The sequence below is a fragment of the Equus asinus genome, chromosome 1 (assembly GCF_041296235.1).
Source record: "Equus asinus isolate D_3611 breed Donkey chromosome 1, EquAss-T2T_v2, whole genome shotgun sequence".
NCBI classification, from domain to species: Eukaryota; Metazoa; Chordata; class Mammalia; order Perissodactyla; family Equidae; genus Equus; species Equus asinus.
Window position 1 is genome coordinate 160,831,135 of NC_091790.1, and position 69,677 is coordinate 160,900,811.

Here is a 69,677-nt window from a genome sequence, read left to right on the forward strand (position 1 = left end):
GGATTGGAGCCAGAGCTCTCTTCACTTTTCATTGGCAAATACCCTTGTGAGTTAGATGTGGGATACTAATTTTGCGAGCCCTCTCTTTCTCTCTTCCTTCCCCAGGTGCAGTGCATGACTTCTCCTGAGAGGTCACCCCCTCAATCAATCTAAAGTGATTGATTTCCTGAGTGGGGAGGTTGGGCCAGGAGCAGAGCTCTCTGGTCTGTTTCTGCCGTACATGCTTGATTCTAAGCACAAGCAGACAAAACAAGAGCTGTTTTCTAAACCAAGAGGCTCTTTACACACGAGAGTTGTGTGCACACACACGCCCCCCCCCCTTCTTCGGTTCAAGCCCAATGTGTCTTTAAAGCCAGGGTCTTTCCGACTTCATGCTCTGTGAGGCCTTTTTTTATTATTTGTGTGTTTGTATGTATGGAACTGTGGGCTAGCTCAACAAGAGCCAGATGAATAGCACTGTCTCTCAGAGAAGGTACTCCTGTCGTCACTCTCCCCCAAAAACAGTGATGAGCAAGGGTCAGATTCTAACTGGTTTCCATGGAATTTACCTAAGAACACAGTCGTTTTTTAAAAACTTATGTTGGAATTTAGGGCGTTCAGTCAAATACAGTGAGGAGTTGTCTAGAGAAGTGGTCTGTGCCTGACATCTCCAGGAGTCCAGAACTTAATATTGCTGAACTGCTCATAATAGTAAAATACTGGATATAATCGAAGTTCCAGGAAAGGAATTCATTGCCAAGTCATATAAATCTTACTAATTGCATGAGATGGTACTAGAGATGTCAGATGTCCAAAGTTTTTTGTGACAACAACTTGCAAAGTTACTTTTTTCAGTAAAAGCACTTGAAATAGATTCATTCTAGACCTTTATTTACTGTTCCCTTAACCAGTATAAATTTAGGGTAATGGTAGTGACTGTCTTAGCCAGTGGAATCTATTCATGAGAGAAATGGAAATAAATCCAAATAAACCAACGTTATCTCTGGATATAGCTGCTCTTATATTAACCTCCTATCACAAGGGTAAACTATTAATCGGCATCCCTTGAGTGGGGCCGGGATGGAGAGATTTCAGTAGCATTGCTCGTATTAAAGAGTCCTGGACCAGCATCTTTGCTGTAGTCTGACTATGTATAAGGCAGGGATGTTTATGGCATTTGGCCAACAGCACAAAGAAAGTTAGTTGAAGATTCCTTAAGTGAATGGATGAGTAATTCTGCTGTGCCTCAAAATTCACCTCTTATTGCCTTTTCAGTAATTCTTGGTTATTGGCCTGCCTCTAAGCAGTAATTGCGTTAAGACCATGTAGGTGGAATATCTCTTCCGGAAATTGGGATATAATTTGAGAGCTTCGCCAGGAATTGCCTGAGAGATACAGCCTGTGGCCCTGCACTCCTGCCCAGGAGCTCCTCCTGTGCTCTGACATGCTGTTTCCCCAGCTGGATGGCTCTTCCTTGCATGTTAAGGGACACGTCGTAAACCTGCTGCAGCAGTAAAAGATGTTAGGGTAGGTGGTTCCCAACTCTGGCTGCGCAGTGGAATCACTTGAGCTTAAAAAAATACTCACGTCTGTGCCCCCCTCAAACCAATTCACTGAGTTTCTCCAGGGGCGGCCTGGGCATCAAGATGATTTTGAAAGCACCTTAGGAGACCCTCTGCTATGATGGATGCCTCCGCTCAAGCCGTGAAGAGCCTGACCCCTCAGAGTGGGGAGGGTCTGCTGAACGAAAGGTTTCTTCTGACAATGGGGTCAAGTTGTCTACACCAAAGATTCCAGAAAAGATGAATTTAGGAGGCATTAGTTTTGTGTTACTCGGAGATGACTGTCAACGTCTTCTCACAAACCTTAAGCATCCCGACGGCTTATATGTCCTTCCCTTGCATGGTGTTGGGGCATGAATTCCTCTCCTCTGCCCCATAAGTCCGCCTGCTATTGCCCAGGGAATTCAGTGAGGTTGTAGCACAGTGTTTACAGGGAGAAAGGCACATTTGCTGGGTGCCGCCCATGTGCCAGGCTGTTCTCTCTTTTAACCCTTACAATAATTTCAGTATCATTGTCCTTTCACCTAAAAGGAAAAGGAAGCTGAACCTTTTCCGGTTCGCTCAGCTAGTAGTGGGCAGAACCAGTTTTGAACTCAGCTCAAAGTACATGATCATATCAGACAATACTGCCATCTGTATTTTACTAGTTTCTAGTTTTTGTGACTAGGGATGAAAATGCCTCAAGAAAAAGTGCCTTGAAGGGTCTAAGGAAATCTCCTTTGCAAAGAGAAGTGCTCCAGGATAGTCAGGCTCAGGGAATGCGGAAATCCACCTGTTCTCTGCCAGCAGTGGAAAGTCACCTCAAATGTAGGGAAAGCTTGCGCCCTTTGATCAGAATGGCTGACCTTGAGCTGAGAGCGGCTTAATCACTATCTTAGAGTCTCAGGGTTGGCTCTGTGGCTACTGGACAGGCACCCAGGTCTGTAAGGGAAGGGGCTCCTGGAGAAGCCTACTGACCTTCCTGACCTGCTCACTCTCCTGGCTGTCCCTGAGCCATACTCGGTCACTTAGTACAAAGGTTAAGCAATTTTTTGCTATGGACAAATGCCTACTTGTATATAACCTCGCCCTACAACTCCAGACCTTTCCTTCTGGTCTCATACTTAGGAGTTTGTCAAAGCAGACTCTCAGCCAGGGTAGGAAGCCTAGTTTTATCAGCTATGCTTTATTTCAAGAGAAGCTGTGTCTCGACCTCTCTTGGAGGAGGGTGTTGCTAATACTAGAGAAGAAGATGAGGGAAGGTGCAAGACTACTCACAGGCTCACTGCTGGACTACAGAACTGATACTCTGAGTGTGTGCACCCAGTTTCTGTCCTCAACTACTGATTTTGCTTAATGCCCTATCTAGCTAGTTTCTCGAACTTCTCTTTTCTCTTCCCTCTCTCTCTTTTCTCTTCCCTCTCTCTCTTTTCTCTCCTCTCTCTCTCTTCTCTCTTCTTTCTCTCTCCTTTCTCTTCTGATCTGGCCCTTGCTCATCTTCCTGCTTTTATCTCTTGTCCACTGTTCAGCATTAGCCCACTTTGGGTATTTGCCACAAAGCATCTACAGTTTTTACTTGGCATCAGGAAGTTCTTTCAAGAGCATTCCTGCTTACCTTGATACTTAGCTTTACCAAAACCATTTAGGCATCATTTGTGAAACCACCTAAGATTCTTTTGCCAGGATAGGGCATGTGTCAGAGAACCGAGTCAACCGCCCAGGCGGTGAGGGCGTAATCCTATGCATGGCTGTGTGATGTGCAGTGCCGTGATGAGCGCTAAGTGAATTCTCATAAAGGGACCTGGGAGGCAGGGCCCTTGCTTGCAGGGCAGGAAGCTGAGTTGTCATGAGTCACTCAGTCCCTTTGCTACCCTCCTTGAGGGTTTGTTTCTTTTTCTGAAAGCTGGTTGAACACAATGATTTCAGTTTTTGGTAAGTCTGTCCATGAAACAGCTGAGTGATATGTCTTTCCCCCTCACTCCTTGGAGTGACCAGCAGAGCTCGTGAGAGGGAGGCTCCTGTCCTCGGCCTGACTTCTCTGAACTTATTGATCGTTGGGTTCAGAATCTAAAACTATTTTTGTTTTCCTGCCCAATGTCACTTCCTGCTGGTGAGGTACTGCAGTAGTTAAAGGATAGACTTTGGAGGTGGACATGTCCACGTGTGAATTGGGCTCTGACGCTCCCGGTAGTGTTCCCTTGGCAATTTGTATAACTAAAATCGACCATCCTTTACCATTAAAGAAACTTCACGTCCTCATTTAAAAAGTAAGGAAGAAGAAAAAAGCCGTCCATCAGCAGAGCTTTAGGCAGATGGACCAGTGTTGGGCCCAGTGGGGTGGCTGGTTCTTGCGTTAAGTGAAAAAGGCTGATGAAGAAGCCATTCTTGCTAGTTTTTTGTTGTTTTTTTTTAATTTAAGGCCACTCCAAGCTGGCCAGAGAGGAGATTGCAGAACTGCAGTTCCGGACACTGGCTGTAGAGGCATCAGCCCTGGGTCACGTGCAATTCGATTTCAGAGGGAAAGGGGTCTGTTTGAATTAGCAAATGTGCGCTGGCTCTCTGCTCTGCGGGAGCTCAGAATCTGCTTGTGTGTGTTGGGGCCAGAGACGGTGGAGTCAAGATGAGCGGTGAGGGATCCCTCAGAACAGGGAGCGGTTGTTCCTTTCGATGTTGCCCACTGTTTCGCCATTGTGAACTTTCTTGCCATGTGAAATGCTGGACCCAGTGCTCTCCCCAAAAGAATTTCTCTTTGAGAATGTGCCTTTATAAGGACCTCGTATCCAGTGAGACAGTTAGATGAGCAGGTGTGGGGTGGGGAAGTGAGCAGTGGGATTTCAGTTTTCCTGGGTGATCTTAGGAGCCACGGTCTGCTGGATGGGCGTGGGGTGGGGCTGTGAGCTCTGTGCTGGAAATAAAGCAAGGTGGATTCCAGTGCTGACTCTCCTAGAATCTAGCTGTGATAGCTCTGCTCCAACCCTCCGTGCCCCCGGTCGAGCCACAGCCTGAGCCTGAATCTCATGGAGGTTCCCTGAGCTTGAGGCTGGAAAGAGGGGGAGCCCGTTTGTCTGTGGGAGCCAGGGCTCTCTGCCCTCTTTTAACGTTCAGGGCTCGGTATGGAAGTGAGCCCGAGTAGAATTTTTCCAGCCGGTGTGTCTGCGTTTGTTAGGTCTTAACACTCAATCACTAACAGTTAGGTCAAAGGCAGTTATATTAACTAAACAGCTTAGACTAATTAAACCTTTTTTGGCTCATCAAACAAAACCCACTGTTCTTCATCTGAGTGCCAGTTAATTGATAGAGAGATTAAGCACAATGAGATGTTGGGAAGGAAAAAAAAAACACTGACAAGCTTTAAAAAATCTTTACAACGTTTTTAAAATATAACAGCATTTTAAATCGAGACCAGACCTTTCATTTTTCTGCAGAGAATTCTGAAGCGAGCTTGCAGTCTGGTACACTCCATTGACCTGTCCTCCTGGTTAGTAACAACTCCTCGAAGCCGGTTTTGACTCTTCTTTCTCTTATGTGCCACATGGAGGCCATCAAGTCCATCTTCACTAGATACTCAGACTCGGGCCTCCACCCTGGTCCGAGCCACCAGCATCCCCACTTGGTTTATTGCAGGGGCTCTTATCTGAACTCTCTGTTTGTGCCCTCACTCCTGCACAATCCATTTTCCACCCAGCAGCCAAAGTGGTCCCAGCTGTCCTAAAAACTCAGTGGCTTTTCTTCTCACTCGAGAATAACTCCTGCGAGATCTTCCCCCCACCCCCGCCCCACACCTGCCAATCACACACACCGGGGCCTCTTTCCTGTCAGAGCAGGACCTTCGTACCCTGGTTTCATCTGTGTGCAGTGCTTCCTGCCACCATCCTCACACACCGCTCCCCCACTTCCTTCGGGACTTTCTCCAGCAGTCGCCTCCGTGGACCCTCCCCCACCGTTTTATCTGAAGTTTCCCCAGCGATCTGCACCCTCCTCCCCTCTCACACATTCAACATACACACTTCACATCCCATCCTTTCTTCTTTTTTCCTCTGTGGTGCTTGACGCTTTATAGCTTATTTTACTTCTTTATCTTGTTTACTTTTCAGGCTCCCCATCAGAATGTAAGTTCCATGAGGACGAGGATTTGGGTCTGTTTGATTCCCGACCACATCCTCCATTATGCCCAGAGAAGTGCCAGCACTCAGTGGGTGCTCAATAAATACTTGAATGACTTATGAATGAATCTTCCCAAGGGCTGCTCCCCGATTGGGTATTTTGGTGTAAAATTTGCTTACTTTGAAATGACTACCCCGTGACGTACATCCATAACTCAACTCTTGGCTTAAAACACGTGTCCCCACTCTGCAGAAGGCCTGTAGCTGCTGAGGAGTTAGTACCAAGACAGGTTCTCAAACTTAGCATTGCAGCGTCCTTTGCAGAGGAAACAAAAGCTCAACTCCCCTGGAAGACATTTGGGAATCCCCAGTTTGAGAAACTTCAGCTAATGCTTTGTGCTGTTAAACTGTCTTTCAGTTGACACTATAGAAAAGATGTTTCAAGGTAAGATATGTTTAAGATTGTTACTAAATTTTTAAGATTATCACTAGATTTTAAGATTATAACTAAAATGAAAGTAGTAAATTTAGAAGTTCTTATAAAACTTGGAGACTCTGCGAAGAGGTTCCAGGCAGAGAAACTCTTAAGCCTTCAAGGCCTTTTAGGGGCAACAGTTCCGGGGTCTGGGTGAGGCTCCTTGAAAAGAACTGGTAGCTTGTGGTAGCAACCTTTTTTTTGCCTTCGTTTTAAACGAGTTTCATCTTATATTGCAGGATTTTTAAGAGGAATAAATGAGGATGTGCGTGGAGGAACTTTTAGTGGAGGCTGCCATGCAGAGGCATGCAGTGTTCATTTCGTTCCTTTCTCCCTTCACGTTCAATCCACTGACTGATCTGGACCTGCTGCTTGCACTGATCTGTGTACTGTCTTGTTTCGGTCCACTGTGCCTCAGCAGAAGTTTCTAGTCCCTCTAGCAGTCTCACGTGGAAAACTACCTCCTACCCCTGGGCATCACGGGGAAGAGTCTAAGGATCTAAGATTGTGTCAATTCGGTGGTTTTCAGATTCATGCTTTTGGAACCATTTGTTCCACTGAGATCTCTCTTGGGCCCCTGCTGTTTCCTGGGTCCTGCAGTTCAGGGCTAGGGCTGGACAAGCTCTGCCCTCATGCTCTTCACCACTTGCTGGAGGAGACCCAGCTTTACATTCAGTGGGTGAGTGCTTGGCCCAGCCAGGAAAGGCGGAGTTGCCCATTGCAGGGGAGGTGGGCACAGTGGGGGACTCGATGAGTGAGGGGCCTTGTGTGCCGCTGAAGGAACTAAGGGAGGAGAAAGGGCTTGTGTGCCTGCGGCTTCCAGGGCCCTCCTGCGTGAGACGCACTCCCGGAGCCTGTTAAAAGTGAGTTCACACCTCCTGGGACTGTGTTTCAGGAGGCCTGGAGTGGGCTCAGAAACCTGTGTGGCTTAGAATGCCACCATGCTCCTAATCTCCAGGAAGCCTAGAGCACCACCGATTTAGGGAGTTCTCATTAGCTAAATTAGAGCATTTAAATTTTATCCTGAGGTCAGAGACTTTTAAACTTGGGTCGTGGTTCCTTTGAGGGTTTCTGTAGAAATTTCAGGCACTATTTAATATACTGCATTTTTACATTTTATACATTTATATTTGTCTGGGGAAAAGAATCCATCACGTTTCCAGGGGAGGACCACTTTCTCCTCATTCGTTCATTCCAGTCCGCAGTGCTGAGGGGCAGCGGAAAGCCCCGAGTCAGCCTCAAGTTAAGGACTGACACGGATTAGGAGACTACGGGCTGGGGGCCTTCCGTTGCTTAGGAGCCAGAGGCCCAGACTCCACACTGCACGCTCTGGAAAGCCCGGAAAGGACCAGGTGTTTGGGCCGAGCTGGAAGAATAAGAAGGAAAGGAGGGAACTGCAGGTAGGCCATGGGCTCGCCACCAGCCTTCTCCAGAGAACGCAGAGACAGAACTGGGGGAGGCAAGAAGAAATGATGTGTCTCTGACTTTCTCCGTCTTCTTGGGCAGAGGCCCTCCAGGGGGATCTGCGAGGCTGGACCTCAGGAAGCCAGAGGGCACCCTCCAGAGCTAATTAAGGAGCATGGTTAATTACTTTATTGTACTCACAGCAGAGGCTGAGGGACGGCTTTCTTCTGGAGCTGGGATCAGCTCCTCCCTACCCCTCCCTGCTCACTCATTGGTCCAACCAGTGGTCATTGAGACCGGACTTCAGGCTTAGAAGACCCCTCTACTCGAGTCCTCTTCCCGAAGTGCAGTAGCCAACATTGGGAAGTTTGCAGATCTGGCTTTCGTCATTCATTTATTCAGCAGCATTTGTGGCCCCTGCTGTGTACTCAGACAATGTGGGATTTAAGTAGGGTGATCATATGGCTTATTATCCAAACCAGATGCCTGTGAGAGTGAGAGGTGCTTTTAATCCCACCAGGACAACAGGCAGAAACCTAGATGAGCTGGGCAGGCCGGGTCTGGTCACCTTACCCGGGGAAGGACGGGCTCACCCTCCGCCCAGGAGGAAGTCAGGACCCCTCAAGGCGGGAGGCCCCTCGGGGTGAGGTTAATCTGTGGATACCTGCAGGAGAGTCTTGGAAGGATGGTGGGGAGGCTCTCCTCCTCCAAGTTTCTGTCTATGTGTGAAGTAGAGAGGAGGGGGTGCCCTCCATCTGGGTCTGGCCACTGGGCTCTGTTAGGGGTGGAATGTGGAGCCAGAGAACGGATCTTCCCTCTGTGCAAAGCTAATACATCTCTGGGATTCTTTGTGCCTTCTTTGGTCAGTCTTGCTAGCACTGGACTCCAGCCTGGGAGGTAACCAGCTCTGGCTGGAACCAATAGGAAAGACCAGTTTATTCAGTGAATGTTTCTAGAGCTCCTACTGGGTGCAGAGCTCTGCCTGTGGGCATAAGTAACAGCATGCGCCTGTAGCCCTTCCCAGCCTTGCAGTGGAGCCAGGTGAGTACTGCTAGAGGAGCTCCCAGAGGGGACAAGTCCGACAGGTGCTGGTCGGAAGGCTTCCTGGAAGAGGCTCTTTGAACCAGGTCCTGTAGGATGGACACGATTTGCCAGAGGGAGGCCACTGTGATGGTTCTGTGGTGCGGGAGGCATGCTACAGCCCTGCAGGAGGGCCTTAAGCTCTAAGCAAAGAAATCCCTAACAAGAAAACCTGGAAGAAACTCAGTCAACGGGGGGGTGGTCTCAGTCCATCCTCCGCCCGGTCCTCCTGCCAATGAACATCTCTAAGTGGGATGGTCCCCTCAGGAGAATTAGTGGCACCTTACAGGCAGAACCTGGAGACCATACTGAGAGCATATTGATGAATAAATTTACATGTTTTAAGCCTGCCTCTTTCCCTCCTGCTATAGCTGCCTTCCTTTGGAGGTTTCCAGAAAGGCAGGCCACTCACTTTCACTTTCTACAATACCCAAGTGTGTGTGTGTGGTGGAAGAAGGGACAAGAGACATTTCCATGTTCAGCGGCTTCCACGCCAGACAGCAACAGAATCCCCTGGGGGCTTGTTAAAAGTGCAGACTCCTGGGTCCTGCCCAGTCTGGAAATACAGGTTCCCAAAGTCTGCTGTCCACGAGCCACCCAGCTGGTTCCAAGGAGACACCAAGTGTGTCCTCAGAGCAGTGGGCCCCTAGCCGGGCTCCCGGGCTGGAGGGGCTGCTCTTTTCCACAAAGCTCTCCCTGACCCTGGCCGAAATGGGACTCTAGGAAAGGACTCCCCTTGGGCCACGCAGACCCCAGACATGCCCCACAGGCAGCCTCAGACCTGTGAAGGGGACGACTTGTTCTGAGTCTGCCCTTCCCCTGTCTCTCCTGTGACAGCCCCCTTCTCATCCAGCTGCCCTACTGCACATGCGCCCCCTTTGCCCCCATCTGAAGATGCTCAGGGAGCACAAGCAGCAAACAACGGGCTCCTTCCCCAGTTCTGTCTGTCTCTACAGCAGTCCAGGAGGTCCCGGGGCCTGGACGGTGGGAAGTAGGAAAGAAATGGGGGAGGGCGCCTGAGGTTCTTGTGTCCCATAAACCTTGTCTGGCTGGGGGCTCAGAGATCCGCAACAAGCAGGTGCAGACTGCAGAAGCTGACTTGTTTTCAGTCCTCAGCCCGACTCCCTTCTGTCCACCAGGACAGACAAATGGGTGCCGAGAGACCCATCCAGGTAGAGACGCAGAGCACAAATCCTTTTTTCCTGCTTTTACTTTGTACTGTTTGGGGAGCTGTTGCTTCCCAACTAGATTTTGAGTTTCTTGAAACAGGAACTTTGTCTTTTTCGTAGTGTTATTTCCGTACCTGGCACACAGTGGTGCTCAGTAAATGGGGAATGAATAACTGGTGGACATCTGTGCATCTGGCCTGCGGGTCCACCTCTGGGTGTCCCTAGGAGTTCCTGTCCATGTGGGCAGGGCTCCCTCTGTGGCCCCAGGAGTGTTGGCCTCCATGTCTGTGAGCCTCCATTTGTGTCTCCACCTTTGCCCAAGTCCACATGTTGGTGGTCAGTTTCTGCGAGTGTCTTAACTGCACTCTAAGTCCATTTTCTTTTCTGCTGCTCATTAACCTTCTCCACAGGAAACCGGGGGTCTTGAGGCTTCAGCCCTCGGGTGACACCTCCACCACCGACCCTCCCAGCCGGGGCCTCTGGGAAGGAAATGTCACCTGTATCTTTCACTTCCCCTCCTACAGATGCTCCAGCATTCCTTCTGGCTTCCTTGTCACTTACTGCCTCCTACCACAGCAGGCACTTTATGGCCCCACTTTGGTGATGGACCTGGGGCTAGGAGCTGTGCTGGGTCAGGGCTCTGTCTGTAGTCTCTCACTGGGAGTGGGCCAGTGGCTGGTGTGAGGAATAACCTGTGAGCTCAAGTCTTCTCCAGCTTTACCAATCGAGGGGTGGGAATGGAAGAGTTAAACAGGAGAGCCTAAGGGCCCGAGGGGTCTGGATGCTGGAACTTGCCAGCTAAAGAGGAGAGTCTGCTAATGAGGCCACTTTCCAGGAAGACCAGCTCAGTGAGGGGCTGCCTGTGCTGAAGTAGACACTAACAAGGACAGGCTTGGCTGCGAGAAACAGGTGCCTAACGAGACTAACAAGTCAGGGACCCAGAGAGAGGGCTTAATGGCTGTGGTGGCATTTCAAGGCCAGAACTCAGCGGGGGCCTTGACCAAGGGCCCCAGTAATGAGGGGATGCAGGATCAGCATGGGACCAAGGAGGGGCCTCCACTGAGCTGGAGAGGGAGCAGGTCAAACTGCCTGCTGAAAAAAGGTTAGCGACTTTGATGCTCCCCATGGCAGGCCTTCCAGGGAGCAGGGCCAGTGGGGTAATGAGCCAGGGGCGGCATCTGAGGAGCAGGGGTGAGTGGCTGGGACTTGGCGCTGAGGCTCTGCAGAGGTGCAGGTTCTGCTCTGACCAGCGCTTAGTCTCTCCTGGCTGGCAGAGTGCTCCAGTTGGGCTCTTGGGGCTGAGCCATTTGCAGGTCCTTGCTCTACAAGAGCCCCCTGATGATGCTAATGGAAGTGGCCATTACGCCACCTCTGTGTGCACAGGAAGACTTTCCAAGACACACTGAGTTCTGTCTCTTGGGAAAGCACAAAATTAGGGCACCCCACTACCCTCCTGCTGGACAGAAATGGAGCAGAGCTCGCCTGGCCACATCTCATTCTGGTGCACTGTCCTGCACTTAACCCCAACCTGGCCCAGCCCGAGTGCCAGCTGGCACACAGGTGCCTGTGTGGTGAGAAACCAAATGAGCACATGCCCGGGGCAGCAACACCCTTGGCAAGTCTGATAATTCTCAATTCCTTTTTTTCAAGCCAAATTTAAAGAGGACTAAAGTGGCCAGCTGACAGATCATTTTTGATGATAGATGACTATGCAATTTTTGGTTCAGAAGAAGTTCAGAGAAGTGCGTGACATCTACTTATTTATGTGACATCTGCTTCTTTATGGGAACAGGCTTCTCAGCATGCAAAGCTATAAAAAATTAAAAAAATAAAAGAAATGATGCTGAGTCCTGATTCATTCTAGTAATAAATATTCACCCATAGATTCATGAACAATTAAATTCCTATGCATTTCATTAAGATGTGTTTTCAATAAATTTTCCTTTTCAGGTTTAACAATTACTTGTAAAAATTTTTGGTATCTCTGTTGTTTTAATCAATTGTGTACTATATTTTATAACAAAAAATAGTTGTAATTACTCAACACAGAAGATTTTTTTTAAAAACCCTTAGAACCTTTAGGAATCAGGAAATTAAGTATTTCAATTTCTAAATATATTTTGTGGCAGAGAAGCATGATAAGGTGAGCAATAACACACTTTCAGCCATAAAAAATACTGCATTCATAGAAAATTCTATAGGGGAAATGGGATGAAGATACAAGTTCAAAGAGAAAAGGAACAACGTAAAATTTCCAACTGTTAAAAAAAAAGCAGGTTGTGTTTTTTTAAGGTAGATGAAGGTAGGTATTAAACCACTGTTGTGTTTGAATTCTGTATGATGTAAAGGGTTGTGACAGTTTTATTTTAAAATGTAGATATTTACCAAATGCCAGAAATTACATCTCTTGCAAGTTTTAAAACTTATGTAAAAAATATTAGATGTCAACTTAAAAACATGCAAGATGGGATACAGAATTTAAAAAATTGGGGTGGGGGGTGGCGTCGCTAGAGTAAAACGTTTTCGAACCCTGGCTGGATGGCTCCTCCTGCCGCTCGACCCCCACCCTTTCCTGGAGGGAAGCAGGGATGGAAGACAAGATGGAAACCGCCCTGTGGTTGTTGCTCACGGCCGGGTCTTGTCTACGCTGCCCTCCAGTTTCCAGAACCTTGGCCTTCGTGGCGTGCTGGGTGAGCTGCACTTCTCCTCCATGCTGAATTAAACTGCCTTTGTCGGGGAGGAGGGCCAGAGAGTGGCTGGGGCAGACAATTAGGGACAGACCTGCAGGCACACAGGGTAGAGAGGGAGAACCAGCCCCTGGCCAGGGCTAGAGTCTCTGCAAACGAGGATGGACCCAGCCCACCATTCTTGCCCCATAGCACCCCTGCGGATGCCTGGTCCACTTGACCTGAGAGGAGGCCGTTTGCACAGAGGCATGGTTTATTTCACAGAGAGCAGAGATGTTGGATCTGAAGGGGAGGCTGGAGCTGCCTCGGTGGGGGCTGGGGGGTTAGTTCCAATCACCAAAGACATACTTCGGTTTCTGCTGTTTCTACCCCACTCCTTCTCCCAACCTGTCCCCCAGGCTTCTTCTCGCTGTTCCGTCCTGTCCCACGTATCTGGTTGGCCTAAGGGTGTATGGCTGCCCTGGCCATGTCTTCCTCCTCACCTGCCCCTCCCCAAGCCCCTGAATCTGTGGCCTCAGCTGAGAAGCCGTCTCCCAGGAAGAGAGACAGCATCCTTCATGGGGCCCCAGGGGCAGCAGGACAGCTGGGAGGGGTGCAGGGATAGTGGGGTCGGGGTGGGGTGTAAGTGAGGCTTCTCTAGGTGAGAGTCCCTGGGATGAACCCAGCTGAAGTAATGCTTTACTCCAGCTGCTGTACCTACGCCCAACTGCAGAGGGCACCACTGAGCACAGGGGCAGGGGGCAGGGAGCAGGGCCAACTATTACACTGCTGCTGCCAGAGGGCTGCACCATGAGTGGAGCAGAGGAGCCCCAGGTCCGCCACGAACTAGCTGTGTGACTTGGGCCGGCCCTTCCTGGCTCTGGGCCTCAGTTTTCTCATCTGTGAATGGGACTATAGTGAGGCTCTAGTGCAAGAGGCTGGTATGCACAAATGCCTGAAGACATGACCTGCTCTTCTCGGGGGTTCCTGTGACTTCTCCGCTCTGCTCCTCTTGCACTGACTCTTGGGCCCCTGGCTGGCCCTGGTTCCCTGGAGCCACTGTGCTGCTGCACAGCCTCTCTCCTGCCAGGCTGGGGAGCTGGTCTCTCCCCTCCTTCCTGCCCCAACCAGGGCCTGCATGGCAGGGAGAACCCAGAGCAAGGCAGCGGAGGAGGATGGGGAAGGTGTCCCGATGGAGTGATGGGTGAGCCGGGTGACCGAGGGGTCATACAGCGGCCGTCTGCTTGATGCTGTGGAAGCTGACCCGCGTGGGTGACGTGGGGATGGACATGGCCCGGGCCTCGGGGACTCGGAGGGAGTGATGGTCCTGCCAGCGGTGCCACCTCTTCCTCACGGCCGAGCGCACCTGCGGGGGAGGTAGAGGCTCAGCTGGGCCTGTGGGGGCCAATCCTGGAGTCCGGGACAGCTCCCTCTAGCTCCCTGACCTTTGCAGGGCCATTAAGGGAGGCTGGGGTGGACCTCTTGACAGCCACCCACACACCCAGGGACTGGCTGGTTCCAAAAGCGGGGTCCCTCCCCTGCTGCTGACGGCCCTGAAGCTCTCGCCTCCTCTGCAGCGTCTCTCCAGTGCCCCTCCTGCCTCCCTCTCCTGGAGAAGCTCCACCGCATGCAGACTCCCTTTGGACTCATTGCCTTCCCTTCCCGGCTTGCTGTGCCACCTCACATCTACCACAGTGGGACCAGAGGACCCGGCTTTGTGAATCCGCCCCTTGCGCTCTCCCAGCCACCTGCTGAAATCTGTGCTCCACTCTTGGCTGGCATCCTTCTCCCTCCTGAGTGACCTTCCTCTTGCCTCCTCTGCAGCCCTGACCTCCACCTCCTGAGAGACCCGCCTCACTTGCCATAACATGCACCGCCAGCTAGAAAGCTAATCGTTCTAGTCATTTCAAAGCCTGATCGTCGCTGGTGCCATTTTATTCTCATTTGCATCGTAATTGGGGAATTTTCCTGTAGAATGGATGGTGTCCCCCACGTGCTAGCCTAGCATCTGGTTGAACAGAATCAATGCTCCGTGAGCGCCTGCTGTTTGCTTGGAAGGAGAAGAGGCTCCTTCCCTCCCCGCCCTCCAGCCCAGGCCGGCCTCCTCGGCTGGACCTTCCCATCGGGGCCTGTTTGACTGACAGAGCCCCAGGCCTGCAGAGCCACCCAGCCATTGCCCTGTGCATGGGCAGGGGAAGTCGCCTGAGCCAGGCTTGGCATTCCTCTTGAGGGTTTGGAAGCTGCCAGGCCCTGGGGGCTGTGTCTGCTCTTTGCTCCAGAACCCACTGTGTGCCTTCTCCCACCGCAGGCCTGAGTGAGCATCTCTCCCTAGGTGGCCACTAGGACTCTGGGCCTTGTGAGGTAGCCAGGCTTCACCGGATGCCTCACTTGGTGCCTCACCCAGAGCCCACCCAGAGCCCACCCAGAGGTGTGTGGTCTTCTCTGCGTTGGGGGGGGAATGTGCTGGTATCTCTTCCTCTCCCTGAGTCCACAGAGGCCCAGATGCATGGCTCACACCTGACTTGCTCCTGGGAGCTTTCTCCTTTCACCACCTCTGTTCTGGCTTCTCTCTTCTGTGACGCCCTGCCCACCCAGCGCTCCGAGCACATTTGGGGAGTGCTGGCATGGTGTTTCTGCCCTGCACATGGGCCTTCTCAATTGAGTCCCTCAGGCAGGATTCCTGTCCCCCCTGGCTGGTTTCTCCGGCCTTCCCCTCCCTCCTCCAGGGCAGAGCTGAGGGACACCTGCACTCCCGAAAGGCTGGGCAGCTCAGCTAGAACAGCCCCAGAGTGGGGTCTGAGGACCTCCAAGCCCAGGCCTCCCCAGGGCCCGGTCTCATACCTCTCCATTGAAGAAGCAGTAGAAGACAGACACAAAGAAACCCTGGAAAGGAAGGAGGGAGTGGTCAGTGACCTGCCCGGGGAACCATGCTGCCTGGAGGGGTGGAGTGGGGAACAGGGTCGCTGGGGAACACTCTGACCCAGGACCCCAGGGGGTCAGAACTGGCTGGGGCCTCACCCCTCATGGTGCAGGTGTATGGGGGTCCACTGCGAGTGATAGGCTGCCAGGAACCCTCAGAACAGGTTCTGGGCCAGCAGCAGGTGCAGGCTAGGATGACCCAGACCCAGTCTGGGGTTGGACCCACCCAGGCCCTGGGTTGGGGGTGTCAGGGACCAGGCTCAGGTTCAATGTGTGCATCTGCTTATATTTAGTGTGTACATAAGTGAACCATGTGTGGGCCAGTCCCATGTGCCCATCCTTGTGAGGGCATGGGCACAGGAACATTCCAGGTCAGGAAAGCTCACTGCAGCCCCCATGTGGTCCTGCCCCCACCTGGAAAGACTGCAGGAAGGAGTTGAAATAGATGAACACGATCTGCGACAGGTCGTCTTCCCCGGGGTTGACGAAGAAGAGCATGTAGGTGATGCCCAGAAGGGGCAGGAGAACCAGCGTGGCCTTCACCGCCTTCCTGCGGGTGAGACAAGACCTCCTGAGCCCAGGCTGCAGGCCGGGCCTCACTCAGGTTGCATCTTCTGGGAGCCTGAGCGAGCTCCCTGGAGGCAGGAGAAAGGCCCAGATCGCCTCCTTCTTTCTCCCCCGCTGGGGGTCAAGGCACCCACTGAAACCCCCAAACAGTTCGCCATGGATGATTAAGTAGCTGGGAACTAAAGGGATTTTTTTCCTTTTTGCAATTACTAATTATAGCTTTTAGCTGGTTAACCCACCCATTGTTAACTGTGCTGTGGAGGCAATATGGTATCTGCCTCCCACTAGGCTCCTATAGATAACATCTCCCTGGAGCCTGGGTCACCATGGTGATGGGTGATTGAGCTATTCATCAGGAACTGGAACTCCTTGTCCTCTCCAGGCCAGTTGAGACCACCAACCCATCAACTGGGCCCATGCAGATGTCCCATAAGCAACCTTTTTACGTCAAGAGGCTAAAAACTCCACCCTCAGATCATGTTCACGCTGCCATTTTGTGAACATGGGTCCTATGAAGAGGCATGAAGTCTGACTACGCTTGCGTAGATCATCAATTACCTCACCTCTCCTCATCTCCAATCACCTCTCTCCACATTGCAGACCACCTTGCCCCCTGTCCCATAAATATCCCTGAGTCCCTGTTTTCGGGGAAGTATATTTGAGACTCTTGCTCTTGCTTCCTCACATGGCTGCCTTGTGATTAAACCCTCTCTCTGCTGCAATCTCATCGTCTTGGTGTTTGGCTTTCCGAGTGGCGGGCAAAAACAAACCTGGCGCGGTAACACCATCACCTACCTGTACTGGATGGTCTCTGAGGTGGTGGACGCTCGTAACTTTGTCATGAGGATCCTGACGATGTTGAACAGAAATACAAAGTTGATCTGGAGGGAGGGAGGCAGAGGGAAACAGGAAGGATCATGAGGTGGGGATGAGCTGAGAGGCAGCCACCTTCCCTTGTAGCCCACTGAAAACCCATGTCCCACACACACGCCTGTCCCGCCTGGCACCCCAGCACCTGCCAGGGGCCCCAGGGCCTCTCCTCCTCCCTTGTCGGGACAGGAAGACACCCCCATTTGCTTGGTTCCCTTCCTGAAGGTTTCCCCACCCCTAGACCCAAGAGAGGAAAAGCAGCCTTGGAGACCATGAACAAGAGCACAAAGGCGACTCCTGCTGAAGCACGAGTCGTCAGAAAGTCCCCAAGCACCAGCCCGGCTCAGGGGACACCACAGGAGCTGGGCCCAGGGATATACTGGGCCCCTTCCCCTCTCTGCTGCAGGGTCCACATTTGTCAATCGAGGGTCTCCCTGATGCCCTTCTGACTGAGGACAGACCTGCCAGTGGAGCAGACCTGGCAGTTGCTGAAGGAGTGATTAATCTCTCACCATGCATCCCCTGGGCCCAGGAAAACTCTAGAACCTTTGCAGACACCGCTGAGGCAATGAAGATGGATGGGCTGCTGTGCTGACTCGGAGGTTCCTGGAAGGGCCTCATTTATCTTCATTCTGTGCCTTCTCTCAGCATCAGAGCCTGCGCACCCAGCCTCTCCCAGAGACCCACCTGAGTGGCAGCCTCGTGCTGTGCGTGGTCGCTGTGGGCCTGTTAATCCGTGTCTGCTTGTCTGTGTGGCAGTGGGCTGCCCTACAAATGCTCTGGGTTGCATCTGTGGGTCTGTTCTCTGTGCTGTGTGAGTGTGTTTGTCTTGGAGGGTGTGTTCACGTGTGAGTGTGTATCCAGGAACATGGGCATGCCTGTTTCTCTTTATCCATCTCCAAGTGTGAGCAGACAAGAGAATGAATGTGTGTCAGCTTGACACCCTAGGAATCTCTCCCAAGAAAGTGCCCATGAGTCAGAGGGAGATACATATTAGCCCAGGGGTGTCTGCTGGCTCATGTGTGTGCACATGTGTGAGTACACACACACACCCACATACACACAACTCCTCCCAAGTCTTAGTCCTGATGATCCATCACTTCTTAAGCTCTCCTAAGTTCTGGATCCCAGGCCGCGAGTGGGGGGACACAGGCAGACATTATGGGACAGACATCCCTGTGGCCCCTGGATGACCCCTAGGCTTGAGGATGCTCTGTGGGCCTGGGGGGCTCAGACTCCTCCACCACAGCCTGCTGCTCTCACACCCACAGTGCCATGGCCTAGTGAACCCCGGGTAAGGGGTGGAGGGGGAGGCCTTCAGCCAGGGATTCCCACGGCCTGCCACACCCTTTCATCTAATTTCTCATCTAATTTCTAGCTCCTGGGCTTCTAGTATATTCCCTTGGATCATGAGGTCGCCTTAACACATAGGTCGACCCTAATTTTCTTATACAAATTGATACAAAATACTTGACTTTTTCTGATTCTTCCTAACTTCTCTGAGAGTAGGGGCTGTTGGAATCAAAATATGTTCTCATTTCTGCCATATTTCCCTCCATTAAATTTTATTCATCCATCATCCAGCAACCCACTAACCAATTTATTCAATTATCCACCCACTCTTATCCATGCGTCCCTTCATCCATCCATCCATCTAAATGTTTACTGAACCATCCATTCATCAATTTATCTACCCACCCACCCACCCATCTATTTAATGTGTAACATCCATCCACCCATCTATCCATATAGTCATCCATCCATCTAAATATCTACTCAACCATCCATTCATCAATCTATCTACCCACTCACCCGTTTATTTAATGTGTAACATCCATCCATCCACCCATCTATCCATATATTCATCCATCTATCTAAATATCTTCTCAACACTACATTCATCAATTTATCTCACTAACCCATTTATTTACCCACTCACCCATTTATTTAACGGGTAACATACACATGTCCACCCACCCATCCATCCAGTCAATAAACAGCTGCTGAGCTCCTCTGGGCTACAGGGCCCTGTTAAATGTGCAGATGCTAGAGCAGGACAGGGTCTAGTGTGCAGACTAGGCAGGGTCTGGGAGACAAGGCCTTATCTTCTCTCCTCGCACTAGGCAGGCAGTTAGTGATGCTGGGTCTCTGCAGCCTGAAAGCCCCTCTCTCCTTATGAGTGAGGTTCCCAGCCTCTCTCTTTACAACATCTGCTCCACCTCAGCCCCTGCAGGCACCTTCCTCCCTTCTCCAGGGAGCCACTGACCACTCCAGCCCACACTGAGCTCTCCATTCTTGGACTCCCCTTTCCCCCTCACCAAGAAAATCCCAGCTCTTCAGTGAGCACTGGCTACTGTACCCTAATCTTGTCCAACCTGGTTTCTGGTTTTATTCATTCATTCATTCATTCATTCATTCAGTGAACCGACTCGCCATGTGCCAGGCTCTGAGACGGGCACCAGCAATGCTAAGTGGACATGGCTGACCTGGCTCCTGCTTCCAGAAGGCCTGTGGTCTGGGGGGAGGGGGCATTGCATCTTTCCTGAGGGGTCAGAAAGGCCTAGAGCAACGGCACGTGAGCTGACAACTGAAGGAACGTGCGGGATTGTGTTCCACGCAGAGAAAAGGCCAGGGGAAAAAGCCCTGGGGTGGGGGAACAGGCCGGCTGGTGGCAGTGTGGCTAAGGTGAGCCGAAACAGCGAAATCTACTTCCTTCTCCAACAACCCCCGTGGGCCCCACCCAGTCTGGAATGCTCTTAGGGCAGCCTGCAAGGGGGGGGGGCTCTGGGAATGCTGAGGGGCGAGGGTGCACAGTGAAAGGCTGAGAGCGGAGCCCTGGAGAAGCTTCCTCTGAGAAGTCCAGCCTTGCATCATGCTGCCCCATGTTTCCTGCACTCTGAGGCTGGCGTCTCAGGCCCCCACTGGCATGTTAGTCCCTCAGGGGAGCCAGCTCCATCCCTAACGAGGTTGTGTGGGGGTGAGGGCCCCAGCCTGGTCAGAGCCCAGGCCTGGCAGGTGGTGGTGGGCATCAGGCCACCATGTGATCTTCTGACTGGGGGTCTGGACATCACAGTTGCTACCAGGACAGACATGGGAGGCCTACTGGTCCCTAATGTGGATCCAGTACTCACATCGTTCCAGGTTCTGTCCCAAGTACTTCATGACTATTCCTCAAGTGGCAGCCTTATCCCCATTTTACAGATGGACAAACTGAGGTTCAAATAAGCTACATCGCTTGCCCATGCCACAGAAGTAGGGGGGGCTGCTGTCAGATTTGAATAGAGGCAGCTTGCCTCAGCATCCTTCTCCCAACCCCTACATCACACTGCTGCTCCTGCAGGAGTTAATGAAATGTGAGCTGGACGGAAGGAACCAGAGGGAAGGCAGTGTGCACACTGCCAGGGGTGGATGATGGCAGCTCAGGACAGCACTGTAAGGCCTGTCAGCTCAGGATCCGAACCTGTGGCACCAGGTCCTGGGAGAACTGCTGAGGGCAGAGCCCCAGGGCCACTAGCGTGAGTCCCGAGCCCACTAGTCCTCACAGTGACCCCACGAAGCAGGGACTGGCATCCTCGTGTTACAGGTGGGAAACTGAGGCTCCAAGAGGGTAAAGAGCGCCCTCAGGATCTCACCACAAATCCCAGGTGGCTCCAACCACTGTTTGTTCCATGACGTCACACAGCCCATGGCCTCCCACAGGGGCAGAGAAAACAGACAGCCCCACTCACTGGTTCTTCACCTCCAGTGAACTGCCATTCACCCTCCCCCACCCCTGTGAGGGCGAGGGCACCTGCTAAGTCACGGCGCTCATGGGATCCCCTCCACCATCTGCACGTGCGCAGAGGCAGGCAGGCAGGGAGGGAGGGAGGAGGTCGCAGCCCTTGGGGATGTCCTCTGCTCCCCTCCAGTTATTGGGGCACTGCCATTATACCTCAGGGCCCTCTTGTCACCCCTCTCCAGCTCTCAGCTTCTTGTACGGCACATTCACCAGATCAGGTAACATGGTCAGTCAGTCTGTCCCACCTGGGTCTGTGGAGCCTGGTGACTTGTCACCAGAAAGTCCCACAAGATGGAACTGGGGGTGCCCCCAACAGCCTGGTGGCCAGTCTGTTTCATGGACCCTGGGAGCCTGGTGCTCACTGGGTGCCTCAGTTTTCTCCCCCTGTTGGCATTTTTGAGGCAGGCAAAGTCTTGAGGCCCCAAGTTCAGAGCCCTACTGTGTGCAGGGCACTGGCTGGACCATGGGGAAGGCCCAGACATACACAGCCCAGACACACATGGGCATCCTGGCAGGCCCCGGGACACTAGAGTTCTCCATCTACAGTGCACATCAAAACTCCCAGGGGTACTTGTTCCAAATGCAGATCTTGGACCCACCCAGGACATTCCCAGGGGTAGGTCGGGGCCCTGGAATCTGCATTTGGAACAGGGCAGCTGGGATGTTGCTTGGAGGAGCAATGAGCGAGGAGATACTATCCATGGAATGAAGAGCCAAGGCTTTAGCCAGACAGACCTGAAGTGCCACCCACCGTAGGTGCCCAGCCTGGATCACCCAGGCCCCTGTGTTCACCTGTAGTTGCTGGGGACAGTTTCCAGCCTGAGGCTTTCTCTGGTGCGAGGGGAACTAGCTCAGCCTGAAAACAGGGGCCCCTGGAAATGTGGGGATTTACTGTCCCCTGGGCAATCTCCACCCACGAGGCATGAAGTGTGTGGATAAGTAACCCAGCTTCCCTCGGGGGGCAGTTCTGAGGCTCTTCCATGTGCCTGCCGCGGGGGAGCCTGCTCATCATCGCCCTTTGTGGGTTTCCTCCCTTGCTCGTCTCCCGCTCCCACCCCTCGCTGCGCTTCCCAGGACCACCTCCCAAAAGAATGCCTGGTGCTAAGTCCTGGTCATATGGCTCTCATTCCAGCTGTTCCAACCGGCATTTGTGCGGCCTTGGACAAGTTGCTTAATTAACCTCTCTGAGCTCCTGCTTCCTCACCCGCCCAAGAGAGATAGCCACAGAGCCCAGTGTGGAAGGTGGGAGCACTTTAAAACACTCTTGAAGAGCACTAGCCCTGTGCCTGGTCCAGGGCAGAGCCCGATAAACACCACGTGCCTTTCCCATGACAATGGCAGTCACAACAGCCCCCTGCAAACTCAACCAGCCAACTCACTTCCCGGAACGCAGAAATAAGTGTGTGTCTCTCAGCAGCAGAAATGCAGCTGTGAACCTCTGGGGCAGAGCAGCGGGGGCCACCTAGAGGACGGCAGGCACGTGGTGGGTGACCGCCCCTGAGTGTCAGCTCCGTTAGCTATTAATGGTGGCCTTGGGCAGGCCATTTCGTCTCTCTCGGTTTCTTCCTCTGTAAAATGAGGAGCATAATCCCTACTTCCAGGTATCAAGGATGTGAGGATTGGAAGTACTGAAGACAGAGCTTCTGGAAGGGCTCAGCTTGGAACCTGGAAGCCCTGTCAGTGCAAATAGCCAGGTGTGGGCTGGGCCAAAGGGAAAGACAATCAAAGTGCTCCTGAGCCAAGGGGGGAGGGTGGAACCAGAGAAGGGGGCAGGGAGAGGGGGCCGGGAGTTGGGTCTCGATACTGAGCCTTCCACGCCTCACTTTTTCTGTTTATTTCCTCACTGCCATCCATCCTTTGCAGCCGGGCTTGCTACCCGCTATGGGTGGCTCCCCATCCGGGCCAGGCCCTCTTCCTTGGCTGGGTCCCAGGCTCATCTAAAGCCCTACCCCTCCAGGATGGGCTCTCAGCAGCTGGCAAGGAGGAGATGGGTCTCACGGAGTTTCCCTTCATGCTAGGGGGTGAGTGACTCATTGAAGCTGGGACTCCAAGGACAATCCTTCCCCCACTGACTGGTGACAAGGACCGGCTTCTGCCTCTGAAATGAATGGAGCCCTGATGGTGGAATTTCAGGCAGTGGGTAAAAACCTTCCTAGTCATCAAGGACACTCCAAAGATGGGGGTCAAATGAACCCTGGAAGAAGTCACGAAAAGAAGGAGAGTCAGGAAACGAAAGAGATAAAGAGTAATTGTCTCCAAGGTCAACCAAAGAAAGCCCCATTAAGCACCAGCTGTGTGCAACAGGAGGATGGAGTGCTCCCCACAAGGGGTGGGTGGCCCTTTAAGGAAGCTAGTACATAAAAAAGCCTGAAATTACCGAGCCTGAAATAAGTCTTACGTAAATGCCAATTTCTTATGGGGCTTTTTGTATGTCTCTTTTTTTAAATGTATGCTATATAATGGATTCATTTTGGCAGAATGCAGCCTCTAGTTAAACTCTACCTTAATTAAAGCTCGTTGTGGATTAAAGACGTGGCGGCAATTATACCTTAGATGCGAATACATTTGGCAAAGGGCGGGGAGCTGGACAAGAACAATTGCTCATTACGCTTCATTCTGGTCCCACTATTCCACGCTGGGGGCGGTGGGCTGGGCCCCAGACAGGGTCCCTGCCAGTAGAGGGGGATGTAAGTCTGGGCTGAACAGAGGCCTGCATACCCTTCGCTTGCCATCAGCGGCCCCCTCCCCTGGGTATCTCGGCATTGTACCTGGCAAGGGGACTCATATGTGGGAGGCACTAGAAATCTGCCAGTTGGACCCATTCTCTGCCCAGAGAAAGAACCTGAGGGCCAGAGAGGGGAGGGGGCCACACCGGGGCACGGAGTGTGGGGGAGAGAGAGCCAGGAAGGTGGTGCCGGGCAGCGGGGTGATATGTACAGAGTGTGCATGGGGCGCCACTCCAGGCCACATCCCTCACCAGCATCTCTGCTCATCCTCTGGTGCCCATCCCCATCCTAGTCTCAAGTTAGGACCTACCAGGAGCACAAGGATGATGGGGCCCTGATAGATGTAATCCACCAGATCACCGGGCTCCTTGCCAAACCAGCACCTGCAAAGATGGAGAGGCTTTAAGTGACCTGCTGAGCTGGAGCCTGACGACCACTGCAGACTTGGGCCCAGGGTCCTCCAGCTTCACCCTCCCTGAGACCCCATCTCCAGGGCTGCACCTTCCCAAAAAGCCTGGGTGCACAGCCCCAGCCCCACTGACCATCCTGCTTACCCCTGGGCTGCATGTTGCCTTATATGGAGGGTCTGGTCTCCCCAGCTGGATGGAGGGCAGGCCCTGGGGCTCCTCCTCCTTCTTCTTACTCACTCACCCCATGCCAGACTGCTGGGCCCAGCGCTGGGCATGCAGGAGGCTCACAAGTGAAGGGAGAGCTGGGCTCCCCATTGCTGGCCCAGGGACAAATCACCCTGTGCCACCTGTTTCTGTATTGCTCAGAACTCATTGCTTCATGTGCCAGGCACTCAGCCACTGAAAGCAGCAGATGGGGAGCCTTATCCTGCCCTAAAGCCTGGCCTTTCTCCAAGCTGAGCCTCATTCACCCAGTGAAGGGGGCCTGCTGCTACCAGAGGCTTCCTTATCCTCCGAGGAGAACGGTGGGTGGAGATGCTTCAGGGTCCAGGGAAATGCTGGGCCAGCACCTGGTCTGGCTATGCCAGCAACTCCTATTGGACCTCCGGAAGGGCCACACGGACTTTGGGAAATTGACTGTGTCCTCCACAACCTCAGAGATCATCTGGTGCACATTGCCTCAAACAGGAAATCTCCCCTACTGTCTCCCAGCATTGAGGTTTCTGGTCTTTGCTTGAACACCCCCTTTGACGGGAAGCTTACCACTCCCAAGGCAGCCCTCTTATTCTTGGGCAGCTTTTATCATTAGGATCTCTTCCTAATGGTGAGCTCCTGGAACCCATCCCCTTCCTGCCCCTGCTCCCAAATCCCACCAGCTCTCTTCAGCCTCAGATTTGTATACAGACACCTATGTTCTCACATCCCCTCTCGCCTCAGCTGGTGGCACCTGACTTCCCAGGCGCTCCTTGGCTGGCCCATGGCCAGAGTTGCCATCATCTGGGCCGTGGCTCAGTGTATCAAAGTCTCTGGTACAAGGAGTGTCCCAGGATAGGACACTGTACCCCACCAGAGACTGAGATTCCAGAATGAAACAAGTGTCCACTGCCCCAGCCCGGGCGTCTGTGGAAGCCTCCAGCCCCTGGCCCCTGGGGAGGACCTGCCCCATTCCACTCTGAGGAGGAAGCCTTACCAAAGGCCAACGGGGTCACACATTGGGGCCCTTCAAGGAACCATGATTCCTAACTCAATTCAATGAACAAAGTTGACTTGACACCTGTCCAGGGTGCCAGGGATACTTTTTCAATTTAAGCACAGCGGGAAAGTGAATCTGTCCTGGCATGGCTGCAATTCCTGCCCCGTGGCTTGGCTGCAGCCCGTGGCTGACCTGTCCTAACATCCCTCTGACCCCCGTGGCTGGCCTGCTCCACTTACTGTTCGTTCTCATAGTAGAGTTTGCCAACGGCCCAGGCGATGATGATGGGGCAGGGGATGCCTGAAAGAAGGACAGACACGGGCTGCAGGGGACAGACAGATGGACAGGGCCCCTCTTGTAGAATACAGGTAGGAGGACCACAAGGGCCTGGGATCATGTTTCCAATTGTCCCACTGTGGGCTATCCACGACCTGGGGGCCTTGTCCTTAGACGTCACCCCCACCCCTCCCCGACTCTCAGCCATCACCTCTAAGCTGGTCAGAGAGGAGGGGACCAGGTGATTCACTGAGATTCTTTGATAGAGAAGTGGAGCTGGCCAGCTTCTCTTTCGAAGCCAGAGACAAAGGTCTTTGGGTTGGCCGTTGCAGGCAAGGAGAGGAGGGCTCTCTGAGGAATTTCTTTGGAGGACCATTTGCTTCTTCCTTGCCAGCATGGAGGGGAGCGGCTGCATCCTCACACTGTCCTGGGGATGGCAGGCAGGGCTGCGCTCCCATCCTTGGACCCAAGGTGAAGGGAAGTGACCTTGTCAGCAGTACCCCTCCCCACTAGGCCCTGCCGGCCCCCCAGGACCCTCACACCATCCAATAAAGAGGAAGAGCCACTTCCGCAGCCGCTCGGTGGAGTAGGTCATGACGATGGCCGTGTGCAGGTAGCAGCCCTCCACGAACATCCAGAAGAAGTTGGTCACCACGAAGTAGTTGAAGATGGTGGTGATGCAGCGGCACCAGACCTGCACGGGGCGGGCGGCGGTCAGGGGCTGCCTGGGGCCAGGGCCCAAGGGTGCAGCTTGGGTGTTGACGGAGGGGAGGTCATTTTAGGTCATGGACATGGCCTTAAACACCCCCCAATCTCATTCTGGGAATTCATCCCTCGTCATTTCTCTCTCACTGTTCCAGATTAGGTTAAGGCGCCAGTCTCCGCGGGTGCTAATGTGTCTTTAGCATCTCCCCAGAGCTTCCTAATCTCCCTTTTTAATAAAGAAAGGAGTCTGGCTCTGAGCTTTCTGCAGAAGCGGCTAGAATTGAACAACGCTGTTGTGTTTTCACTTATTTTTTTTGAGGGTCACCTTCAATCCACAGCAAATCAGACTGCTTTCCATTCAGGGATGGAATATGTAATTTCACATAGAAAAAAGTAGTGAGTCGATTAAAAGAAAATTGTTCTATGAATAATTGTACAGGGCCGATAGGAGTGAACTGCAGCCGTGGCGGCGATTCTCCACAGTCTCTGGTTTGGGGAGATTCTGGGTTTAGTATGATCACCGCTGGCTCCAGAGGGAGAATCGCCAGCCCCGAGCCCTCTGGAAAGTGGCTGTACCTCTCTGAACCTCACTGTGACATGGAGAAAATAATGATGCCGTCTTATCGGGCGGTTAGAGGAGATGAAGGAGGGCAAAGGCAGGCACCAAGAAATGAGTGTTGTTGCCATCTGCCTCCCCAGCAGAAGGGAACTGGTCCCTGCCCCTCTGAGCAAGGCTACCCTCCCAAGTACCTTGCAGAGGGGAGCCAAGGGTGCGGGCAGAGGAAAAGCTGCCCAGGGCCACAGTGAGCCACGGCCAGGTCTTTGGCCTCCAGGCCAGAGCTCTTCTCAACAGACCCTACCTGGCTGTTTTCCCCAGGAGTTTGCCCCTAGGAATCCTCAGAGCTAAGGCTGGGGTGTAGGGAGTGGTGCCCTGTGATGGGGAGCTCTCTGCTCCATGGACGCCCCAACCCCTCTCTGTCCAGCTGTGACAGCCCTGGCTGTCAGACACACTCCCGTGCTGAGCTGACCGCTGCCTCCGTGGCTTTCCCCCATGGTCCCAGGCCTGATCTTGGACCCCACATGGCTATCTGTCTCCTCTGTTCTGAGAAAGTCCTGCTGAGGTGGGAAGCCAAAGATCCCCCCCCCCAACCTCCCCAGCTTTTCTCCAGGTTAAGTGACATCTTATCAGTACAAGCAAATATTGGGCTGCAGGCACCCCAAATTGGGTTTACCTCAGTTGGTGCTGGGGCAGGGCTCAGTGTGGGGCCAAGTCAGGGGTCACACCAGGCTGGGTGTCTGCTCAGGTCCAGCCATCCAAAGAAAATGTATTGAGAAGTCTCTAATGGTGTGCCAAAGGACTCTGCTTGGCCCCATTCCAGTCTCCAGTTTTACAATGATTTGGACACAGGACAATAGCAGTTGACACAAATCTGGAGTGGACAGCTAACACGTGGGATGGCCTGCTCAAGATCCTGCTGGCCCCAGATATAGAGGCATCATTACAGTGTCTCCTGACCTCTCAGCCTCAGTTTCCATGTCTGTATAATGGGGAAAATAATTCCAACAGGTCTGTCACCGGAATTAAGTGAGATAAAGCTCAGCAGAGGTTAATTCCAGCCTGCTTTTCTCTAATGGGCTTTGGGAGGTTCTGAATTCCTGAGACAGGGAGTGGAATGGGATAAACCAAAGTCTGGCATCAGGTTTGTGCTGCTCCCAAGACCCCGGCCTGGCAGTCCTTGACGCACCCCTGGCCCAAGCTCTGGAGGGGCAATGACTGGGGTGGTGGTGAGCGCAGCTCTGGGTCTGCACCTGAGGGCTGGGCAAGAAAGGCGGGTGCCCACAGACCCTGGAGCCCCCCAGCCCAGCCCCAAGCCTCCGCCCAGCGACCTCGTTGCTCTCGTGCACTTCGTGGTCGATGAGCTGCAGCAGGAACCACATGACATTTCTCAGGATAAAGGTGGTGATGAGGTTCCAGTGGATCACGTTCCGCAGGCAACGGATGCTCCTGTGGGAGGCCCAGGTCAGCCAGGGTCAGGGCTCAGCTGGGACAGGCTCCACCTGGGGTCAGAGCTCAGTTGGGGTTGGGATGAGGGGCCAGCTGGGGTCAGGGGTCAGCTGGGACAGGAAGGCTCAGCCTGGGGTGAAGGCAGGGCTGCACCAGGAGCCAAATTCCCACTCGTAGTGGCCCTCTCAGAGCCAGCTCCCCTTTTGTATCCTGCATGTCTGCCAGCAGTCAGTGCCCTGGCACCTCCCCTGGACCCCGTTTGTCCACTGGCCCAAGGCCCCTGGAGGGAGGTGACAAGTCTAGGAGAGGTGAAGGGGGTGCTATGGGAGGAGGGGCGGGGAGAAAGCAGGGGGGGGGGATGTGGACTCACCGCAGGGCCAGGAAAAGCAGGAAGGCAGCCACGAGGGCTGCCACGGAAACGCAGTGGCCCAGGTAGTTGACGACAAGGGCGACACGGTAGTGCAGGTCATACTTCCTCTGCTGGACAGACAGACAGACACAGGGCAGACGGAGGCATGGGGCATGAGGAGGGTGGGGCTGGGCTCTCTAGCGGTGGCCATGTCGTGTCCTGACCTGGGGCAGAAGTGGCTCTGCATGTCATCGCCACGCCTGGCTCAGGGAGCTCACTCCTATCGGCCCTGGGTGGCTCTTGACATAAATGGCTACGCTCCGGCCTCCCAACATGCAACTCTGGGCAGCTTTGTACACTGCCTATCCTGAGATGTGCCAGAGGTGTGGGTGTGTATATTTTCTTTTCTTTTTAATTCTGGAGTTGCCACCCCTGTGTTTAGTCTCAGCTCAGACCCTAGCTCACTGAGTGACTGCAGGTGAGCCGATCTATATCTCTGGGCCTCAGTTTTGACATCTGTGCAATGGAGCCAACCTGCCCTCCTTTGCTCAGAAGCAGGGACCTATGAGAGGTCCGGGGGGTGCCTTGGGATCAGCCTGCCCTGGGTGCAGCAATGAGGGGGAGAATGTAAGAACAGCATTAAAATCAACTACAAGCCAGCCTACTTTTTATCATCACCATGTGCTAGCAATTCTAAACAGAGGCAGTGATAAAGTACTCCTTCCTGCCAGGGCCGACTATCCCCCACTGCACCCCACCCCCACTTTGGTTGGCCAGTGCTCAGAAAGATGGGGAGGTGAGGACAGAGGGCTGGAGGGGACCGGCCCGCTTGCCACTCCCGTGGCCCTCACTGCAAGACCCCCTTATGCTCACATTTTGTAGAATCACTTTCTCAGAGTAGACAAACGTTTTTCCTCTGAACTTGGACGTTTTTTGGGGAAAAGCTCCGGACCCACTGGGGGCTGTCGCGGGTGAATGAGGAAGGGTGAAGTGGCACGTATCATTCTGGGTCAGGAATGAGGTGCAGCTTCAAAGGTGAGGCGGCCAGCACCACAGGCAGCATGGAATCCAGTTAGAGCCAGGGGGGCTGGTGAGGTCTCAGTGGGACCCAGTTCCCCGTGGGACTGCCCTTCTGGGGGTGGCCCTTGTTTCCATGTGGAGTCATAGATTCAGAATGCCAGATGAGGAAACTGAGGCCCGGAGGAGGAAGGAGCTCACCCAGACTGTTAGATGTTGGGGCTCTGGTTATAAGATATTCTCTTCTTGTGGCACATGCCACCTTGGTTGTGTCCTCCACCAGCCGGAGCTCTCCCGAGGGTGAGGCTCCATGTCCCCCTCCTCTACCCAGCACAGTGTCACTGAGCACAGGGCAGGACATGGGGGCAAGGGCAAGAGATACAGAAAGGAGTGGTTTGGTTGCACAAAGACTGGTTCTGCTCAGCGTAAGTCCTAATACCTGTATAAGGATCGAGGTCAGAGCAGGTGGGGGCCACTCACCTTATCATCCAAAATGGGCTCACACTGTGAGTAGTTGATCCGTGAAGCCCATGTCCCATTGTCCAAGCACTCTCGGTAGGCATTTCCTACAAAAGACCAAAAGGCAGGTCACTCCCCTCCTCAAGAACACCCCCTGGCTCCCAGGTGCCCACAGGTTAAGGTCCATGCTCCTCAGCCTCTCTAGGCCAGGAAACTCAACGCATGTCTGAAAGTTCACGTGAAAGTTCATGTGAAAGTCACGTGAAAATTGCACAAAAGGCTTACCACTCATGGTAACTAAAAAGCATGATAAAATCCATTTTTGATACAATCTTTGACTAGCATTTTGTACACTTTCTTTAATGTTTGTTTGAAACCAAACCCAATTGTGAGCCCTGGGTTCTGAAGCTTCACTGCTCTCAGCACATCAAACAACCTCCATCCTTATCTCAACCACTTTATGCTTATGAGGTCCATCCTTTTCCCCACCAGTAGCAGCACTTCCATTTTAATAATAGCTCCCATTTACATAGCAGGGGTTTCCCGTATAGCAGACCCTCTTCTAAACTGCATTATCTATGCTTGTCCATTCAGTCCTCACAGCAACCTCAGGAAGTAGGTACTAACATCAACCCATTTTACAGAGGAGGACACTGAGGCACAAAGAGATTAAGCTGCTCACCAAAGACGCAAAGATGAGAAGAGGGTTCAAACCCAGAAGGTGTGGCTTCAGGTTTTATGTTCTTAATCCCTAGGCGATGGAGCAGTGGTAACACAGCAATGAGAGAAATTTGGGGAAACAGGACCATGCTGCTGACCCTGAGCTGCGGCTGCCTGAGAGACCCCCATGTGACGTCTCTAAATGTTTGAGAACCAGCCTCTGTATTAAAGTTGGAATGGGAAGTGTGAAAAGATATTTCAGAGCACCCGTGTCAGATGCACAAAAGTGCAGGTTCTATTGAAGGGGAATGTACAAAGGTCAAGGATGCTCATATTTACCTGTCTTTAAGCCCTAGCTTGACATCAAGGTCTAGCTCCTAAGCCGCCCCCTCCAGGTAGCCCACCCTCAACCTCCAGCCAGGAGGAACCCCCCCTACCTGAGAGCCCTTCACCAGCCTCTTCTCTGCCTAGCACCATCAGTTTGTGTCTTACCTCTCCCACTGGACTGCAAATTCTAAACCATCCATCATTGGGGGTGATTTGTACCAGGGTTCTGCTCTCTGGCTAATGGGCAGCTGTTTGTGGAGTTTTCTTTGGGGCCTATGTTAGATATACAGTATAAAGCCAAAAAAATAAATAGCTCACAGAGCTGGAGGGGGAAGCTTAGATTGTTTTGGGAAGCAGTGAGTTGTGAAATAATTAAGTTACTTAAAAAACCCACTTCCGTTGAACCGACAGTGAGTTAAAAGCAATCAAATTATTAAGAAGCACTTGCTGAAGAGCAGAAACAAAGGGGGAGAGTCTATTAGCTTAATTGTTTTTTAATTTGGTGCTCTGAGCTCACAGATTTTTCAAATTCAGGGATGTTACGCGCCTGTTCCTGCTTCCTTGGGCCTGTCAACATGTGGCCAGCCTCTGGCAGGGCCCTGGCCAAGGTGTGATGACCAGGCCAGTGACAGTCTGACATGGATTCTGACCCCAACGTGAGGACACAGGCTCTTTGCTTTTGACCAGGGCGCCCAATTCCCCGCTTGGGTTTTCTTCCTCCTCAGAGTTGTTTTACTGTGGAAAAGTTGTGTATTAAGACAATTTGATGCATAGGGTCAGTGACATTACTGAACTAAACGACAGAGTGTAGGGTGAAGCCAGAAGACCCCACGTCAAGGTATCTAGGGAGTATCAGGTCCTTCTGTAAAGTGAACAATCCCTTTCTGATGGGGGTTTAGAGTCCCTCTCCACAGGCCTGTGGGAAGTGAACAGATCCTGATCCCAGCTGTGGTTCAAACGGCAGAAAAATTGATCTTCTGGGGATGTGTTTGTAGACGTTATCTAGCTCTCTTGAAGTTCAGTACTAAGCCCCTTCCTCTGGGAGGGGTTCCCAGATTGCTCCCATCTCACCAATTTTTCTCCTGAGACCCCCACTCCCCACCCTGGAGTCCTGACAGCCTGAGCCCCACACTCCAGCCCTTGCTCAGGACCTGGCCTGAGTTGTTCGGGTGCGTGAGTCTGCTTTCTCTGATCAGCGTGCGGCTCCCCGAGGACAGGGGCTCAGAATATTCATTTCCCAAGTATGATATTTTGTGGTGGGTTTGTGAATGGGAGGGACTCAGGACAGAGAGGCTGCAAATCTGAGATCTTTCTGGGCCCTTACATCAGTGCCCCTGGGGTACCAAGTTCTGTGGATTCTGTCTCCTCTTTCTTTTTCCAGAGTCCACCTCCTTCCTGCCCATCCCTCCATGCTCTCTCTGGTTGTCTTGCCTGGACTGGCACAACAGCCTACTATCTTGCCTCCCTGCCTCTTCTCTTGTCCCCTCGACTCTCTCTATCCTTTACTCTGACTGCCAGAGTGATCACTTTGATTCCTGCTTAAAAGCCATCAGGGGCTTTTTATTGCTCTTGGGAATAAAGTCCAACTTTCCTGGTGTGATATTCAAGGCCCTCAACACTCGGGCCCCAGCCTAACTTTCCCCACTCACCTCCACCACTCTAACGGCAGTTGACTTCTGCACTAGCAGGCCTGCCGCATCCCTGGCTCTATGCTGAACCACCCCTTGGAACACCCTCCTCACTCTCACCCACTGCTCACTGACAAACTCCTACCTATCTTTTAAACCCCAGCTCATATGCCACTTCCTCCTGGAGGCTTCCCCAACACCCGAGCTATTAAGCAATCTCTTATTTTTTACCTCTAAACACCTTCTCTATGTCTTCCCATCTCTTGAGCACAGGCTTTCACACTCTATTGCCCTTGAACCACAGCAACACATGCATTTCTTATCACAACCCAGTACACACGCACCACTTTACTGAATCCAGTTTCACAAAGTGAAATTTGTTTTGACCACAGCTATAATATTTTTCTTTCTATTATATTCTAATGAATCCTATTTATTATATACAAGTGCTTGTTATGACCCACTAAATTGACTTCACAATCCACTATTGTGCTACAATCCATGGTTTGAAAAACAAAAATCTCTTTTAGAGCATTTGCCATAATTCACTATGGACTTCATCTCTTTGGACTTGAGCCCTCTTTTCTTTGCTACTGAACTTGAGCTGCTTGGGGACAGACAAACAGGGAGAGATCATATTGAGGTCACTGGATCCTCCCTCAGAAGTGAGCCATTGACTACAGGTAGGCTGAATCAATTCGACTCAGATCTGTCCAAACCTTGGAAAGCAGGGTCTGAGATGTGTGATGTAGTGGTGGGAGGGGTCACCCCTCTGGGGACCCAGCCATGCCTGGGGATGTGGTTCTGGCTACAGACACTAGGTGCCTGGGGACTGAAGGACAGATGTTCCCAGCTCTTCAGGGGAACTGGCTAATGAGGACACTGAGCCCTCAGACACAGCTTTGGACAGGAGAGGGTAATACAGGAAGAGTTCCCCAGGAACCATGGGAAGATGGGCAAGGAAAGTTTGAGGCCAGGTGGCTAGGCCAGGATCTCGGGGATGCATGCAGTGAGGTAGGTACCTGTTACCACGGCAACACAGGTACCCCTGTTGAAGATCGATGCTGATGGTGTGTGATGTGGCCTGCCATGGGCATTAGGGTCTGGATGGTACAGGCAGGGTCTTCTCTTCCAGGGCTCTGTGGCCTGGGAAGCCTGGACTCTATCCCTAGCAGTTTTCCAGGACTCTGCCTCCAGAGTGGCCCCAGCCTGTCAAAAGCCCCCATTACAGTGGGCTCCCCCCTTACAGATGCTGACACTTTGATAAGAGTTCCTGGTTCAGGCAGTCACCTGAGTGATCCAAAAGCCTGGCTGGGAGAAGATCGTGGCCCATATTCTATTTGTAGTTTTGTATCTGGCTGGCTAAGTGACCTTGGCTAAGCCCCTTCTCTTTTGGCCTGAGTTTCCTCTCTCATAAAAAGTAATGTAAATTGTTTCTCAATGATGCTACTCCATCTGAGGTGGGCCAAGTATTTGTTGTATGAGATTTCTCAATTTGCTAAATTCCGGTAGTACACTTGAGCCATTGTGACAACTCCAAATGTCCTTACATCACTTTCAAGTGCTCCCTAGGTTGGTACTTCTATCTCTCATAGTTTAAGTGGCAAGGTATGGAAGACAGGGACTATGAGGGACCATTTCTGGTGGTAGTTATGGGGGAAAGAGTGCAAGAGACAAGTTGGGCACGGTGAGTGAGTGGGACTGTGGGGCAACAATGTGGTCACTGGATATCTGGAAATAAAATGACAAGAGTAGGGGCAGGAAGGTGCTGGCAGAGGGGTGGGAAGGACCAGAAGCAATAGTTACTGAAGGAATGAGGTCACTGTGCGCGACCAGAACTTTCAGCACCATGGACAGCAGAATGACATCACTCCCCACCACACATGCAGGTGGGGGACCTTGGAGAGCTCCCAGCATGCAGCCCTCCCACCCTGCTTTCAGCCCCAGAAGGTCAAGCTAACTCCTGTCCCTCTTTAAGGCCCAGCTTCAGCCCTAGTTCCTCCAGGTGCTTCCATGACACTCCAGTCCACTGAGGGTTCAGCTGCTCACTTCTCCTAGCTTAGGCTGGGCCAGGATTGCTCTCTTGCTGACCCCTGTAAAGGGGTTATGCTTTCCCAGCTGGCCCAGGGAGGCAAGGCCTAGGTCGCCCTCTCCTTCGGCACTTTCTTAAGGACTACACAGAGCTGAGTACATAGGGGCTCAGGATGGACCGAGGTGGTGCTGTTGCCTAGGTTACTGGAGAACTCTGAACGAAGATGAGAGGCTTGGAGTGGGCTGAGAAGACAGTCCACCACCTTGGATGCCCAGGCTCTGCCAAGATGCACAGCAAGTGCAAAACAGTCACACCTGCAGGAGGCATCTAGGGTCTCACACACATGCCATAGGTAGGCTGAGCCCCGCCTCCAGAACTGCTGACACTGTAAGTCTAGCCCCATGGTGAGTAGGGGTGTCAGTCTAAAACAGCAACTTGTGGTCAGCATCCTCCAGATTCCAGGCAAGAAAGCTTCAACTGTTCCCAGGAAAGTGCACTGGAAACTGGGTCAGCAGGCATCTCCTTGGGAATTTAAGAGGGGGAGGCAACTTCTCCCTCATTTTCTCTGGAGGGGCCCAAAGAGGGAGAATGACATGTCCACGGTCACCAGCAATGAAGAGTCAGAACTAGCTCTCTCTCCCCTGGGACACTTTTTCAAAGGGGAACCTGGAGTCAGTGTTTCAGGAAAGGTGAGGCTCTCCTTGCTACACTGTGTTCCAGAAGATGCAGCCAGCTGTGCCCCTTCTGCAGTGTCTTAGCCACTTAGTGTCTAGATCCCCAGAGTAGAAAATGCCTTAGGGGCCAGATACCCACCCTCAGTCCTCTTACTGCCTTTCCCTGGAGGTGGGCTGCTCCAGACCTAGCTATCTTCTTCTGTCTGGCTTGAGGCCTTGCTGGGAAATCTTTGGCCTTCACCTTGTGTAACCTTTCTTACCTCCCGTGGGAAAACTCTCCACTGCCTGGACTGGGCAATGATGCTATGGGGAATAACCAGTTGCTTTTCACCTCCAGTTGAGACCATTTGGGGAAGACTCAAATGGTCATGGTACCAACAGCATAGTCCCCCTAAGCTTTCCAAACAATGCGTGTGTCTCTGAGTTAGCACTCCTGCACCTCTGAGATGCGGCTGCATTAACTAGGGCTGGCTGGCTCTGGGTGCAGCTTGAAGCTTCCCTGTCTCAATCTGATACAGCACATTGGTGGGGTTGTGGGTGGGGGCAGCTGGCGATGCCACCCAAGCTCAGAACCAGCCTGACTAGAAGGAGCGCTGGGTTAAGAGACTGGGAATTTGCCATGCCCACATCAGTCACCAGGTTGAGAAGGGCCTCCCCAGGGCTGCCATCTCCTTGTGGCCTCTGGGATGAGGGACAGGGAACTTCTATTTCAGTTTTTCAGTGTTGTGTAGACACTGCTCTTGGGGCCCCAGTTGTCCATTCTGGACCTCCAAAAACCCTCAGCTCCCTATTTCCAAAGGACTTTTCACTCATGATGCCCTTCCATCCTTGAGTGAGCATGGGAGGGGTAAATGTACATACTTACTTCAGACAGTGGGGAAACTGAGTCAGGGAGGCAAAGAGCAGTTTAATGGAGACCACACTGGGCCCATGAAAAAGGGAAGGCATGTGACTGGAATCTAGCTCATTGTGTGAGACTGCAGCCCTCCCCAGGGAGGGGCAAGGTGGGAGGAGGCATCTACCCCTTGCTCCAGCCTCTATTGTGCAGGGCTCCCTCCTTCCAGTCAACCTTAGCAACGCTCAATGGGCTTGTCACCATGACGCCAGCCCACGGAGGAAGGCGGGGAGGAGAAGGTGAACAGGGGAACCCCTGAGGCAGAGGCTGCTATGGAATGGAGGAGCACCAGGGGAAGGGGGTCATAAGAACTCATCGAGACTGCCCCCTACCTAGAACAGAGAAACTCAGGCCCAAAGAGGAGAAAAACCTGTCCAAAGGTGAGACAAGCAGTTGGTGGCTTGGCCAGAATTAGACCAGGCTCTCAACCATAGTTTCTGTGAAGTAGGGTGGCATGAAGACATCTCTGGCTGGCAGAATCCTACGTCTTCTGTTTAACACATGGGGGTTCTGGGGGACTAAGGGGATACCTCTCTCCAGAGGCCTTTGGGGATCAGACCTTCTTAGTGTAGACAGACTGCCCCCTCCCAATACACTGTCTAGAGGCCATGGAGTTGTGGTGCATCACAGAGGCAACAGAAGGCCACACCACCCAAGAATGAGGACAACCATCCTTAGCGTGAGCAGGACCCTCAAGGACATAATCCCAAGGATACAACTGCTCCTGCTTCCAGGCCTCAGGGTAGCCTCCACTTCCCTTGCTGACAATACCCCAGCTGTGCATGGGGAGCCCCAAGTAGACGTGACAGGGCCCCACGAGGTCAGTATATTTTCTGTGCCCTTCACACATATAAGGAGACTGAGGTTTGGATGAGGGGGACCTGCCCGTCACTTAGTGAATCATGGCACACCAGGACTTAGATGCACCCTCGTGAATTTGGGCCCAGGTTCCTCCAGCTGTTCCTCACCCCACTCCCTACCCCTCCAGGCACTACGAAAGGAGCTCCTGGCCAGACTCCGCAGGACCTGGTAGGAGGTTGGTGGGCTGCACTTGGGGCCCTTTGGGGTTGTCCCTGAGAGTCCCTGAGAGCTTTGCTGTGGGAGTTCCAGACTCTGTTGTAGTTGCTGTGGGTGGGGAGGGAGAGTGGGCAAGGAAGGATGGTGCAGGCTCTGACTTAATGAGCAGGAGAGAGGGCAAGGGGAGGGCCAAGGCGAAAGCTCTCAGCCAGCCTGGATTTAGATTTAGATGGTACATCCTGAAAATCAAGCAGCATGCTTCCAGAGCATTTCAGTCCTGCATCACGGGGCTACAGACAAGCAGCCGGGGCTTTAAAGCTAGCAGAAAGGAGGCCCATGACCTGGTCTGGCATTTAAGACCGCCACGATCTGGGCCCTGTTCCCTCTCCCTACCTCTCCTCTCCACCTCTGTTCCCACTCTTCCTTCCACCTGATACATCACTGGCCTAGTTTTCAAGGCCCTGTTCAACACTTCTTCCATGAAGTGTTCCCAGCTTTCCCTTCCTTTTGGAATCGGCCTCCCCCCATGTGCTCCTACAGCCTTGGCTGTGCTATTTCACTTAAGAGCAAATACCAAAAAGTTCTCTTTAAGAGTCTGTCTGTCTGTCTCTCTCCCTGGAACAGTAGCCCCTGGAAGCCAGGGTCTTTGAAGAGCCCGTTTCTAGTGGGGAGAGGGCAACACACCCACAAAGTCAATAAGAGGTGAGCTTGGGCAGGAAAAGGGCCGTGATGTAGCTGGAGGAGTCCTGGAGAGGAGGGAGGGAGGATGGAGGGGGCTGCACCTTTGGTCCTCCCTGAGGTGAAGGGTCCTTAGGGAGAAGGACAGCCAAAACTCCACCTTTCCACTTCTTGGCTGCCTGGGCCCCACGCATGAAGAGGTGAAAGATGCTGGAGTGTGGACCAAGGGCTCCCAGAGCCAGCAGAGGCCATGCAGGGCCCAGGTTGGCTGTGGGACACAGGGCACGTGTCTTTTCCCCTCTGGGCTAGTCATCTCTCACCCTTAAGTAGCAGCAGAGGGCGGGCTGGGCTCAGCACAGAAGGCCCTGCAGCTGGGAAGCTCCGGGGCGTCTGGAGGGCCAGAGGTGCATCCACTCCTGCTCACTCTCCTCCCTCCTGCTTTTAGCCAAACGCTCGGTGACAGCCATGCATATCCTACTTGCCCACTCTCCCAGCAGGGAAACAGTTCTCACACAGAGGGTAACTTCTAGCCCTTGGGTGCAGGGTCAAGGTGTGATCAGGTCTCACTGGGACTGAGAATGCAGACCTGAGTCTCTGAATTCACAACTTCCACTTCCTCCACTAAGAGGGCAGGGTCTGTCTGGGGCCCTCCCTGTGGCTCCACCCCTGCATCAGGCCTGTCCTCCCCAAGTGTGACATCCCCACTGCTCCAAGACCTTCAAGGCCCATTCCCATCCCCTCCAGGAAGCCTTCCAGGAATGGCCCCGTGCCCATGAAGCCCCTTTCCAATCCCTGACTGTTGATTTGTGTGAGTCTGGTCTTTAAGCAGCCTGGGGCTCCTTCAGCCTTTCTTATCACCCCCGTCCCCTCGGGGCTGAAGAGGGGATTCCTGCACAAGCAGGCAGACCCAATGGGAAGACCCCTCTGGCTAGAGACGTTCATTTTATTTGTTTCCGTTTTAACACAACCAGTGCTTCAGCACGTCTCTGGAAGTGGAGAGCCCCAGTTCTCCCCACGGGGTCGGGATAGATGGGGTGTCTCTTCTTCCTCTGTCCTGGCAGATGCTTCAACACAGATGGGCCCAGCCATTCCCACCAGGACAGAGTGGGAGCCTGAGATCAAGGAGCCAAGGCTAAGCTGGGCTGGGCTTAGGGATTTTGCAGGAGGAAAATGGACCTCGTCCAGGAGGAGACAGCAGGACTCTCCTGTGCAGCCACGAGGACCACAGAGACAGGCAAGAGGAGGTGCCAGAGTCAGGCAGTTGGAATGAGGGGTGAGAGGAGGGAGAGACAGAGGAGAAGGCAGGGAGGAGGAGGGAGAGGAGGGTCAGGAGGGAGAGAGGGAGGAAGAGAGGTGGAGAAGGAAGAAGAGAGGGAGAGAAGCATAGACAAGAAAACCAGAGAGAAACAGAAAGATAGAGAAAGAGAGAGAGAGAAACTACACCCAGAGACAGAGACAGAACCACACATAGAAAAAGAAACAGAGGCAGAGGCAGAGGGATCCACACACACAGAGACGAGCTCAGAGGAGTCTGTGTAGAATGGTGGGAGGTGGGAGGAGATGGAATATAGCGCCCACCTCTGGCCAGACCACGGCTGGGCTCATCCATTCCCCTTCTCCCTGCAGACTGAGGCCCAGGAAGGGGATGGGACCTGCCCCAGGTGAGGCTGTGTACAGACATTAGGACAGTTTTGGGTAGCCCAAGATTTGAACTTGCTTCCCATATGGGCCCAGGGAAACCTGGGGGCACGCAGAGGACACCTCCTGCCGTTGAGCTGAAATGTTAGGTCCTCACCTTCCAGGCTCCCTTGTAGCCAGAGCTGGAGTGTGTGACCTGGAGCTTCACACACTCCCTCCACCCCATCAGAGGCACCTGCCAGAGAGACATCGTGAACTGGGGGCCCACACAATGGGGGTGGGGAGCAAGCCTCCTGGGGGCCACTGCAGGAAGCTGAAGATCCCAGGACAGTGGTGGAAGCAGGGCTGTGGCCCATCTGGCAGCCAGGGCTGGTGGTGTTGGCAGGGCCCACTCAGGGAGAATGGAGGTCCCCTCACTGGGCCAGCTCTACCCTGAGTTCTTGGCTGCGGGTCCCAAATCTGGTTCCTCAGCCCACCCAGTGATTCCATAAGCTCCCCCAAATCCTTTCAACAAATCCCTTTTCTGTTTAACCCAGTAGAGTTGCTTTCTGAGAGGCAGCAGAGACTGGGTTAGAATCCCTGTTCTGTTACAAGCTATGTGACTTTGGGAAAGTCACTTAATTTCTCTGCGCCTCAGTTTCCCCATGTGTAATATGAGGATAATACTATGTCTCTGTCACTGGGTATGTGTAAGGATTTATGAGTTAACACGGGTCAAATGACAGCACAGACACACAGAATCTGGGCCACTGAAGCTGCAGCACGGGTTGTGGGGAGGATCCTCCAGGGGACTCGGACACATGGACGCTTAACTTGGTTCTGCCTCAGACGAGCATGTGTGACCATGGACAAGTCCTTCCCTTCCCTTGGCCACTGCTGCATCTGGCAATAGTCTCTGGGTGAGAATACTCAGGGCTCTGACCCAGCCTCCTACTCTTGTTACCTGTGGCTATTAGCTAACCACACATCTGAGAATGCCTTGTCTCCAGCCCGAGGTGCAATCCTGGGCTTTTCTCCACCCAGCCAACTGTGTCCTGGACATTGCCACTCAGATGTCCCTCCAGCAACTCAGTCAACAGATCCCCAACTGTGCTCAGCATTTTCCTGGTGTCATCCCTCACTCCTCCCACTTCCCCATCCCATCCCAGTCTTGTCAATTACAGAGGCCTGAGGTCTCTTGCCTCCATCTTTCCCTCTGCTCCCACATCTTCCACTCTACCTACTGACCAAGACCACGGACCACCACCAGGGCCAGCTGCAGTCGCCTCCTAACCCCTCCTCTTGCCTCCAGAGACTCTGCGCCCCAAAGCTGAGCTCCTCTGCTCAGGAGCTCCTGCAGGTTCCCTCCCACTCCGCACTGACAGAGAAGTCTCTGCAATGCCCGGCATCTTCTGACCAACATCCACCTGTCTGGTCTAGTCTGTTTCTTCCTCCTGTAACCTGTGCTCCACACAACACTCACCAGTCCTGAGGCACAAAGCATGGTCCCCTCCCCTCCTCTGTACCTATTACACTTACACTTGCTAAAATCCCGCCTGTCTCCAGAAGTCCAGCTCAGACGGCTAAGCCCTCCCTGAAACTCCAGGGAGGAGACAGGAGGAGTCTTCTTCTGTCCCTCTAAGCTCGCCTCACAAACTGTCTCTCATGGAGGCAGTGCTGCCCCGTGGTTAAGAGTGAGGGCTGTGGATTCCGCTGTCTGCACTGGTGCATAGGAGCTGATTACAACCCTGAAAAGTTACTTCATGTCTCTGAGCCTCAGTTTGCTTGTCTGCAATATGGGCACAGAAGCAGTATGTATCTCAGGGGGCCTGAGGGAGGTGAGGATGGGTGGGATCATGTGTGCAAAGCTCTCTTGGTGGCACCTGGAAAGTGATCCACTCTTGGTAGCTTTGTGGCCGATTCTCTGTGCTCAGCGGCGTGGATGCAAGCTCGCGGGGACTTAACAGCCGCCGCTGCTCTCCCACCTGGGCAGCGCCTGCCCACTGAAGAACGAGGCTTCAGTAGGGTTTGGCTGTCCACAGCAACACTGAGCAGGAAGGGGAGCCAGGACCCTTGCTGCTCCTCCCCAGGCTGCTCAGGGAGCTGTTTTCCTCTCTGTGTCTTTTTTTCTAAGGGAAGGATCCCACTGAAAAGGCAAACAGCAGGAGGAAGCAGCGGCCAGGGGGCGGGATGGGGGGGCGGGGAGCGAGATCAATCACAGATTTCCACTGCCAGGAGCTGCCTCTGTGCTTTTTTCCCACCTCAGGTGGCGGTGCTGGTTAACGGCAATGCTCCCCCGCCCCTTCCCTAGCAGTTACAGTGCGGGCAGCACATTGGTCCAAATGAAAAAAATTGTTCATTACATACCAGGGGCTAATTGGCACACGTGCCAACCTCAGTGGTGCTTTTTTTTCAGCTTCTCATTTGATGTGATGCGAGTGGTCTGGGGCCTGGGCTCCGGCACCTCCTTTGGGATGTCATCCTTGCCTCCCCTTCCCCGCCTCCTCCTCCTTACCTCCCCAGTCGGGGCATTTATCACTCTGTATTCCTTTTGTGTGTTGTGATTGTGAGCGAGGGCCTCAAAGCCAGTGCAGGGGCTGGCACATGGTAGGTGTTTAATAAATTGATTGAACAAATATTGTGCTCTGCTATGCCGTGAAGAAGAGATGCAGGCCCTGCCCTCGAGGAGCTCCAGGCTGGCTGGGGAGAAGAGGAGACAGCCCAGGCTGGGGTAAGAACCAGAGCAGAGCTCCCTCAGGTCCACCTGCTGTGGGGCCAAGATGCTTCATCATCTCACTCAGCCCCTAGTCTCTGGGCCCAGTCGGAATCAGGGACCCTGATCTCCGCTGCCTCACCCCACACAGCTCACGGGATCCTCCAAATACAGTTTTAAAATCTCAGGACTTAGAAGAAGCAGGGAAGTCATTCCTTCTGCTTGCACACTTCCTGTTTTAATCACGGAGAGGAAGCATGTCCTCAGATGATGGAGAAATCTTCCTCAGTAGCCCCACTATCTCTCCCACCCCCTTCCATGAGGAGCACCTCTGCCGCTGGACTCCTCGGAGCACAGCAGCTCCCTGAGCCCACCAGAGCCTTCTGCTGGTGCAGACAGGGGACCGTCGCTTAGCGTCAGCTGCAGGCACTGCTGTCCTGCCCTCGAGCCATCTCTGCCCTTAGCCTCTGAGAGCTTGGACAGGCATGTGTATGTGTGCATGCGTGCATGTGCGAGGTGATGGGGAGCTGTGCCACTATTCAGACACATATTCAGAGGGAGGTTGCTAGGATGTTTCCGGGATGAGGGGCTTCAGGCAAACAGCCCTGCCCCCCACACACAGGGTCTCAGGGGGCTCTCTGCTGGTGGGCTGGGGCTGGAGATGTGAGAGGCGTTCTGGGTGGGTTAGCCATTGCTGCGGTCCCACAGCCTCACAAGACACTCCCACCCAGCTCCCATCGGACACTCCACATGGCATAGACTCAGGCACCCCAGAACCAGAGCTCATAACCAACAACCCCCCCTGGCTGCTGTGACTCTGGCAGCCTCTGCGGCCGTCTTCCCCAGAGCGTCAAGCCAGGCTGCACTTGCCAGGAGGAAGGAGGGCACAGGCTGTTTCTCCCCAGGAGGTGGGGGTTGGTCCTGATTCAGACGCTACGCATTACCTGGGGTGCGGGAGTAACGCTGCCCACAGCCCCTGACTCACAGCCAGAGGACCAGTCTGGGGACATCGGGGTAGGGAAAAGGCGACACTCCACACTCTGCCCTGCGGCTCTATGCTCTGCATGCCCCACCCCTCCAACACAAGCGCTCACCTCGTCTTTCCTGACTCCTGCCCTCCTCCTCTCCGGTAGGAAAGAGTCTGATCATCGCACTCAGCCTAGGGGCTGGGAACTTAGTGTATGTGTCCCCCACGGGTGGGGCATTGGCTAAACAGAAGAAGCCCTAGTGGGGAAACTTCAGGCACCCAGAGCTTACAACGTGGGAAAGAGGTTTGCCCTCAAAAAGCAGGAAGTATTACTTTCTCCCCTTTCTAGGCTCTCACCGCACGGAGCACGGGAATCGTGGGCAAATAAATCACTGCGTTACTGAGGTCTGAAGCTACAGTGGCGTCAAGGCGGAGAGGGCGCCCCCAACGCTATAGGGGGTCCTTAACTCCAGCGGCAGGCCGGTGCCGCGGCCCTCTTCAGGTCTCCGACGCTGGGTCCGGGGGTTCGGGGCCCTTCCCCTCCCTCAACCGTCCTCCCGGGAGGCGGGCGCAGAGCCCGCGGCGGAGGGTCCGGGGGCACTCACGGGTCGTGTTGTACTTGATGCCGTTGAAATATTCTGGGCACGGCCTCTCCACGAGGGCTCCGGCCGTGCTCCGGGGCCAGCACGTCCCGATCTGGTCCAAAGTCGTGTTGCAGTAGGAGTAGGGACCTGGCGACGAGAGAGAGAGCGGGGCTCAGAGGGGTCGCCCTGGTCAAGGGGCGCCGAGGGTCGCAGGGCGCGGGGCGCCCGGAGCGCGGGTTCCAGGGCGCATCTAGCGCGCCAAGGAGGGAGCCCACGCCGCCCAGGTCCGCTCGCCTCCCGCCTACCCTCGGGGTCCAGGGGCAGCCCCCAGCCGTCCAAGAGCAGCTCTTCAGCCAGGGCCAGGCTGCAGTTGGCTTCCAGCAGGCTGTGGAGCAGTGCTGCGTCCATCGCGCCCCGGAGCCGCGCGCCAAGAGGCAGTGTGAGTGCGCGCCCGGCGTAGCTGCGAGGGACTCGGTGCGAGGGTGAGCGGCCGAGAGAGAGCGGGGTCCTGGCCCCTGCTCGCCCAGTCCCGACCTGCCGGGCAGCCTCCGAGCGCTGCGCCGGGTCGCCGGGAGCTGCCAAGTCGGGACCTTCCCGAAGAGGAGCGGCGGAGCGCAGGGAGCAGCGGGTCCTCCAGCTCGGTGGCGGCCAATGGCGGCGCCAAGGGGCGGGGCCGGGCGGCTCCTCTCGGCCGTGTCCAGCCTCCAGCCCCCGGTCCCTCTGCCCTGCTGGGAGTGCACCTCCTCAAGCCCGGGCACGGTCCGAAGGAGGGCAGCGCTGATGGAGAGGGTGGGCGCGAGGTGGAGGAAAGCCCCGAGGATATCAAGCCTTGGGGCTGCAGGGGGCGGCCAAGTGCGCCCGCACGAGGAACCCACTGCAGCCTCCCTAACCGAGAGCCGGAACTGGGCAGCTCGCAGCCTGAGTTTTTTCTCCCTGAGCGAGGACACTGAGGGGCGTGACAGGGGGAGCGGAGAGCCCATGTGCAGATCTGTGCTCTAGAAAAGCCTTTGTGGCTTCTGGGAAGGAAGTGGATTGGAGGAGCCTCAAAGGAGGCAAGGAGGCCACCGAAAAGTCTAGGGACAGCAAGTGTCCTGAATGCACGAAGCCCTGGACCAGGCGGTGGGGGTTGGGATGGAGAGGGGTTTCGGAGGGAGAGCCAGCCCTGATGAGGAGGGACTGGAGAGAGGAGTGGGTGGGTGACTTCCAGCAGGAGCCGGGAGGCAGGGATGACACCAGGTGGCCCGCTTCAGTGACTGGGGGTATAGTGCTGCCATTTAAGGAGATGGAGAAGTCCAGGGGAGAAATTGGCTGAAATTATCTACAGGACTTCCAACACCCGGGGCTTACTGCCTCAGGCTCCAGGGAGACTAAAGTGAGAAGTGAGAACCTGTCTCTCTTCATCCTGGCTCAGGTGGGGCCCCCTGAAACAGGTTTCTGCATCACTGTGTGTATGTGTGTGTGTGTCAGGGTTGGGGGGGCATGGAGATCGCACTCCACAGCAAGTGTCTGCTGACGGGGCGGATCTAGGCTCAGGACACAGGGCCTGGGGTGTGGTATGCCCCAGCTCAGTCTGGGTTCTGCTCCTGCCTCTGTCTCTTGCATGTTACCCCAGTTCTTGTCCTCCTTTCTGGGACTGTTTCTCCGTCAGTGAAATGCTCTGAGGCCCCTCCCTGCGCTGAGAGTCTCTTGTCCTGAGTTATGAGATGCAAAGCCTGAGGAAGATGTATGTGAGTGTGTGTGCTGTGTGTTTCTATCTTTAGAGGGCAAGGAGAGCTGGGACCCAGTCCCAGCGGGGCTGGAGGCCCCAGGGGAACTAGGCCTGTGCCCCCTGCCAGCCTCCACTGGGAGCCAAAGCTGCCACCGAAGCCTGAGACCACCCTGAGCCAGCACCACGCCCTGAGCAGGGAAAGGGGGGCTGGGCTGCCTTTGTGGGCTCCAGTCTCACCAGCCTCCCTGTTAATGCTGCTGTCACTGCCCAGGCAGAGCCAGAGAGCACCAGGGAGAGGGCTGAGCACTGGAATAGCTCCAGGGCCGGCTGGCTGGCAGGTACCAGGGGCAGACCAGCCAACCAGGTCTGTCCTCAGCCTCCTGAATGGACATTTAAAGCCCCTGGCTCCATGCTGGGCAGCTGCAGACGCAAAGGTCCCTTGGTCTCCACCATAACCAGTGCTGGCAGCAGGGAAGATAGTCTGAGTCCCAACCCCAGCCTCAGATCTGAGTCCTGTCCTCGGTCCCAGGCTGAGTCCTGCCCCATAGGGTCCCACAGAGGCTAGAGTGTGGTTGGCAGGGTCCATCCATGTCTTCAGTGGGAAATAGCCTCCACGCATGAAGGAGGGCCCTCCACACACCCATCACAGCACGGGGGAAGAGAGAAAGCAAGCCACACCGAGTTATTCACTTGCTCATCACCAGCGCCTCTGTGCAGGGAAGCCGCCGTATAGGGGGTGCGTACCCAGTACCAGAGGCCAAGGACTTCTCGTCTCACATGCAGCTGTCTGCAGAACAGAAGATTGACCTGGGGGACCTGGATTGCTCCTAACTGGGAGAGCACATGGCATAAAGATTCTTCTGGGAAGTGACCATTTTGGTGGCAGAGCCAAAGTCTGTTCTGCATCTTGACCAGAGCACAGACCCACAGACCCAAGGTCCCTGGTTTCCAGGATGCAGGGCCATTTCTGCATGGATCTGATCGTTATAGGCACGAGTCTCTGTCATTCTAGACGTGACCAAGAGGAAGCTATAAAAGGTGGCAGCTTTGGGACAAATTGATTTTACAGCTCACTTTAGTGTTTGCAAATAGGCAAATGAGGAAGATATGAGAGAGAGCAAACACTTTCCTCAATTAGATTAAATCCAACTCCAAATAAACAAAGTCTGGGGCCTTTTTGCTAACTAAGGAAGCGGAGGTGGATGGGCGGCCCCTGGGATGGAGGTGGGCCCTCCGGCCAGGCAGTGGGGGAGAGGTATTTGGGCAGCCTGTGTGTCCCCAGGCTGGTGGGACAGGTTGCAAATAAGTTCCAGAAGTGTGACAGATGCTGGGGAAGATGCTAGTGTGTCATGAGCAGTATGGGATGAGGCAGGCGCCTCTGGCCCACCCCTGATGGGAGCTGCAGTGGCAGTGGACGGTTCCAGGCAAGCTCAGACACACATCATGGTCCTCCAGGGCACAGCCTAATAATGCCCAGCACCAAACAGACATGCAGAACACAATGGAAACACACACAGCATCACACACAGTCACACTTCTTCACCGCATCATACACATTCTCTTGTTCGTCACACCACCCAGCAAATGTCAGCTGGGAAACAGGATGTGAGGGGACAGAGTCTGTCTTTACATCTCTGAAGGGCTGTCCTCGGTCATACTGAATAGATAGGGAGTACACAGAGCTGGGACAAAGTTGTGGGGTTTGCTGGGAGTTACAGTGGGGCCACTGAGGGCATGGAGGCTCAGAGAGCCCTGAAGGTGCCCACTCTTGCCTTATGGCACTGGGGACGGTGTGCCCAGGCCAGATACATCTTCCTTACCTGACCTCTGCACAGGGGATATGGCCTGGTTTGCTCATATCAAGCCATGGGACCAGGCTGCAGGACCGGGGAGGGGGGGCCGTGGCGACCTTCCAATCCTGTGTTGTCATTTACAGATGGGCAAAGGCAGGCCCAGAGGAGGAAGAGGAATCCTTGCTCCAGCCCATCCTGGGCCATCCTCATCTCTGCAGCAGCCCAGCTGGGCTCCTGGGCTCCTCCACTGGGCAGTTTTTTTCCTATAATTAAGATCACGTCACCCTCCTCACAAGAGTGACTCCCCATGGCTCTCAGGTTGGAGCCCAGCTCTTAGCATGGCAAAGAACATTCTTCATGATTGTCCATCCTCCATCCTCTCCCTCCTGCTCAACTTGAGATGCCCTTGGGAACAACCTCATTCCCTGCAACCATTCTGTCCCCCCACATCTTTGCATGTGCTGTTCCCTCTGCCAGAGGGGGAAGGGCCTCACGGCTCTATACTCCAGTTAGCCTGGTTGCCTCCCACTCGTCCTTCAACCGTTCAGCTAGCTCTCACCTCCTCTGTCTCATCTGGGTGGGGCGGCCCTCCTTGGTGCCCCATCTGCTGGGGGGCTGGTCTATGTCACACCAAGGTTGTTGGTTTTTCCACTGTTGCCTCTGCCAGCCTGTGACTCCCCAAGGGCAGGGCTGGTGTGTTCACTAAATGGCCCCAGCTCCATCAGAATGTTCCAGGCCGCCTGTGGTCAGAGTCATTACTGAAAGAAGAAATGCCTTGGCAGCAGCCCTGTCTTCCAGGCCAAGGCTGTCTTCCATTTGACCAGCCCTGATGTGTGTGTGTGCGTGTGTTTTGGATTGGGGAGTTATTTCAAGGGATCCTTGAGCCCATTCAGACCCTTATATTGCCTATGGACCAAATAACTAATACGTCTTGCAATATATGTCCTATTAGATGCCTCTGTGATCAACAAAACAGAAATAACCCATTTAAAGCCTGCCCGGAGTCTGTTGTGATTATGTGTGTTTTTCCTTTATTTGGACCTCAGGGGCACACAATTTAATTGGTCGCAGTCTTTGATTCATGACCGCGTGTCATCATTAGCCCACACATGGCCCAACTTTATTGTATTTCAGTCTTGCCTCTTATGGAAGATTGTATGTTGTAGTAAATATAGTGAATCTGTCACCTAGTCCAAAACTAGACCATTACTAGGCACATATTTATCCACAGGCTCCTGCCCCAGAGGGAACATTCTCTTGAATATCGCGTCTATCATTCCCTTGCTCTTAGTTTTTTTTCAGTTCTATCACACACATGGATGGATGTCTAAACGATAGATTGTTGGTTTTACTTGTTTTTGAACTTTGTCAGTCATTATGCATTTTTTTCAATCGGTGGACTCTAAAAAGGAGATCACTTCCATGTGGGGACCTGAGAAACTCTTCCTGAAGTCCAAAGGCATCCTAACAGCCTGCCCATCCCACCTGAGGGGCCCGGTTAATAAAGGATGCTGTGCTCCCACGGCGGCTGCCGGGCAGCATCGACAACAATGTGGTGGAGGGACATTTAATGACATGGGGAACATTTAATGACTGTGAATTCTAAGAGGAGAAAGCAGGTTACAAAACTGTGAACAGGGGATCATCCCAGTTTTGAGGAAATGAAAAAATAAAGAGAAAAAACATGAGGCTCTATGGATCGATAAACTCCTAGGGGATATAAACATTGTAAAAATTCCTGGGCTGTGGGATAATGAGCACTTCTTGTCTTCTTTCACTTTTAAAAATATTTTTTCCAAATTATATGTGTATAACTTGTATCCTGTTTGTCAATAGATGATTAATATTACAAGGCAAGCAGGGGAGGCTCGGTGTTTGCAGAAGTTAGGGCTCTCTCCCCTGGACTCAGAGGAGGGGAGCATGGAGTACCATGAACCAGGGATCATGGGGAGGCAAGGGTCTGTGCCACACTCTGGCAGGGAGGGAGGGTGGGCAGAAGGTGGCGGGTCTGCTGGTGAACCAGCGCTGCCTCTGAGAGCAAAGAGCTCCGGTGAGGGGGAAGTTGGGGCCTTCCTGAAATAGGGGGCTTCCATTTCCTGCCTGATGGCTGCTTGACCTGTCCCATGCTGGGGTCTCCATGGTCTCTTGTTCAACCTTCATAGTAAGCCCTTAAGGTCAAATTAGCCCCGTTCCTAACAGATGAGGAAACTGAGGCTCAGATGCTATTATTGGCTGAATTGTATCCCTCAAAATCCATATGTTGAAGTCCTAGCCCCCAATATCTCAGAATGTGGCCTTACTTGGAGATAGATAATTAAGTTAAAATGAGGTCATTAGTGGGGGCCCTAATCCAATGTGACTGGGGTCCTTGTAAGAAGAGGAGATTAGGACAAAGACACACACGGAGGGAAGACCATGAGAAGACACAGGGAGAAGACGGCCATCCACGAGCCAAGCAGAGAGGCCTCAGAAGGCCTTGATCTTAGACTCTAGCCTCCAGAATTGTGAGAAAATACATTTCTCTTGTTGAAGCCACCAAGTCTGTGGTACTTTCCTGAAGCCCTAACAAACGAACACAGCTGGGCCAGGCGACTCGTCCAGGTCACACTGCTGCTCAGTGAAGGAGGTAGGCTTTAGCCCCGGGTCTGTCTGACCCCAGCACCTGAGCTCTTGAGCACACCACTGTAAGGAGGGCAGGCAACAGGGCTTTTCTCTTTGATGCCCCACTCAGGCTGTGTTCTGTGCTGGGTCCCAGTGCTGACCAGCACCCTCCTCTCCTTGAGCCCCGGCAGCAGCTCCAGGTCCCAGGCCACACCCACCCCCAGCCCTCCTCCTTCCCTGCTGCTTCTATGGATGCAGACCTGGGAAGGTCAGGACACTGGGCGGGGCCCTGGGGACGCCTCTCAGGAGCCCAGAGCCCGTGAGAGCCCGGGGCTGCTCTGAGCTCTGCAGTGGCTGACCCCGACTCTGAATCAGTCACCAGAAAACCCTGAGAGGTCAGAACTCAGGGGCTGGGCTGCTGCTTCACAGGTCCTTAACCAGGAGGTGACACTTGTAGCTACGGCAACCTGAGAAAGTGGCTGGTCTCGCTCAAGTTTGAAAGCAGAGGGGCACCCTCTCCTCAGGCTCTTAAGTGCCAGCCCAGCTGGCCTCCTCTGTGTGCAGAAGCAGGGAGCAGGGAGCAGGGAGCTGGAGGAGGACTCCCAGCCAAGCCCTTCATCACCAGTGAAGAGCCTGAGCCCCACCTGGGGAAGGGGCCTGCCGGAGACAGAGACAAGAGCTGGGACCAGAAGCCAGAGACTGTATCCGTCCTTAATGCCCATGTTGCTCCCTCTCCCCGGCCTCCCCCCCAGAGCTTGGGCTGGCCCAGGAGAGCTGCTTCCTTCTCCCAGGCTCTGGGCCCACCCTCATCTCCTGAGGTCTGCCACAGGGCGGTGGCAGGGGGCTTGCATACCTGAGGCATTGGCGAGGGTCGTGACCACATGGCAGTACTGCTCCAGCAGTGTCCACAGGGGCTGCTCTCTGGGCGCCTGGCTCAGTCCAGCTGCCTAGGGGATAGGAGGGATGAGGGTCAGAGGTTAGGCCCTGGCTAGCCATTGGCAGCATATGTCTGTGCCCCCTGCCCTGTTCTGTCACTCATCCCTTACTCCTCTTCACTCTAGTGTACAGAGTGGGAAACTGAGGAGGGAAATGCCCAAGGCCACACAGCAGAACAGCAGCCTGGCCAGGCTGGAACTCTTAGAAGCAGCTTGACCTCCAAGGCAGGAATCTGCTCTGTCCATCCCTCGGCCCCGAAAGGTCTCCAACTCAGGATGGGATGTGCCCCTATGATGGCGCCTGTGTCCTGCAAAGCTGGTGGGGGTCCACTAGCAGTTCATTCCCCCAATAAATATTTTTAAGACACCCACTGTGTGTCAGGCCCTGGCTGGGGGCCCCAGTGAATGTACTCAGATGGTGTCAGGCCAGGTAAGGAGCCCCAGATTTAGAAGGTGCAGAAGGCAGTGGGGGAGAGCAGATGATTGAACTTTGTTTCCCTGTCACACAGGTAAACAGGAGGTTACAACAAACGTGTTAGGTTAACACATGGGAGAGATTCCTAGCCTGGACTTGGGAAAACAGGGAAGGCTTCCTGGAAGAGGTGACACTTTGGAGGCAGCCAGAAGGATGAGTAGGGGAAAAAGAAGGGACCACTGTGCCAGTGTGGGCACTCATCAGGGAACAGACATGGTTGTTGCAGCAATGGCAATTCCACCCAAAACACAAAAAACACCCAGGATCCTATTTCCTGAAATCATGAGTGTGGGTGCTGGGCATGGAGGGATAAAGCAGATGTGGTTATCTCGGCTCTTGAGGAAACCATCTTCTGGTGGGAAAGATGGATGAGTGACCAACTTGTTACAACATATACAATTTGCTGAGGACGAATAGGGTAGCATCACGGAGGAGGTCATACTGATGTGGGCTTTGAAGGATGAATAGGGGTTTGCTCAGTGGATACGAGTGGTGCCACGAATGGTATTTTAGGTAGGTAGTATAGCACATGCAAAGGCAGAGGCTGGAAAATGCATGGTGTGAGACTGAATGAGAGCAATGCACTCTACAATTCTAACCCTGGCCCCATTCCTCCCAAGACCACTGTTTTTCCTATTCTGTGGCCAGTGTGTGTGCATGAGTGCGTGCACTTGTTCACTAGTGCACGTATATGCAAGATGACTTTCATCTCCTCTCAACCTTGACATTCCTGATTCTAGAATTCCAAAAGGCACTGGCCTACCAGTGGACAGCCCCTCCCCTTTCCCTGCCTGTCAGACATTCCCTCCCTGGCAGCTGGGTCAATGTTTGCCCCAGGATGTCCCCAGGGCCAGAGCCTGAGAGCCCTCGAACATCACGTTCCCCACATCGGGCTCAGTCCATTTCCTGTGCTGAGGCTGGAGGCCGCATGCTCAGCCGCGCCACGCAGGCCTGCACCTCCTAATTAATGACTGCACCAGGTCGGAGCGGCGACGCTGGCTCCTGCGCCCTGGAGAGTCTAGGGCAGCATGGACACCACTTACAGGCACTCACGCCCCTGGAGTCTGCCAGCTCTCGCCCACAGTGCAGGGTACAGAAGGAGGTGCTGGGAAGCAGGGGGTGTGTTGTGTGTGATCGAGATATATATGTAGGGTGTGGATTATGTGTGTGGTTGTGTGTGTGAGTGGTACGTGTATAGGATGTACAGTGTGTGTGTCTGTGTGTGTGTCTGTGTGTGGGCGCTGTAAGGGGCTTCCTGAGCTGTCAGCGGGAGCTTTGGCCTCCTGGCTTGTAGGACAGACGCTGGAGGCCCCGGTCTTGCTGTTCACATATCCTGGGGCTGCCAGGAGCTCCTTGGCATCAGCTTCTTGGGCATCAGGAAGGCCTTGCTGGCCCAGGGAGCCACCTGCCGGGGTGAGGTGGGCTGGGGAGGGGAGGAGATGTTCTGGGTCCTGGGATCTTCCAAGAAGAATTCTGAGACCCACCCAGCTGGGTGTGGGGAGACGGTGGGTCCTAGGCCTGGCTCCTTACCCCCTTACCAGTCCCCCTTCCTCTTGTTCAAGAAGCAGCTACTCACCCCCTCCCTGGGGGACCGAGTTCCCAGTGAGTTGCCAGCCTCTGGAGGTCACGGCAGAGGCAATGGTTAGCCCAGAGGCATGCGGTGTTGATGGTGGACCCTCAGGCCGACTTGACTCTGCATCTTTGATGCAAGCTCCTTCTCTCAAAGTCCCCACTGTGTACTCTGACCCCATCACTCAGGTGTTTCATGTGCAACCTTGTAGGGGTGGGCTCTGAACATTTGGCCTAGAACTCAAGGGGTGGGGCCAGGGCACCCTCTCCCAGGACTCAGGCATTGCTGGGCTGTCCTTGCATCAGACACTGTGGTCGAGGCTGTGGCTGAGTCTCCTTGCTGAGCCAAGTGCTGAGGCCCAGGGTGCTGTGCTCAGCATCAGTGTGTGCTGTTAGGGCCTGGGCAAAATGGGCAAGCAGAGCAGGAGCAGTTTTGGAGTAACTCCCAGATCTGGGCTCCATCTCCTGTAACTTCTCTGCCGGTCCAATAAGCCGGCACAGCCAAAGATGCTCATTCTCTTCAAGGGGCTGGCTGGGTGGATTGACTCAGTTCAAACCCACAATATACCCTGGAGGTGCCCAGTGTGGGCAGAGCCGCTGCTGGTGGTGGGGGTGTGTGGGCAGGGAGGAGGAAGAAGAAGCCGCTGCCCTCAGAAAGCACATGACGGGCCAGGGAGAGCAGACACAGCCACGCGTAACTACACCCCAACACCTGGGTGACGAGATCTCAAAGTGGGGACACTGCAAACATCCCTGTGTTAGGGCTCTGGGGATGCTGCTTCTTAGCTCTGTGGCCTTGGCTAAGTTACTTAACTTCTCTGAGCCTTTGTCTCCTCATCTTTAAAGTGGGGATAATCCAAACCCCATACTGGTAAACAAATTACTGTATGGCAGGTAGAAGGCAAGAGTTAAATGGTGGTTCTTGTCAAGGACTTTAGGAGGGGTCCAGTTAGAGAGCTCAGAGATGGGGGCTTCAAGCCCCATTGTGGGAGTCCCAAGGTCCAGCTCAAACTCTTCTCCACCAGAAAAGCTTCCTAGAAACCCCGTGTTTCTCCTTCCCCGACTCTCCAGCCAGCGCAGGTTCCCCTCGGCCCTCAGCATCCGTCCTGTGGACGCTGAGCCCCTGAAGACGCAGCCAGCGCCCCCTCACCAGGCTCGCTGCTCAGCAGATGCTGGGGGAGGAAACTGAATCCTCCCCAGAGGACTGGGCACTGGAGCTGAGTCCAAGAGGACAGGAGGGTGTGGTCCAAGGCAGAGCGAAGGGTGAGAAGAGCAGGAAGGGTCCCGGGGCAGGAGCTGCCAGGCAAAGGCTGGGAGGCAGGCATAAGGCCTGCTCAGGGAGCAGCAAGCCTCTGGTTTGGGGGTGCCATTGGGGAGGGAGACAGGTAGGAAGGAAAGGCTTCTTTGATGTGAAGTCGGCACTTTCTGTGTGCTAGACACAGCTCTACATGCTTGACAACAGCTCCTTTAATCCTCACAGCAGCCCCTGAGGTAGCTGCGAATAACCCCATTTTACAGACGGGGCCACTGAGGCCCAGAGAGGTGAATCACCTCCCAAGGCCACAGAGTGAGTGATGGGGAGAAGCAGGACTGATGGACAGTCTGGTAGATTGTGGCTTGGTCAGATACACACAGGAGAGCTGGTCCGGGGTGAGGAAGTGAGGGCCTGTGGTCCACGGATGCTGAGAGGACCCCAGCCCCAGACAGGGTGGCTGTGGGGCTCGGGAGAGCCACTCCAGTATGAAGCCACTCTCACCACAGCAGAGGGGGCACCTCTAGGCAGAAAGTGGGTCAGGGGAGGAGTGGAGCAGACCCAGCCAGCCAAGCAGGGCCTTGCACAGGGGAGATGAGAAGTTTGGGTTCTATACCCTCCGAGCCCCCTGGAGACCTCATTATTTTCTCTTCTGAGGGAGACAACTTGGACTTCTCTACTGATCAGCTCTTGGCTGTCCCAGGGACGGACAGCTGCTGTGTGCCCCACCTCTCCCCTGCCCCATGAGACTACAGGCTGCTGGAGCTCAGGGCCCACATATGTCTGGTTCACATCTGTGTCCCCAGTTCCCGCTCCAGAGCCTGGCATGCAGCAGGTGCTCAATAAATGCTTGTTGGCTGACTAGATGGATGGATGAGACCACGGCCCCTTCAGCTAGGTACAGCTGCACCCCAGCCCCCAGTTCTGGGAGCTCAGGTTCTGGGCTTTTCCTCCTTGTCAGATTTCCTTCTCTCTGAATTTTTGGTTTGAGGTCAGCCCAGGTCCTGGTTCCAGCCTCTGTGTACCTGGAATTGGAAGAGGGCAGGGCAGGGAGCCTGGCAGGGGCAGGAGGCAGTGGGGCAGAGCCAACCCGTCAGCTGTTCTTCCTCTGCCCTGGGTTCTATCCAGGCAGAACCTGTGCCCCAGGGGCTAGGCAGGCCCTAAAGGTGCCACCTCCCTGGAGCCAGGAGGTCTGGCCCAGCCTAGTGCTCCCTCCTGGGCTGGTGACAAAGCTTTGTCTAAATTTAGCCCCTGGTCTGGGCCTGGGAGATTTACGGGACCACAGGTCCTGTGGCCAGGCTGCCAGGAACCGGAGGGGAATGGGGTGAGCTCCCTCCCCGCCTCCTCCCTCTGCCCAAGGTCAGAGAAGGACTCATCTGGAGGGAGAGGATTCCTCCCCAGTGTTTCCTTTCATTCACTGGTTTCATTGAGCCCGAGCTAGGGACAGAAGAGGAAGAAACTCAGGCCCTGCTCTGGGGAAGGAGGAGGAGGCAGGGCAGGGGGAGGAGAGGGGACCACGGACAGGGAGGGAGAGGAGAGAAGGAGGGAGAGAAAAGGGAGGATGGGGGAAAGGAAGGGAAGGAGAGGAGGAGGAAGACGAGAGGGGACCATGGAGAGGAGAGAGGGAGGCGGAGAAAGAGGAGGATGGGGTGAAAGGAAAGGAAAGAGAGGAGGAGGAGGAAGGAGGAAGATGAGGAGGAGGCAGAGTCTGGGCCCTCAGCAGACACAGAGGAGGCTGAGGCAGTCTGAGGCGGAGGGTGAGGGATGGGAAGTCATATGAAGGAAGGAGGTAAGGATTTCTGAAGCGTCCGGGCAGGCTTTCTGAAAGGGAGACCTCAGATACTTGGTTCTCACTTATTGGGTGCTGGACCTTGAGTGAGGACCCCAAGAGCCTGCAGCAGCCTCCAGCAGGCTCTCCCATCCCTGAGTCTCTGCTCCACCAGGTCCCTCTTCCTAAAATGCCCCGCTTTCCCTTCCAGTCCTAATTCAGCCTCCATCTTTCCTGGAGGCACTTCCAGGCCTCTGCTTATCTTCCACGTGTTCTGTCATCTCTGAAAGCGGGGGGCTTCCTCTCTCCTCTGTCCCTCTCCCCTTACCTGTGCCAAGCCCTGGGCACCCCCTCCCACACACACACAGCCACCTGAGGGAGGGAGAGCAGAGGGGAAGAGGGAGAGAGAGGAGGCGGGGAGCGACTACGTTGACCCAATAAAGGTGGGAGCTGGCCAGCAGGATGCCCTATAACAGGTCACCAGGCCTAAAATTATCTCAATTATCAGCTCACCGAATGTCCAGTTTGCCGAAAAGCCATCCCTTTCTGATTTGTTTTGGCATTTGTCTGTGTCCTAATTAGATTTTTGTTAAGAGAAGGGAATCTGGAGTCAGGCTGTGTGGTTTGAATCCTGGCCCTGCCACTTACCAGCTGAGTAAGCTTGGCCACGTGACCTCACCCCAGCTTCTTATCTGTAAAATGGGGGTAAGGATGGTCTTAGCCCGTAAGGTCCCTGTGAAGCTAAAATAGGTAATGTATGTCAGTGGTCAGAGCAGTGCCGGGCACATGGGAGGCCTGCACAGCTGCTAAATAGAATAAACAAAATAAGCTTATTGAATAATCTATCCCTCCCTCTGGTGGATTTGAAACAACGTCTTAAAAAATTAGAATTTTGAATAAAGTGACTTTAGACAAACTGGCTGAGGAGTCCTAAAAATGGTTAAAATTAGATAAAGGAGAAAATGACAGCATAGAGGATACAGAATGGTCCTGTAATTCGTAAAGTGCTGTAAATTGGAGATTTACTACTTAATACAAAATTAAGTAGGCCGTGCCCTCAGACAAATTGGTTTTTAAAAAAATACTTAAACAGCAACAAAATGGCAAAAACAGAGAGACTAAATTGGCTGATTAGGTTAGAAAACACTCAGAAAGTAGTTGAATTTTGGGGAAAAGTCATTAGATGAATTAACTTCTGGCAAACAGCCCCCGAGCTGCCCCCTCTGTGGACTTGTGTGTGGAGGGCTGTGCATGTTAGGGAGTGTCCAGGCTTCTGGGGCCTGGGCCCCGGGGTGGGGGGACTTCTCTTTTTGTGAGCCTTCTCAGGACAGATAGCTCCCCCAGAAGCCAGGATTTGGGGCAAGAAGCCACAGAATCACTGTCCTGAGACCCTAAGGGGGAGTATCTTGGTGCCCAAAGGTCCGAGGGGCTGGACCCAGCCAAGAGGGGCTGGTAGACTCCTGGGGTATTTTCAGAGCGGGGGGCAAGCAGCTCGAAAGGTTAGAATGGAAGGTTTTGGAATCCAGCAGCCATATTCCTCAGCCTCCACTGAACCTCTGTTTCCATCTGTAAATATGTGTTCCGTCTTCCCGATGTTTCAGTAAAGTGCTGAGCACAGTGCTGGATGCACAGGGCAGCCTGCACAATTACGGCACGCCCCCCCCAAAGCAGCTTCCCAAAGGCCTCAGAGGGCGACCTGGGAGCACCAGGGTCAAGGCTTGGCTCCTCCGGGCTCTTGTGGTGTGGGCGGGGCCAGGGTGCAGGGTGGCCGCCCCACTCAGCCACCTGCTGGAACTTTCCCAATTGCAAAGCAGCCCAGGCCCTTCCCCTGCGATGTGAGCTCCATGCCCTTGGGATAGAAATCAGATCCCAGTGGGGACCCCCCACACCCCCTGCAGCCACACACCATCTCCTGTCAGGATTGGGGCTCCGGGGCCTTCCCGCTGCTTGCTCTCCTCTCTGCCCTCCTCTAGGACCACCCTGTCGGTGCTCCTGCCATCTTGCCCACCTCCCAGCGGATCTCCCCGCAGTCCTTCAGAGGCTGTCATACCCGCGCACATTTTTCTTAGTTCCAGTGGCCCGAGTTTGTAAATACACACTTTACTCTTTGCCATTATTTTCTTCCTGCCCTGGTCTCCTTTTACGCTGTAACTCCACAGAGCGGGTGTTTTCATTCTCGTATCCTCACCACTGTCCTCCTTAAGTATGGGGTGAATAAATGAGAGGGCTGGAGGCCAGGCCCCTCCTGGGTCCCCTTCCCTCCCCACCACCTGCTCTGGAGCAGGAATCTTGGTATAGTTGGATGAGGACCCAGAAATAAATCCCATTACATGAAGGCCCAGAGCAAGGAAGGCTGCACTTTGGGGCCAGAAAGACCACGGATTAGCTCCTCTCTAGCTGGTTATATGATGTGTCATTAGTTTCTTGTCTCAGACTGGGATCGTGGAGGGAGCTGGGGGCAGGGCCTGCGCTGACTGTAAAGGGGGTGCAGACTGCTGCTGCTGAGGTTCCCGGTTCTGACATCTCCAGAGCCCGGGGTGCCCAACCACACGCCCCCTCCACCTGGCCTGGCTCTGCAGACCCACCAGAAACACTCTCCATCTAACCAGCTTGGGCGGCTGGCATCATGGCCCCCAGGGGGGAGAGCAAGGGGCAACCCGGGCCCTAACACCCAGCTCTCTTGGAAGGCACCCACCCAGGAATGAGTGGGAGGGCGCAAAAAGAGTTCGAAGCCCAGGACCTGGGGGGTGAGGAGTGGGGGTGGACGTGAACCCCCTCCACAACATCCAGCCATCCCAAATACACCCTGCAGTGTCATTACAAGGACTCGGCAGGTCTAGGGGCCGTCTGCCCATCGGGACACTGACCACACCTCAGTGTGGTGCCCAGCCCTCCCCTCCACCTGACCAAACCCCTGGGAGGGCAGGGCCCTGGTGTGGTCACACCTAATGTCTAGTGCCCGGCACAGACCATGGCTGCATTTACCAAGTGCTTACTCTGTGCCGGCCATGGTGCTAGGAGCTTTCCTTGTATCATCTCAACTGTTCCTCATGACAGCCCTATTCAGGAAGCACCAATTATCACCCCCATCTTGCCAATGAAGAAACTGAGGCTGGGGAAATTTCAGTAACCTGTCCAAAGTTACACATTAAGCAGCAAAGCAGGGAGTTAAAACAGCCCTGTTAGCAAAGCCACTTTGCCACAGTCAGTGGACGCTTGCTACCTATCTGTTGAATGAATATTGAGTGAATGAGTCCTCTGTGTACATATGGGGACATTGAGGCCTGGGAAATGGTCTCCTAGGCTGGTCTGTGGTGGAGCCGGGACAGGACCAAGCCTCCTGACTCCCAACCTGGCTCTGTCCACCTGCATTGGGTGGCCTCCGGGCCCCTCTTTGCCCTCTGAACCCTTTTAATGCCATAGCTCTTCAGGAAAAGTGTGGCCTAGGACAGGTTGCTCTCTCTCTCTGAGCCTCAGTTTCCCCATCTGTAAAACGGGGAAAGGGTTGAAGGGAGATTCCTCCCACATCTATTTCTGGGAATCTCCCCCTGCTATCTTCACCCCCACTTCTTCAGCTCCTTCTTTATAGCTCCTCTCCATCCCTGCCCCCCAGCCCCTGCAGCAGACCCCAACTCTGCCCAAAGGGCACCCACAGTGTTGAGAAACCCTCCCAGTGCCCCCTCTGTCCCATTGATCACTTGGTACTGGGGCGGCCTGGTTGGAGGCACCAAGAAGAGGGTGGGGACAGGGTGCAGGTGTTGGGGTCAGCTCTCTGGGGGTCCACTGGGAGAAAGGGCCACAACAGGGGTGGGATGAGGAAGGGACTTGAGGCTTCTGTAGGGGAAATGAAGGGGGATCCATGGACGCTGGGACGGAAGGGACAGGGCACAGGGAATTTCTAGACCTGAAGAAGGGCATGTCCTGGACACTAGGGCGGCACTCAGAACACTCTGCTCATCCAAGAGGCCTCCCTGTCCCATCCCAGCAGTGTTAGAGCACCATCTCCCCTCCACCCGCCCCTCATCCAGAAAGCGGCATCCCAGCGTCCACACAGGGATCCCAGCCCCAACTGGCGCCAAGCCCTGAGACCTCCCCCACCCAACTCATAACAGGGCTGAGCGGAAAAACGGCCCAGCAAGTGAGCACGAAGACCCTCTGCCAGCCCCTAGTGATGACAGCACGGAGCCCCAGCTCCCGGCACCCCCACCCTGAGACCCGACCCACTCCCCGCACTTACTTGGAGCAGCGGCGGGAGGAGGCAGAGCAGGCAGAGGAGTGGGTGTGGGGCGTGGAGGAGGCGCGAGGGCCCGGTGGGACCCCCCATTCCCGCAGCGGCTAGGGACGGAAGCGCACCTCCCAGCGCGGCTGTCCCGCCCCGCCCGCCCCTCCCCCGGGCCACAGCCGCATTGGTCCCCTCCCTTCCCACCGGCGCGAGCAGGCCAAGGTAAGGCCCAGGGCACAGGGGGGACTCTCCCCGCCCCCGCCCCCGAGGCGGCGGTGACACCGCCCCACAGCCCGCGCCCTCCAGGTTATTTATAGCGGGTGCTGGGCAGCCGCTTCTGCCCCAGCAGCCAGGGGCCGAACTCGGCCTGCAGACTGCAGAGAAGGGGTTAATGCCTTTTATCCGCAGCCACCTTTGCCAGGGCTGTAGCCATCCCCCGCGGGGAGACGGGAATTGAGAAAGGGAGCAAGGAGCCTTGCTGTGGCTGTGGCCAGAGCACAGAGTGGGCCTGGTGGGTCTCATCCCGGCCAGGTGTCCCAGCCCTGCAGGGGTATTCTGACTGTCTGGGGAGCCTACACCAGGCGCCAGGCCCACCAGGATACTTGAGAGTTGAATGTGGATGCTGGACTAAATAAGAGTAGTGTATCAGTGTTCAGTTTCCCGATTTTGATAACTGCAGTGTGGGTAGGTAAGGGAATGTCTCTTTTCTTAGGAACCACACATTTCGGGCTAAAGGGGCACTGTGTTTCTACCTTATTTTCAGATGGTTCAGAAATACACACACGTGTGTAGATGTAGAGAACAGTAAAACAAATGGGGCAAGAAACAATTGGTAAATCTGGGCAACGGGTATGTGGGTATACTTTGGATCATTCTTCCAACTTTTCTATAAATTTGAAATAAAATGCTTAAAAAAGAAACCCCAAACAATGGCGACAACAAATGCAGCAATGCCAGGGCCCACCTGGAGATTCTGATTCCATGGGTTGGCATGGGGCCCAGGCACTGACGTGTTTCCGTAAATTGCCCAGGGATCCTAATGTCAGGCAGGGCTGAGCAGTGATGCTCTCGGGTGGGGACAGGTGCAACCTGGGGCTGGATCAGGGCTCAGGAGGTGAGGCCCGATCTGGGGGAGCCTCGGGAGCTCTTCCCCCAGATGAGCCTACAAGCTTAATCCGCAGTTCTAGCGTCTGGGATCTGAGGGGAAAGCATTTGAGGAATGCGATTAGTGAGGCACTGAGCTTTTCCCGGAGGGTGCAGACAAGGTGGGTACCCACCTTGGGGAACTCAGCCCGAGTTCAAGAAACAGACACTGTGTTCACACTGGTCTTCCTGCTGGGGACACTTTTCTGTTCCCCAGGTCCTCGTCCCCTCCACCCCCTTCCTCCAAGCAGCTTTTCCTGATTGCTCCCACATATCCCCTCCTGCCCACCACCCGTGTGAACTGTTCTCTAACTGACCCTTGGATGAGGCTGGGGTCCAACCAGCTAGGTGGGGGAGGCACACCTGAGGGCAGAGTCCGGCTCTCTCCCTCCTCTTTTTATTTTCCCCCCTCCCTTCTCTGTTGCACAGAGCCTAGCTCCAGTGATGCAAGGGAATCTTTACGGGAAAAGCTGAGGAAGAGTTGACCAGATCTCCTCATTCATTTGAAGGTGACAGGATGGGACCCCATCCCAAGTGCTGAGACAGGATATGGCTTTACTGGACCTAGTTAGATGGGCTTGATCATGTTATGGCCCAAGGGGGGTCATCTGCCCGCCACAAGACATGCCAATAGTCAAGAGGCAGGGAGGGAGGAGAGAAAGGACTTATTACAGCTTGCTAGTAAGAGGGAAGATGGCTGACTAATGTCTGAAAGAACCATCTGAAGGGGGACACAGAATCTTGAAGCAGTTATATAGGCCAGAGAGTTATAGGGGAGGAATAGGGTTAGGAATGTTGAACCCTCTGGTGTTGCAGACTGGGAGTTGGCACATCAGATCTTTCAGTTGTAATGGATATCAGCATAGAATCTCTGTCCAGAGGCCATCACATTCCTAGAGAACTCAAAAGAACAATGTTATCATCTTATCGCCGCTGGGAGGGTCCATAAAATCTACAGGGCCTGCACATGAACAGGAGACAGAGCCTTACTTCTCTAGGCAAATCAAAGCAAAGATTCAAAGGGTCTGGTGAGTCAGGGTTAGTGCATCAGAACTCATTCAAAGTTACAATATGGTCTCTTTTCTACAATATGGCTTTTCTCATGTCAACCTTGTGTTGAGCTGGTATCCATCAGAGAGGCTCCCAGCAGGAGAGGACTACTCAGCAGGACTTTGCTGGATGAGTAGGTTCAGAGAGAGAGTTGATGGGTCAGCATGAGGTCCCACAGTTCTCTTCAGCACGAGTTCCTGGAGCATCTCCAGAGAGCCAACCTCATAGCCTGTGGGGAGTGTGCCAGCTGAGGGAAGCAATGTGGAGCCCATGAAATCTGGGCACAAGTAACTGTGATGAGAGGTGAGAGGGAGTACAAGTGCTGGGGTAGCTCAGGTCAGTGAGGGAGGGGCCCTCAGGGGGGAAAATGCTGCAGGAGCACCTTGAAGGACTTAAGGTGAAGAAGGGGAGACCTTTTACTCTGGATGGAGGAGTCAGGGTGAGAGGACGCAAGAGCTGGGCTAGGGCAGGCCTGCTCTGCTGGGGGCGTGGCTGAAGTTGGGACAGTGTAGGGCCAGGAGTGGGGGACAGGCTGGAAGGGATCTAGTTCTAGGAAGATCTCCGGAGCAGGCACATAGGTAACAGCCCGATTCCTTTCTAGCAAGGATTTCCCTGTGCTTCCAAATCCATCCCCTCCCTCCTCCAACCCAGAACACTCTTAGGAGGGATCCCCAGGGACCCAGGAGTTTACATGCCCCACCCCCCAAAGGCATGCTCAGCCCTTGACCGGCCTGTGCTCCTTTGCCTGCAGGTGGAGGAACTTCAGGTCTAATTAACACCCAGGGGCCCTCTGGGGTCAGGAAAGGCTGGGACTTAGCTTGGTATCTCCTTTCTCTGTCCTGCTTTGCTCCCTCTCTTACTGGTCTCTCCTGGGAACACTGCCTTTACAAATCGTGGCCGGTGCATCCTCATCTCACCCTGGGAAACCTGGCCGAAGGGAGCCTAGACGGTCAGGGAAGTCTAGACTTGGCCCCTCTAAAAGCAAGAGGATCAAAACAAACAATAGCAACAATAAAAAACACACAAAACCCTTGAGGCCCTGGGGTGACCTCTGGACAGCCCTTCTTGGCTTTCCAAGGCTGCTGGTGGTGGAAGAAACCCTGCCTACAGCGGTGATCTGGGCAGGCGAATACAAAATTGTCATTTATCAGCTTTGTGTGCCTCGGGGGCGGGGGAGGCTTTTTATTTTTGAAATGCTTTCATGGCCCTTGTTGGTTATGAAAGACCAAAACGCAGGGTGGTCTACAAGGGAGGTGGGTGATTTGCTTTGTAAAGTAAATGGGTGGAAATTCATAGATTTGACTTGGCATGCAAGATGGCAAAGGGGTAGAAGGGCTAGGATCTGGGCTGGGGGTTGTCCCAGGGACTCAGAGAGACAAGAGGGGACAAGGACTGCAGGGCAGGCCAGGTCTGAGGAGGGATGGGCTGGAAGGGCTTCCCCGAGGTGTGAATGTTAGCAACAGGGCTGTGCTGATCCTCCGCTCTCCTCCATCTCCAGCGCGGTACACCACAGCCTGTGTCGGGCGCTTGCGGAACGAGGAGGAGGCGCTGCACCCACGTGTGGATTGAGGGAGGAGAGGGGTCGGCGGCTGCAGGAGGCCAGAGGATGTACTGGACATTTCTTTGTTTTGTCCAGAATGGTACTGTCCTTCTGAGAGATGCTCCATCCTCTCCTCCAGTGGTTTTTTCATTATCACCACCCTCCCAAAGGAGGCTTCCTAGGTTTTCTTCCTTAGTGCCCTTCCCCCTATGAAATTTTAATACCACAGAAATACAGTATTTCTGGTTATACTGTGCTTCTTGGGAGGGTCATCAACCGTTATAAAACCTAAGATTGTTCTGCCTTCCAACAACTGTTTTGCCTCCTTGGGGGCACTGTTGCCCCCTTGAGGGTGTCTGCTCTACTCCAACCATGTGATTTGATTGGCAGCAGGTCACTGTGGATGGGCCCAGTGCAATCGACCAGGCTGGACAAAGGAGACGCCCTAACGCCACTGACCGCAGGTGATTGCTGCAGAGATGGGCAGCTGATCTGAACCAAGTCCATCAGAGCCTTTCCCTAGGATTTTAAATCTTTGCATCAAAGAGAGAAACTATTCCTCTCTCTTGGAGAAGCTGAGAGATGTCAAGTGCAGCAGCTGCGGGGCTGTTGGCTGCCTCCTGCAGAAAACCAAGCTGAGGGAATGAGCTTCCACACTCTGGAGGGGAGCAGAGAAGAGAGCGAGGCCTTTGAGGCTCTGGTGCCAGTCCAGCCGGGAGCCCGCTCTGCCTCTGCCCTAGTGAGGGAGCTCTCCAGTGAACTTCCCCTGATGCCGGAGCTAGTTGGAAGTCTGTCTCATGACCCTAGGAATTCTGACCAACACAGAAGGGATCAGGAATGGAACAGGAGTCAAATTTATCTTAAAAGGTGACCAGCAAAATGGAAGACACTCCATCCCTATGTTTGGGGACCAGAGCTGTTGGGGAGAGCCCAGACTTTTTGTAAATCTAATGGGCTGGGGGCAGCTGGGTCGTTGTATGTGGCTATGAAGGGAAAGGGTGACTTTGGAGAATGGGGGTTCTTGGGGACACTTAGGTTGCATGTGTCTCTGAGCGGGGGAGGGACAGAGTTGCATCCGCATGCTAGAAGGCTTTCTTGAGCAGCAAAATGATCTTGGGCTGGAGATGGCAAGTCTGGAGTTAAGGAGAGAATAGAGCAGCTGGTACAGCAGCCCAGGCAGGAGATGAGATGGTATCTCAGTCGGAGTGGGGTCTGAGGGAAAGGCAGGGCCTGTGCCACAAAGGGAACGTCAGCCAGACTCCCTGTCCTGTCTTGCATGGCTACCACACTAGCCCCATCTCTCATCTGGGACTGAGGCTGCTCAGACCAGACACCATGGCAGAATGAGGGGGACTCCCCTCCCCCTCCTTATGGCCAGGTGACATCTTGTCCCCAGGTTTCTGAGGCTACCTCCTTATTTTAGCTGTGGTTACATCAGTTTAGCCTCAGACTGCGAAGCATGCTGTTCGATGCAATTTCAGAACACAATTTTATAGCGTTGCTGAAAGAGCAGGCATTGATTTTGCTCCTTTTTTATTTTAATTTTTTTCTGTGGGTTCTGTGGGATATCACTTTGATCTCTCGCTCTTTTTTTTTTTTCCTCCAAAATCCTGGTTCAGGGAGGCCAGGTCCAAGTATGAGTTATGATCAGCTCTGTTGTCACTGTCTCTAAAGGAAAACAAGTCATCACGCTTGATTAATAGGGATTAAGTCAGCTCTGGCAGGCTTTATACCTGCGCTTGAAGGAGCCTTGAACTTGGTGCCTGGAGAACAGCTGTGGGGCTCGTATTTTCCGGAACAGTTCAGGCTTCAGTACAGAGTGGTACTCGGGTCTGGCTCCTGGTTGTCGTGTCTGTGGTTTCACAGCTGTCCCCCGTCCCCTGTGCAGGCTCCTCCCAGGAGCAGGCGCTATCGGCTGGGCTTGGCAGAAACTCACGGAGGGGATCCTGAGGGCAGTGGGGGACCGGCCACTGCTACTCCCTGGGGAGGTGTCCCGTCTGCAGGGCCTACCTCTGTCCCTGCTCGAGTGCTTGCTGTGGCCTTTGTGGTGCATGTCTTACTCCCTTCACCTTGCCCTTCAGTTCCCCTGCCTGTAAAATGAAATAATAACACCTAGCATGGAGGGCCACCATGAGGATCTGGTGAGAACAGGTGTAGACAACCACTCCCCAGAAATTCGAGGGAGTGTCTTTGTTGTCATTTTGTTTCTTCCAGTTCAAAGTCAACACACATTGAGGACCCACTGTGTGCAAGACCCTGTGCGAGGCATGACCGTGGGTGCCTGGAATGGAGTGGGTTCTTCATAAATATTTGTCGAGTGAACGAATGATGGGGGTGATCACAGGAGTCTCAGGGCAGGAGGCTCGGAGTGGTGAGGGACAGAGGGACTTGAGAAGCCCCCGGCACCATGGGTAGAATCTGGATGTTCCCACCCCAGTCTGCCTTTCCTGGACTCCTACAAGAGCACTGGGTGGGAAGGCAGAAGACAGGCCTTAGTTTGAATTCAGCCTCCTTTTATGGAGCACCTGTGACCTGCGGGGTGTGGGGAGAGAAGACACACCAGTGGTCCTAGCGTGGTCAGGGAGATTGACCAGTGAACAGGCAAGGGCTGTGAGGGCCACTGAATATGGGTCACCAGCACCACCCAGCCATGAGGGTCTCGGAGGAGGCACGATGCTCAGCTGGCTGAAGGTGAAGTGCAGAGGCCAGTGGAGGGGTGTTCAGGGTAGAGGGAGGGCCTCCCAGAGGTGAGTGAGAAGGAGACCGGCTCGGGGACCTGCAGGGAGTTTGTGGGGGTGGATTTGATCCTGGATGGGGGCAGGACTACTGAAGTGAGGCTGAGCAGCAGGCAGAGCCCGGGCCAGGAGGGATGCGGGCTGGTGATATTAGTCATGGGGATGACATGGTTACATCGGCATTGGAGAAAGAACAGGGTGGAGAATGGCTCAGCTGGGACCCATGCAGAGGCAGGAGACCAGTTAGGAGGTGCTGCAGATAGGAAGCAGTGATGGCCTGAGTTCTGGTGCTGCTGCTGCTCCCCAGAAAACACTGGAGCTGGAAGAGGCCTTAACAGTCACTCAATTTTGCTCCCATTTGACAGGTAAGAAACTAAGGCCCATGAGGCCTAATGCCTCACACTTACAGGAGGGCCACCCCCGGAAGGCTTCTCCTCGGCCGCTCTGCCGCCCACTCCTCTCCCCCCTCTGCCTGGAGAGTGACATTAGCCAAGGACACATGTCCCTTCTGCCTCTTCTGGAGCAGGCTGCCTCTGTCTCAGGCTGACTTGTGGATCCCCTAAGGGGCAGGAGCCTGAGACACAGGTTAGTGAAAGGCGAATTGTCTGTGAGGCTTGCAGGGCCTGGACTCAGCCCTTTGCTGGGCAAAGGTCAGGCCCAGCGGCTGGGTGGCTTGGGAGCATCCGACTGAACTTGGGAGTATGAGCAGATCTGGGGACCAGGCCAAGGCCGATGGTGCCAGATTGGCAAGGGAGGTGGCCTTTGCTGAGGAGTCTCCTTGGGCTGTGGGAGGACAAAGGAACGAGCTGGAGGAAACCAGAGTTGGACGCCACGTCCACTTCAGACTGCTCTCCCGGTGGCCTCTGGGATGGGGTGGGGGGGTGTGGTAGCGAGGCCAGGGGCCTGGAAAGTTTGTCCTCTGCCTTGCTCGCTTGGCCCTGGGCCTGGACTGGGAGGGAGAGTTCCAGTCCTGCTGCACAACTTACCAGCTGTCAGCCCTGGAAAAAAGCTTCAGTCTCTGGGCCTCGAGCTTCTCACCTGTCAAGTGGGGATGAGCATCGTCTCTGTGGCCAGGCTGCCTTCCATTGCCCCCAGGTCAGGGAGGAGGTTGGAGAAATTCAGACTCCCAGGGGTCTGGCCCCCTTGTCAGAGTCCCCTGGTCTCTGCTTGGCCACTCTCTGAGCTAGGGGCTGGTGGCCTGTCAGGCAGACCCTTTGTTAACCTTCTTGGCCCGGTGGTGGGTGGCAGCTCTGCTTTGCTCCCTCGGCCCGAGCCAGCCTGTCAGTGACATGGGGTAGAATCCACTTCCTTCCCCTCTGACTCTTCCCCACGGTCCTCACCTGTGCCTGGAACAGGACAAGGCCCTGAGAAGTACGAATTAGGGGACATGGAGGTTATAACAGCTAAAAACTAGCACCTCCTGATTCACCCCCTCTTACCTTCCCGAGATATGCAAAAATCACCAACAGTGCTGAGGGCTAGAAATGTGCCAGAAACAAGGAGACATTTAACTAATCCAAGCTCAAAGAAAGGCCTGAAGCAGGACGCCAGCCCGCTCGGCACCCTGCCTTCCAGCAGCTCGTGTCTGCCTGTGGAGGGGAGGGAAGACGTGTCCCCACTGTGTGAGGCTGCTTTCTCCCCAGCTCCCTATCTATCTCTTGCCCTGTGACGACAGCTGTCCTTTGAGATTTAACTCAAGTTGGTGGAAGCACGCTATCCCGCATCCCAGGGGAGGGTCAGTGAATTCCAGGGAGCTCATGTTCTCATGGTCACCCCTGGTCAGAGTCCCAGCTTCTGCTGGCCTTTGGACCCCTGTCTTGTCCCTTCTCTCCGGCTTGCACAGACCCACACATGCTGTCCTCCAAGCCCCCGACCAGGGAGCGGGCTGCAGCCACTCCCGCTGTGTGGAAGCTCTGCCACAGGACCGTTCTCCACCTCACTGAGCCGGGAGCCTGCTGCACCTCGCCAGCTGCACTGGATCTGCCACCACCAACCTCGCCTCTGCCAGGCCCCGGCCCCACCTGCCCAGGCCTGGGGGGCAGAGACTAGGCTGGGGCCAGAACATTGCCCCGTGCTGGCCACTGAAGTCCCTGCGGTCTGCTGGGAGAGAGGGAGGGAGAGCAGTCTCCTGCCTCCTGGTTTTTCTCTGCTAGGGGCCCCACAACAGGCTGCTACTGGGCTTGTTTGATGGGACAGCTCCTGTAATGGATGAGTGTGCCCACCGGCCACCAGAGAGGCGGGGCTGAGGCAGTTCACATAAGGGCCACTGTAGCACATTCAGGCTGCTCCTTCCTGCTGGCCTCTGGCCTATGTGACATTCCCTCAAGGGTCTCAGAGCAGCCCTGCTATTTCACTTTTGCCTGTGTTAGTCAGAGTTCTCCAGAAAAACAGAACCAATAGGAGATTATATATATATATATGTATGTATATATAGAGAGAGATTTTAAGGAATTGGCTCATGAAATTGTGGGGACTGGCAAGTCTGAAATCCATTAATAAGCCGGCAGGTTGGAAATTCAGGTAAGAGTTGACATTGCAACCTTGAGTCTGAAACCTGCGGGGCAGCCCCAGGCAGGCTGGAAACTCAGGCAGGGCTTCCATGTGGCTGTCATGAGGCTGAGATCCTTCTTCTTTGGGAAAACCCTAGTCTTTGTTCTTAAGACCTTCAACTGATTGGATGAGGCCCACCCACACTGCAGAGGGTAATCTGCTTTACTCAGAGTCTACTGACTGAAGTGTTAATCACATCTAAAAAATAGCTTTACAGCTAAATTTTGGTGGGTGTTTGACCAAACATCTAAACACCATAGCTTACCCAAGTTGACACATAACACTAACTATGATGCAGCCCCTACCTGTTTATCTTATAGGCCTGTGTGTCTGAACCCCGGATGTGGGCTTGGTTTGAGCTTTTCTGGGAATCTTCTAGACCACATGTAAACACACAATGCTGCTAGTTGAGGGTAAGGGCTGCGTGCCCAACTCCTTCCCTTGGGGATCAGTGAAGTTCATACATCTAATGTGTCTATTATGAGAGGATAGAACCATGTTGTTAGATATAAATAATTTTGGGTCATGGGATTCTCAATGATTTCACACTGTTTTCTTTGTGCTGTTAAGTATTTTTCAAAATTTTGCAAGGATATCTATTACTTTTTTTTTTTTAATGAGGAAGATTTGCCCTGAGCTAACATCCATTGCTAATCCTCCTCTTTTTTTTTTTGGCTTGAGGAAGATTAGCCCTGAGCTAACATCTGTTCCAGGCTTTCTCTACTTTTTGTGCTTGGGATGCCTCCACAGCATGGCTGGTAAGTAGAATAGGTCTGCGCCCAGGATCTGAACCCACAAACCTGGGCCGCTGAAGTGGAGTGCACTGAACTTTAACCTCTCCGCCACAGAGCCGG

At 54.1% G+C, this 69,677-nt stretch overlaps 1 protein-coding gene across 4 annotated transcripts; it reads right to left on the reverse strand.

Annotated features, from left to right (window-relative positions):
* Nucleotides 1-11,608: 11,608 nt before the first annotated feature.
* On the reverse strand, nt 11,609-60,087 carry CRHR2 (corticotropin releasing hormone receptor 2). 4 transcript variants are annotated; one of them, XM_044765297.2, is made up of 13 exons: nt 59,821-60,087; nt 50,438-50,531; nt 43,504-43,629; nt 29,712-29,797; nt 28,236-28,345; nt 27,748-27,865; nt 25,696-25,849; nt 25,119-25,179; nt 23,588-23,660; nt 16,699-16,784; nt 15,751-15,886; nt 15,259-15,300; nt 11,609-13,783 (listed from the first exon to the last, which is right to left on the reverse strand). In XM_044765297.2, the coding sequence occupies exons 1-13, from the start codon at nt 59,905-59,907 to the stop codon at nt 13,643-13,645; spliced, it is 1,314 nt and encodes a 437-aa protein (XP_044621232.1). In that variant the 5' UTR covers nt 59,908-60,087; the 3' UTR covers nt 11,609-13,642. The 4 variants fall into 4 exon arrangements, with proteins under 4 accessions (XP_044621232.1, XP_044621233.1, XP_044621234.1 ...); XM_044765298.2 differs by having other exon boundaries at nt 11,612-13,783; nt 28,236-28,342; nt 59,821-60,086; XM_044765299.2 differs by lacking the exons at nt 50,438-50,531; nt 59,821-60,087 and adding an exon at nt 43,788-44,129 and having other exon boundaries at nt 11,612-13,783.
* Between the last annotated feature and the right edge of the window lie 9,590 nt (nt 60,088-69,677).

Excerpts from the sequence above, each read along its gene's own strand:
- CRHR2 (XM_044765297.2), bottom strand. The coding sequence starts at position 59,907 with ATGGGGGGTCCCACCGGGCCCTCGCGCCTCCTCCACGCCCCACACCCA. Across the intron at positions 16,785-23,587 it reads CCATCATCCTTGTGCTCCTG|ATCAACTTTGTATTTCTGTT; the intron begins GTAGGTCCTAAC and ends CCCTCCCTCCAG. Across the intron at positions 15,887-16,698 it reads TCAGAGACCATCCAGTACAG|GAAGGCGGTGAAGGCCACGC; the intron begins GTAGGTGATGGT and ends TCTCACCCGCAG.